Source organism: Chamaea fasciata, unplaced genomic scaffold (assembly GCF_029207755.1).
Source record: "Chamaea fasciata isolate MVZ Bird 193981 ecotype frontalis unplaced genomic scaffold, bChaFas1.0.hap1 SCAF_35, whole genome shotgun sequence".
Taxonomy (NCBI): Eukaryota; Metazoa; Chordata; class Aves; order Passeriformes; family Sylviidae; genus Chamaea; species Chamaea fasciata.
In genome coordinates this window covers 2,726,167-2,795,541 of record NW_027094120.1, presented here as the reverse complement: position 1 = coordinate 2,795,541, position 69,375 = coordinate 2,726,167, and the positions used below count along the sequence as shown (strand labels likewise).

General features: G+C 56.4%; 2 protein-coding genes across 2 annotated transcripts; both read left to right on the top strand.

Annotated features, from left to right (window-relative positions):
- Window positions 1-42,114: 42,114 nt before the first annotated feature.
- Window positions 42,115-43,256, top strand: LOC136303508 (olfactory receptor 14J1-like). Its single transcript, XM_066207165.1, has one exon. It carries the CDS (start codon window positions 42,115-42,117, stop codon window positions 43,069-43,071), a length of 957 nt encoding a protein of 318 aa, XP_066063262.1. The 3' UTR covers window positions 43,072-43,256.
- Window positions 43,257-64,952: 21,696 nt separating this feature from the next.
- LOC136303498 (olfactory receptor 14J1-like) lies at window positions 64,953-66,094 on the top strand. The gene has a single exon (XM_066207157.1). The coding sequence runs from the start codon at window positions 64,953-64,955 to the stop codon at window positions 65,907-65,909; it is 957 nt and encodes a 318-aa protein (XP_066063254.1). The 3' UTR covers window positions 65,910-66,094.
- The last annotated feature ends 3,281 nt before the right edge of the window (window positions 66,095-69,375 follow it).

Genomic DNA, 69,375 nt, shown 5'->3' with positions numbered 1-69,375 from the left:
GAGCATGAGTCATGGTGGGAGTGGGGGTGCTGTCAGTATTTGGGAGGCCTTGAGTCATTCTGGTGGCAGTGTCTGTGATGGTCGTGCCCTCGGTCATTTCCATGACGACAGCCTTCGCCCGGAGATCATTCACTGCAGTGACAAAATTTTCTGAGCGTGCAGTCAAATTTGTGCTGACATCAGGCTCTTCCTGGCAGCTGGTCAGCCTGGAGTTAAGCTTGGCTGTACCTGCAGTTGCAGTGCTGCTGGTGTTCCTACGCCGAATGCGCAGGAATTTCGGGAACATCTGCAGGGGAACAAAGCCAGGGATGTTCCGTGGAGCGCTCCAAGCGCGGTGCTCGGCCGAGCAGTGACAGCAGGCCCAGCCCAGGTGGGGAGGGCTGCAGGTACCTTCAGTGTCCTGCGGAAGCGGCCACTGGCAGGCCTGTGCTCTTGTGTGCCGTCCGTGGCTGCATCTGGCAAAGAGCGAGAGCAGGCAGAGCTGAGGGGCTGTGGGAGAGGCCGGAGAACACAGCCCAGCCCTGTCCTCCCCGGGCTGGGAGTGCCCCGGGATGCCCCAGGGGATGGAACATGGGTCCTGCCAGGTTCAGCCCCAGCCCCTCTTCCGTCCTGTCCTTGGGCATGTCCACAACAGGTGGGAGAGGACGGAGCCAAGCTGGCTGCAGCTATCAGCCCTGTGGCCCAGTTCTGCCACTCACCGTCCTGCACTGGCTGGAACTGCTCTGGCTCTTCAGGCCGTTGTGCTCCACGGGCTTGCTTTCTTTCCCCCCTGAAGACTTTGAAGAGGCCAAGAAATCTGCCCGCCATGCCAGAGTGTGGTGTTGAGGGCGCCTTCTAGAGAGATGGCTCAGAAGAGCTCTGAGTCAACAAGTCCTCGATGGTACGTGCAAAAGAGAAGCCTCGGGTAGGCCACAGGTCACCAAGTCCTGTGGTCTGGCCTCGAGGTCACCTCTAGGAATACCGCCTCGGAAAAGCTCCGGATCAGACGGGAATGAGTGTGCCTTGGGGGGGCTCCTCACGACACCGCTCTATCCCGTCCTGTCCCGTCGCCTGCTCCGAGCACTGTGGCCTGGCTGAGTCACCGCCAGCACCTATGTCACCACGGGTCACAAAGGGTCCTTTGACACCCTGTCCCGTTCCATGCCATGGTGACCCCGCTGCTGCACCGTGTCACAAAGGGCCAATGCACACACTGCCACCTGCCCTGGGGCCACCCCCAGCCCAGCCAAGGTGGCCCAGGTTGGAAGGAATCCCTCACCCCAAGTGTCGAAGACAGCCCTGAGACAGCATCTTTCGGAGCGGCTCAAACCGTGGGCAAACGCTGCCCGGCTCTGCGGGCCCAGGGCAGCAGAAGGAGCCCCCAGGGCTGCCGACGCGGCCGCAGCGGGAAGGCCACGGGGCCTTGCACAGTAAAGCTGGCACGGCCTCCCTGGGACACGTCCCCATCCGCTGGCCGTCCTAAACCCGCGGGTGTGACGCAGACGAGGAACGTGTGGGCCAGGGCACGGATGCTGCTCTGAGCCCTGGGGCCAGGGGAGCGCTGAAACCGGCAGGTGTGACGGAGCCCCCGCCCAAGCAGAGCTGCTGCCCCCCGAGCCCTGGCAGTGCTGGTGTCATCTCCTGCCCCAGAGACCTGTGCCCCGGGGCGCTTCTCTGCCACAGGGCAGCCAAAGCCAATGTGCGCTGGGGGCCGTGCTCCTTCCTACAGGGCATGTGGGCAGGAGCACCTGGAGCAAGTGCTGGCAACTGTTGCGCTCTGTCAGAAGCTGTTACTCCATGCTGAAATTGTTTTCTACTTGGAGCCATTTCCTGAAGCACAAAATCACCCTGGCAGCAAAGGCAGAGAAGGATCTGGCATTTAAGAATCTTCAATTCAGGAAAGCTTTTCTTCCCATTACTCAACTCAAGTAGTTCCAAAAAGTTGCAAACTTCCTAAATTCATAGCAATGGCCTGAGAACCTGATAGATTTGGAAGTTTCCTTCCCACCTCAAAGCAGCAACACATTTGCCTTAAGGTCATCCACTGAATGTCACTTTACAAAGCAGAAGACCACACAGAGGCAAAATAAAGGCCTTGCTTTGGTTTCAAACATTTTTCTAGGAAGGCATGTTAAGAGCCTAATTCTCTTAAGGAATAAAAGCTCTTCACGAATGAAAGTCCACTCAGTGTTACAAAAGCAGCCCAAACAAAGGAGTAGATTGCAAAAGGCCTAATCCTGCCCCTGCTACAGATATCTAAGTGGCCAAGAAAGCACAGCTCTCCCCTCCTCTTCTCTGCAGGAGAAGCAGGATGACTAAGAGAAAAAGTCCCAGCTATTCCTTCTGTCCTCCATAACCAAAGCTGTGCCATACCACAGGTGGTGCCTTCAAAGTGACTCCAGTTCCAGCCTAGACCTCTCCTCTTCCAGACGACTCCTTCCCCAACACGCCCAGCAACACTAACCCCAGCTCAACGCCCTGCCAAGACCCGCAGCTGTCCCCATCCCTCCGCAGAGCTTTCTCACCCCTTGGTTCCCTGCACGTGCCGTGGGATGGCACTCAGGAGGATGTGCTCCAAGGCCTTCCCCGGCAGCAAGCTCAGGCTGCCAGGCCTACGGTTCCTGGATCATCCTTCCCACCCACCCTTCCCGTGCTCGGCTGTTCCATTTGTGCTCAGCTCGGACTTGTCCGCTTAAGCAGGACTGCTGGTAAAGGATGGAGAGCAGCCTGGCAAGCTCCTTCTCCAGCTCCCTCTTTACTCTCAGGGGAGGTAGAGCATGCCACAGGAAAGCAAGCAGTGCCAAAAACTTGGGCCAGCATCAGGCACATTTAGGAATGAAACAAGGCCTTTGTTTGATGTAAGGAAGCACAGGCAATTGGCAGAAGGAAAGAGTACTTAGCACAGATATCCAGAAGTACTTAGCACCAGTTAACATAAGAAAAACCTGGAAGCCTAACTTGGCAAGAGAGTGACTTGACAAAAAGCTTTAGCCATAGCCTTGGGGAAGACCTAAGGGCGGCTACAGAATCAGCCCTGTGCAGGGAAGGGGTGAGGAAGATGAGCTGCTTTGGTGCGTTGAGACTCCTCCTGGCCAGCAGGTGGACATTAGCTTCAAGTCTAGGATTCTGGCGCAATGTGCTTCTTTCTAAGCCCCTGCCTATGGAATCGCCTCAGCAGTCTAAAGACGGAAGGTATTTTTGATAGAATTCCTACAGAAAGCCACTGAAATCTGGACGTGGCAAAGAAGCCTTGTGGTGGGGAGCAGAGCCCTAACCTCCTGCCAATCAAAGAGCTTTTGGTGGACAATGCATTTGTCTGCTGATTTCTTTGAATTCTAGAGACCTCTCAGGACTGCTCTATCCTGAGAGAACGCCCTTGGCCTTGACCTGTAGGCACCCGCGCAAGCTTCAAATCAGCTTCCAGAACCTCTCTTGGCCGGCATCCTGACGGGAATGCAGGACTGCTGCGATGCACTGCTGGCACCCAGCAGGACAGGACCGGCTGTCTCGTGTCCACGTAGCAGCACCCCCTGACACAGCCGGGGTCATCCCGACAGCAGACAAGGCTCACGTGTGTGCGGAGAGGGGCAAGGAGCGCTGGGCTCCTCTCAGGGTGTCTCAGCTGGGCCTGCTCCACAACACGCCCCCATTTGAAGGCCTGCTAATGCCCAGCTGCCAGCAATGCCTGCCTTGTTCTCTCCAAGATGCACAGGGAGAGCCAGTGAGCATGGCGCCTTGGGAGGCAAACCTTCCAAGCCTTTTCTGAGGCCACGGACACCCCAAGATCAGCCAAGACTCTCCGTGCCGCCTGGCCCACACAGCCCAGCTCGGTGCGGACCCTCTGGGCCGCAGCAGCTTCCAGCAAACAAGAGGCAAATGCATATTGCCAAGAGTTGAAACACAGCAGACAGGTAAGATGTGAGAGGTGTGTGCGTGAAGGCCTTTGAATTCACAGCTCTCAACGACAGCTTTGGGGCTGGCATCTGGACAGTGATGCTCCTGCTCACACCTGTGTCCAAAGGGGGGGAACACACCCTGCTGCAGGTGTTGGCCTTGGTCTCCGCAGGTCCAGGTGGATTCCAAACCCGCTCTTCACAGCCTTCTCCCTTCCCTTGTCCATCTGCCAAGTGCAACAGGCCTCAAGGACTGAAAGGACCACAGAGAGCCAAAGGGGGACAGTTGCTCCGACAGCACCGGGAGCTCCTAGGAAAGCACTTTCCTTCCGCAGCAAGCCCCCTTCCCCCAGAGGCGTTTCCCCAAATGTGTACCTTTCCTGGGGAACACCAACACACTCTTAAGAAACCCTGGCAAGGCTGAATTCCTTCTGGTCCTTTCTGGACAGGCGCTCCAGCTCTAGCTGGGATTTCCCCCAGTGTGATTCCAGGTGGAGGTTCGCACATGCAGCCCCAGACCCGCTACAAACACAAGCTGCCCGCCGCCTCTTCACCTGCCTCGACGCCTGCCTGCGCTCACAGCAGCAAAACCAGGCTCTTCCCGGCCAGAGACCAGAGCCCTGTTCCCGCAGGACGCTCCTGCCAGCACCTTCCAGGACTCTCCACTGTGCACACAGCACTTTTCATGCCCGCTCTCCACAGCCTTTGGAACACAGAGCACAGCCTGGCTGGCGCTGCCATCAGCACACCCCAAACACAGGCGGAGGAAGGAGAAGCAGGGGCTGCTTTGTGGCCATGCCCAGGAGAGACTGGAAGGCTGCCCTCCCTCTGCTCTCACTTGCTTGGCTTTCTGACAGGCTCTGAGGCAGGGGCTGCGATTCCTCAGCTCTGGGGACCAGAACCGCAGCCAGGATCCCGGCACTGCCTGATGGCGCTCGGGTCATTGGCTCGGTCACGCGTCCGAGTCTCGGCCACCATGCTGCTGCTGCTTCACTTGCCCTTAGGCACACCCAAAGCTCCCTGTTAAGGCCTGATGGTCTCTGCTTCTGCCCTCTCCCTGACCCTGTGCAAGCATGGAGCACTGCTGTGCTTTCAGGAAGCTATTCTTGAAAGCTTTCAGCATTCCAAGCTCCTTTGCCCTCTGTAGATGCTTGCCATGGAATCCCTCACAGCTGGGTTCAGAGCATACTCAGGTTGGCTCTTCCTAAATCCAGGAGCTTCAGGCTGCTCAGTTGGACCTTAAACTCCACAGTGTTGTGGAACTGGACCTTCAGCACAGACACCTTTCCAGCCTGATGTGGCCTCGCTCCTCTGTGTCTCTGCACAAAAGACGGCGCGGAAGAGGACGGCAGAAGGGGCCTGTGTGTGCCAGGGCTCAGGTTTTTACGCCGGTTCAGCTCCACAGAGATGCAGGTGAAGTGAAGAAGCCAAAGTGTTTATTAATGAAAGTCGAAGGAAAGGGATGAGCTGGGTGGGAATAAGGGGGGATGGGCAGGGTTTGAGGGCTGGGATGGAAAGAGCTGTCAAAAGGGTTGGAGAGTGGAGGAAAAAAAAGGGCATGGGCAGGGTCTGAGGGCTGGAGGGAGGGAGCTAACTACAAACAGGGAAAGGTCTGAAGCCATGGGAATTGTGCTCAGCCTCAGCTGTGCGTGGAGCTCCAGCAGCACTGAGAGATGGTGTCCTCTTCAGTGTCTCCCGGTGTGTTCTTGGGACACTGGTTCACTGGTTTCAGAAGACGTCCCCAGTTGTTGAGCTTTTTGGGGAAACCGGGCTTCATTTTGCAGGTTAGAGCATGACGGGCTGCTGTCATGCCTCTGGGTTTGAAGGGCTGGAAGAGAGAAGAACAGAGCCATGGTCAGAGCCGGGATCTGTGGGAACCCTAGGAGATCTTCCTGCCAGGGCCATCCCACCCAGAAGGAAGCAGGAGACATTGGGATCAGCCAGAAGGTGCTTGCCACGAATCCCCCACGTGCCCCTGAAATCTCTGTGTGTTGTGCCCTCTCCAGCCCTCGTCCACACAAGGAGCAAAGCCCTCCACAGCCGGGGACTGCAGCTCTCGGCCCAGGCAGCGCAGCTTCCCCCGCCAGACAGAGCCGCTGACAACCCGCTGCCCTCACTCACCCCTGGCGATGAGCTGGAGCTCTCCCTGCTACATCCTCATCAACCGCACGGCCATGCCTGTGAACACAGAGCGTGTCACGGCCCCAGCGGCACGGCTCCCTGCCAGCGCCGCTGCCAGCCCTGTGGCCACACGGCCTCCTGCCCCGGCAGGGCTCAGCCCGGGCCCTTGCCGCCTGCTGCCGCCCCAGGGCACGGCTGCCAGAGGGCGGCAGCAGCCCCGAGGGCAGGCGGGGCTCCACGGCGCCGGGCCCGGATGCCGCTGCAGCCGGGGCAGCAGCCGGGGCCGGGGCCGAGCTGCGGCGGGCCGGGGAGGGAGCCCGGGCTCGTGGCTTACCGATGAACCCCATGGCCGCCTCCAGCAGGGACTCCTGTGGGTTCTGCAGGTGCTCGGCTGCTCGGCTCCTGTCGTCTGCCAGCTGGAGAGAGCGGCAGGAGGGAAGGGTGGGCGCGGGCTCAGCCCCTGGGCCGGGCTCTGGCCGCGCCCAGCCCCGGCCTCCCCTGCCCGCACGGCCCTGAGGCCCGGCCAGCAGCCGCTGGTGCCGGGCTCTGGAGGGGGCAGAGGGCCGGCTGCTGCCCGGGGAGCGGCGCTGCCGCCCCGCCCCGCAGCCCCGCTGGGCCGGGACTCCACGGGCACCCGGCTCGGGGCCGCAGGAGCCTGGAGAAGAGCCCGCGGGGCCCAGGGAAGGGAGCGGCGTGTGGGGCGCAGGCCGGAGCCCCTGGGTGCAGCGCTGGGCAGGGGCCACGGCTGCCAGCCCCGCGGCCACGGATCTTCTCCAGGCTGAGGCTGGCACTTCTCCAAGCCATCCTTACCTTACACTCATCGATATTCAACAGATCTTCCTTGGTCGGTAGCTCCTCCAGATCCCTCCACTCCAGGAACTTGGCCGCACAATGCAGGGTTTCCCGAGAGGCCTGAAGAGCAGCAGAGATGCAGAGATGGCACCACAGCCCAGGGCACAAGGACCCGCATCCCTGTGCCAAGGCCTGGAGGAGGACGCAGCCTGCGTGGCACCAGGGCAGGAGGTGGCTGAGCCCCCTCCCAGGGATGCCCAAAACCTCACATTTGCCACACGCCGGTTCTCATCACGGCAGTAGATTAAAAGGAGGTGCAGGCTCTTGTTGACAATTGTCTTCAGGGGTTCTTTTCCCTCATCCACTACCACCTCCATCACCTTACGGAAGAGGTCAATGGAGAGCAGTTGCATGAAGCTATTTTCCTAGAGGAAAGGAAAAAACCTAAGCACCGATTACACCAATTACTCCAGGCCCACCTAGGCAAAGGCCTGAAAATGCAGACAGCGCAAAGTTTCTGGGCAGCACCCAATGCCTGTGGCTTGAGTTGCAGAACCTTACATTGTTAAAGAGCGCCAGGAGTGCCTCAGCCAGCTTCGGGGCGGTGGTGCTGGATATCAGGATGCCTTCGTTCTTCAGCATATCAGTAAGCACACGGAGGGTCAGGGCAACCACCACTCCATCTTCATCGCCCAGCAGATCCACAAAGCTTTGAGACAGACAGCACATTTTTCTGGCCTGTGTGGAACACAAGGCTGCGCTGTGAAGCCGTCAGCAGCTGCACCAGCGACAGCGCCCTGGCACTGCAAGCCCAGCCTGCTGCCGCAGGGCCCAGACACCAAAGGCCCATCCCAAAGCACTCGGGCAGCTGAGGCAGGAGAGCTGGGAGCAGCTGCCTCAGCTCCTGAAGCCCAGCCAGCCCATGGGGCTGCTCTCCCCAGTGCAGCTTCAGCTGCTGCCCCTTTCTCACCATCAGGGGATCCTTGCTGAGCACCAGGAGGCCTCTGAGCGCCAGGCGACACATCTGCCTGCGCTCGATCTGCAGGTAACTCGACACGACTATCAGGGCCCAGCCACCACATTTAGTAAAGTCCAGGCACTCCAGGACCTGAAAGGCAGAGGGCAGTGGCACAGGGCCCGGCTGGCAGGAGCCCAGAAGTGCACAGGGCCAGCCCCAGGCAGCAGCACAGGGCGCTGGTTCCATCCCAGGCCAGGGATGCAGCTGCGAGAGGGCAGAGAGCTGGGAGGCAGCTCAGCGAGGCCGCGCTGGCCTTCAGGCTCACCTCCACAAGGAATGCCAGGAGAGGCAGATCGCAGCCTGGCTTCTCAGTGCTGAGGAGCCGGAGCAAGTGGGTTGCGACGCAGGAAGACAAAGGGATTGAGACATGGCACATCTCCCTGTCAGGGGCAAAAAGGAACAAAGAGCCTGAGGTGGGGGGGCACACTTTTCTCAGGACTGACTCATAGAGGTGCAGTCTTTCCCCAGCATCCCTGCAGGGGACGTGGGTACTTTGGGAGGCGGCCACTCCTGTGCACCCTCCTCTCCCAGCCTTTTCCAGTCTGCTCGGCCATCCCTAAAGTGACGAGGCCCTCTGGCCCACGACCACAGGGACTGTGGGGCAGCCCGGGCACAGGGCAATGATTCCAGGGACAGCAGGGAGAAGGGGGTCTCACCTGGCCAGCAGAGCCATAGCATAGTGCTGGGTGTCAGCACAGGGCAGTGTGTCCCAGCCATGCTTGGACTCCACAGCGATCACCTCCTTGTCACACTCCAGCCGGCAGAGCAGGGACTTCATGGCCTGCACTGTAAACCTGTGTGCAGAGCAAAGCCCGGGTCACACTGGGAGCACTGGGACTGGCCACAAGGACATGGGAAGGACAGGAGGGCGGAGACCTGTTGGGGTCGCTGGGAAGGCGGTGTTCCTCTCGGCATGCTCTCCAGAAGCGATCGACTTCCTGTGGTGGCATCTGCTGCGTGGTGATGACAACATGGAAAAGCAGAGCCACAAAGAGGCGGGAGGAATAAAGGATCAGTGCCTCGTGGCACTCAGGCACCTGGACAATCACCCACACCACCAGAGTTGCCTGCAAAAGAAGTTGCCGAGGAGAGCGCTCAGTGCTGAGGTGTCCATGTGGCAGGGCCCCAGGGGAGACGCAGGGGGAGCAGCAGGCCTGGTGCCCCCTGAGCCTGCCCTTGGCCCAGGTTTCAGCCCAGGGCCTGAGGCAGGGAGAGGATGGAGAGCTGCTGGAGAGGCGACCTGGGGGTGAGCAAATGCCCAGGAACTCACAGCCAGAGCAAAGACGTCCTCGTTGTCCCCATCAGAGGTGAACATGCGAGACAGAGGCCAGTCCTCCATCACACTGAGGAGTGTTGGCAGCACCTTCTCCACCGTGGAACTCGATGAGCCTATGGTTCTCCACATCATGGCAGCAGCTCTGTGGGATCAGAGCTCTTTGTCAGAGGGACATCTCAGCCACACTACCATGCCCTGTGCGGGTCTGGGGGCCAGGGGACAGAGCCCCGGTGCCCTGAAGGGCAGGGAGGGAGCATGGCAGCAGGCTCAGGAAACAGAGGGGCCTGAGGGTCCTGGACCTGTCTGCCTGTCTGGCAGAGCCCATTGCACAGGCCGGGCAGGGCCACGGCCCTAAAGGCCGGTGAGCCCTGAGCTCTCAAGGCAGGTGAGCCCATACCTGTCACATGTTGGGGCACAGCGCAGGAGGGTCAGCACCACGTCCGCTGGGTGTTCGTCAGCCAGCCTCACAATGTCAGTTTGCATCCTGGCATCCACAGTGACATGGGATGCTAGTCTCTGGTGAACATTCCTAACAATGGCTGGTACCTGGAGGAGGCATGGGGAAGACTTGGAGCACTGTCTAAGGGAGCAACTTCTCCAGCTTCCCTTCCCACAGTACTCTAATGGCTTCAGAGGCTGAGAGGACCCAGTGGCTGGAGGGGACACACAATCCTGGGAGGCCTCCAGCCCTGGCCCCAGGCTGCTTACCCGCTGCTGAGGAGAAACAGAACGCTCCTCGAAAAAATCCACGGTGGGAGCATGAGTCATGGTGGGAGTGGGGGTGCTGTCAGTATTTGGGAGGCCTTGAGTCATTCTGGTGGCAGTGTCTGTGATGGTCGTGCCCTCGGTCATTTCCATGACGACAGCCTTCGCCCGGAGATCATTCACTGCAGTGACAAAATTTTCTGAGCGTGCAGTCAAATTTGTGCTGACATCAGGCTCTTCCTGGCAGCTGGTCAGCCTGGAGTTAAGCTTGGCTGTACCTGCAGTTGCAGTGCTGCTGGTGTTCCTACGCCGAATGCGCAGGAATTTCGGGAACATCTGCAGGGGAACAAAGCCAGGGATGTTCCGTGGAGCGCTCCAAGCGCGGTGCTCGGCCGAGCAGTGACAGCAGGCCCAGCCCAGGTGGGGAGGGCTGCAGGTACCTTCAGTGTCCTGCGGAAGCGGCCACTGGCAGGCCTGTGCTCTTGTGTGCCGTCCGTGGCTGCATCTGGCAAAGAGCGAGAGCAGGCAGTGCTGAGGGGCTGTGGGAGAGGCCGGAGAACACAGCCCAGCCCTGTCCTCCCCGGGCTGGGAGTGCCCCGGGATGCCCCAGGGGATGGAACATGGGTCCTGCCAGGTTCAGCCCCAGCCCCTCTTCCGTCCTGTCCTTGGGCATGTCCACAACAGGTGGGAGAGGACGGAGCCAAGCTGGCTGCAGCTATCAGCCCTGTGGCCCAGTTCTGCCACTCACCGTCCTGCACTGGCTGGAACTGCTCTGGCTCTTCAGGCCGTTGTGCTCCACGGGCTTGCTTTCTTTCCCCCCTGAAGACTTTGAAGAGGCCAAGAAATCTGCCCGCCATGCCAGAGTGTGGTGTTGAGGGCGCCTTCTAGAGAGATGGCTCAGAAGAGCTCTGAGTCAACAAGTCCTCGATGGTACGTGCAAAAGAGAAGCCTCGGGTAGGCCACAGGTCACCAAGTCCTGTGGTCTGGCCTCGAGGTCACCTCTAGGAATACCGCCTCGGAAAAGCTCCGGATCAGACGGGAATGAGTGTGCCTTGGGGGGGCTCCTCACGACACCGCTCTATCCCGTCCTGTCCCGTCGCCTGCTCCGAGCACTGTGGCCTGGCTGTGTCACCGCCAGCACCTATGTCACCACGGGTCACAAAGGGTCCTTTGACACCCTGTCCCGTTCCATGCCATGGTGACCCCGCTGCTGCACCGTGTCACAAAGGGCCAATGCACACACTGCCACCTGCCCTGGGGCCACCCCCAGCCCAGCCAAGGTGGCCCAGGTTGGAAGGAATCCCTCACCCCAAGTGTCGAAGACAGCCCTGAGACAGCATCTTTCGGAGCGGCTCAAACCGTGGGCAAACGCTGCCCGGCTCTGCGGGCCCAGGGCAGCAGAAGGAGCCCCCAGGGCTGCCGACGCGGCCGCAGCGGGAAGGCCACGGGGCCTTGCACAGTAAAGCTGGCACGGCCTCCCTGGGACACGTCCCCATCCGCTGGCCGTCCTAAACCCGCGGGTGTGACGCAGACGAGGAACGTGTGGGCCAGGGCACGGATGCTGCTCTGAGCCCTGGGGCCAGGGGAGCGCTGAAACCGGCAGGTGTGACGGAGCCCCCGCCCAAGCAGAGCTGCTGCCCCCCGAGCCCTGGCAGTGCTGGTGTCATCTCCTGCCCCAGAGACCTGTGCCCCGGGGCGCTTCTCTGCCACAGGGCAGCCAAAGCCAATGTGCGCTGGGGGCCGTGCTCCTTCCTACAGGGCATGTGGGCAGGAGCACCTGGAGCAAGTGCTGGCAACTGTTGCGCTCTGTCAGAAGCTGTTACTCCATGCTGAAATTGTTTTCTACTTGGAGCCATTTCCTGAAGCACAAAATCACCCTGGCAGCAAAGGCAGAGAAGGATCTGGCATTTAAGAATCTTCAATTCAGGAAAGCTTTTCTTCCCATTACTCAACTCAAGTAGTTCCAAAAAGTTGCAAACTTCCTAAATTCATAGCAATGGCCTGAGAACCTGATAGATTTGGAAGTTTCCTTCCCACCTCAAAGCAGCAACACATTTGCCTTAAGGTCATCCACTGAATGTCACTTTACAAAGCAGAAGACCACACAGAGGCAAAATAAAGGCCTTGCTTTGGTTTCAAACATTTTTCTAGGAAGGCATGTTAAGAGCCTAATTCTCTTAAGGAATAAAAGCTCTTCACGAATGAAAGTCCACTCAGTGTTACAAAAGCAGCCCAAACAAAGGAGTAGATTGCAAAAGGCCTAATCCTGCCCCTGCTACAGATATCTAAGTGGCCAAGAAAGCACAGCTCTCCCCTCCTCTTCTCTGCAGGAGAAGCAGGATGACTAAGAGAAAAAGTCCCAGCTATTCCTTCTGTCCTCCATAACCAAAGCTGTGCCATACCACAGGTGGTGCCTTCAAAGTGACTCCAGTTCCAGCCTAGACCTCTCCTCTTCCAGACGACTCCTTCCCCAACACGCCCAGCAACACTAACCCCAGCTCAACGCCCTGCCAAGACCCGCAGCTGTCCCCATCCCTCCGCAGAGCTTTCTCACCCCTTGGTTCCCTGCACGTGCCGTGGGATGGCACTCAGGAGGATGTGCTCCAAGGCCTTCCCCGGCAGCAAGCTCAGGCTGCCAGGCCTACGGTTCCTGGATCATCCTTCCCACCCACCCTTCCCGTGCTCGGCTGTTCCATTTGTGCTCAGCTCGGACTTGTCCGCTTAAGCAGGACTGCTGGTAAAGGATGGAGAGCAGCCTGGCAAGCTCCTTCTCCAGCTCCCTCTTTACTCTCAGGGGAGGTAGAGCATGCCACAGGAAAGCAAGCAGTGCCAAAAACTTGGGCCAGCATCAGGCACATTTAGGAATGAAACAAGGCCTTTGTTTGATGTAAGGAAGCACAGGCAATTGGCAGAAGGAAAGAGTACTTAGCACAGATATCCAGAAGTACTTAGCACCAGTTAACATAAGAAAAACCTGGAAGCCTAACTTGGCAAGAGAGTGACTTGACAAAAAGCTTTAGCCATAGCCTTGGGGAAGACCTAAGGGCGGCTACAGAATCAGCCCTGTGCAGGGAAGGGGTGAGGAAGATGAGCTGCTTTGGTGCGTTGAGACTCCTCCTGGCCAGCAGGTGGACATTAGCTTCAAGTCTAGGATTCTGGCGCAATGTGCTTCTTTCTAAGCCCCTGCCTATGGAATCGCCTCAGCAGTCTAAAGACGGAAGGTATTTTTGATAGAATTCCTACAGAAAGCCACTGAAATCTGGACGTGGCAAAGAAGCCTTGTGGTGGGGAGCAGAGCCCTAACCTCCTGCCAATCAAAGAGCTTTTGGTGGACAATGCATTTGTCTGCTGATTTCTTTGAATTCTAGAGACCTCTCAGGACTGCTCTATCCTGAGAGAACGCCCTTGGCCTTGACCTGTAGGCACCCGCGCAAGCTTCAAATCAGCTTCCAGAACCTCTCTTGGCCGGCATCCTGACGGGAATGCAGGACTGCTGCGATGCACTGCTGGCACCCAGCAGGACAGGACCGGCTGTCTCGTGTCCACGTAGCAGCACCCCCTGACACAGCCGGGGTCATCCCGACAGCAGACAAGGCTCACGTGTGTGCGGAGAGGGGCAAGGAGCGCTGGGCTCCTCTCAGGGTGTCTCAGCTGGGCCTGCTCCACAACACGCCCCCATTTGAAGGCCTGCTAATGCCCAGCTGCCAGAAATGCCTGCCTTGTTCTCTCCAAGATGCACAGGGAGAGCCAGTGAGCATGGCGCCTTGGGAGGAAAACCTTCCAAGCCTTTTCTGAGGCCACGGACACCCCAAGATCAGCCAAGACTCTCCGTGCCGCCTGGCCCACACAGCCCAGCTCGGTGCGGACCCTCTGGGCCGCAGCAGCTTCCAGCAAACAAGAGGCAAATGCATATTGCCAAGAGTTGAAACACAGCAGACAGGTAAGATGTGAGAGGTGTGTGCGTGAAGGCCTTTGAATTCACAGCTCTCAACGACAGCTTTGGGGCTGGCATCTGGACAGAGATGCTCCTGCTCACACCTGTGTCCAAAGGGGGGGAACACACCCTGCTGCAGGTGTTGGCCTTGGTCTCCGCAGGTCCAGGTGGATTCCAAACCCGCTCTTCACAGCCTTCTCCCTTCCCTTGTCCATCTGCCAAGTGCAACAGGCCTCAAGGACTGAAAGGACCACAGAGAGCCAAAGGGGGACAGTTGCTCCGACAGCACCGGGAGCTCCTAGGAAAGCACTTTCCTTCCGCAGCAAGCCCCCTTCCCCCAGAGGCGTTTCCCCAAATGTGTACCTTTCCTGGGGAACACCAACACACTCTTAAGAAACCCTGGCAAGGCTGAATTCCTTCTGGTCCTTTCTGGACAGGCGCTCCAGCTCTAGCTGGGATTTCCCCCAGTGTGATTCCAGGTGGAGGTTCGCACATGCAGCCCCAGACCCGCTACAAACACAAGCTGCCCGCCGCCTCTTCACCTGCCTCGACGCCTGCCTGCGCTCACAGCAGCAAAACCAGGCTCTTCCCGGCCAGAGACCAGAGCCCTGTTCCCGCAGGACGCTCCTGCCAGCACCTTCCAGGACTCTCCACTGTGCACACAGCACTTTTCATGCCCGCTCTCCACAGCCTTTGGAACACAGAGCACAGCCTGGCTGGCGCTGCCATCAGCACACCCCAAACACAGGCGGAGGAAGGAGAAGCAGGGGCTGCTTTGTGGCCATGCCCAGGAGAGACTGGAAGGCTGCCCTCCCTCTGCTCTCACTTGCTTGGCTTTCTGACAGGCTCTGAGGCAGGGGCTGCGATTCCTCAGCTCTGGGGACCAGAACCGCAGCCAGGATCCCGGCACTGCCTGATGGCGCTCGGGTCATTGGCTCGGTCACGCGTCCGAGTCTCGGCCACCATGCTGCTGCTGCTTCACTTGCCCTTAGGCACACCCAAAGCTCCCTGTTAAGGCCTGATGGTCTCTGCTTCTGCCCTCTCCCTGACCCTGTGCAAGCATGGAGCACTGCTGTGCTTTCAGGAAGCTATTCTTGAAAGCTTTCAGCATTCCAAGCTCCTTTGCCCTCTGTAGATGCTTGCCATGGAATCCCTCACAGCTGGGTTCAGCGCATACTCAGGTTGGCTCTTCCTAAATCCAGGAGCTTCAGGCTGCTCAGTTGGACCTTAAACTCCACAGTGTTGTGGAACTGGACCTTCAGCACAGGCACCTTTCCAGCCTGACGCGGCCTCGCTCCTCTGTGTCTCTGCACAAAAGACGGCGCGGAAGAGGACGGCAGAAGGGGCCTGTGTGTGCCAGGGCTCAGGTTTTTACGCCGGTTCAGCTCCACAGAGATGCAGGTGAAGTGAAGAAGCCGAAGTGTTTATTAATGAAAGTCGAAGGAAAGGGATGAGCTGGGTGGGAATAAGGGGGGATGGGCAGGGTTTGAGGGCTGGGATGGAAAGAGCTGTCAAAAGGGTTGGAGAGTGGAGGAAAAAAAAGGGCATGGGCAGGGTCTGAGGGCTGGAGGGAGGGAGCTAACTACAAACAGGGAAAGGTCTGAAGCCATGGGAATTGTGCTCAGCCTCAGCTGTGCGTGGAGCTCCAGCAGCACTGAGAGATGGTGTCCTCTTCAGTGTCTCCCGGTGTGTTCTTGGGACACTGGTTCACTGGTTTCAGAAGACGTCCCCAGTTGTTGAGCTTTTTGGGGAAACCGGGCTTCATTTTGCAGGTTAGAGCATGACGGGCTGCTGTCATGCCTCTGGGTTTGAAGGGCTGGAAGAGAGAAGAACAGAGCCATGGTCAGAGCCGGGATTTGTGGGAACCCTAGGAGATCTTCCTGCCAGGGCCATCCCACCCAGAAGGAAGCAGGAGACATTGGGATCAGCCAGAAGGTGCTTGCCACGAATCCCCCACGTGCCCCTGAAATCTCTGTGTGTTGTGCCCTCTCCAGCCCTCGTCCACACAAGGAGCAAAGCCCTCCACAGCCGGGGACTGCAGCTCTCGGCCCAGGCAGCGCAGCTTCCCCCGCCAGACAGAGCCGCTGACAACCCGCTGCCCTCACTCACCCCTGGCGATGAGCTGGAGCTCTCCCTGCTACATCCTCATCAACCGCACGGCCATGCCTGTGAACACAGAGCGTGTCACGGCCCCAGCGGCACGGCTCCCTGCCAGCGCCGCTGCCAGCCCTGTGGCCACACGGCCTCCTGCCCCGGCAGGGCTCAGCCCGGGCCCTTGCCGCCTGCTGCCGCCCCAGGGCACGGCTGCCAGAGGGCGGCAGCAGCCCCGAGGGCAGGCGGGGCTCCACGGCGCTGGGCCCGGATGCCGCTGCAGCCGGGGCAGCAGCCGGGGCCGGGGCCGAGCTGCGGCGGGCCGGGGAGGGAGCCCGGGCTCGTGGCTTACCGATGAACCCCATGGTCGCCTCCAGCAGGGACTCCTGTGGGTTCTGCAGGTGCTCGGCTGCTCGGCTCCTGTCGTCTGCCAGCTGGAGAGAGCGGCAGGAGGGAAGGGTTGGCGCGGGCTCAGCCCCTGGGCCGGGCTCTGGCCGCGCCCAGCCCCGGCCTCCCCTGCCCGCACGGCCCTGAGGTGCGGCCAGCAGCCGCTGGCGCCGGGCTCTGGAGGGGGCAGAGGGCCGGCTGCTGCCCGGGGAGCGGCGCTGCCGCCCCGCCCCGCAGCCCCGCTGGGCCGGGACTCCACGGGCACCCGGCTCGGGGCCGCAGGAGCCTGGAGAAGAGCCCGCGGGGCCCAGGGAAGGGAGCGGCGTGTGGGGCGCAGGCCGGAGCCCCTGGGTGCAGCGCTGGGCAGGGGCCACGGCTGCCAGCCCCGCGGCCACGGATCTTCTCCAGGCTGAGGCTGGCACTTCTCCAAGCCATCCTTACCTTACACTCATCGATATTCAACAGATCTTCCTTGGTCGGTAGCTCCTCCAGATCCCTCCACTCCAGGAACTTGGCCGCACAATGCAGGGTTTCCCGAGAGGCCTGAAGAGCAGCAGAGATGCAGAGATGGCACCACAGCCCAGGGCACAAGGACCCGCATCCCTGTGCCAAGGCCTGGAGGAGGACGCAGCCTGCGTGGCATCAGGGCAGGAGGTGGCTGAGCCCCCTCCCAGGGATGCCCAAAACCTCACATTTGCCACACGCCGGTTCTCATCACGGCAGTAGATTAAAAGGAGGTGCAGGCTCTTGTTGACAATTGTCTTCAGGGGTTCTTTTCCCTCATCCACTACCACCTCCATCACCTTACGGAAGAGGTCAATGGAGAGCAGTTGCATGAAGCTATTTTCCTAGAGGAAAGGAAAAAACCTAAGCACCGATTACACCAATTACTCCAGGCCCACCTAGGCAAAGGCCTGAAAATGCAGACAGCGCAAAGTTTCTGGGCAGCACCCAATGCCTGTGGCTTGAGTTGCAGAACCTTACATTGTTAAAGAGCGCCAGGAGTGCCTCAGCCAGCTTCGGGGCGGTGGTGCTGGATATCACGATGCCTTCGTTCTTCAGCATATCAGTAAGCACACGGAGGGTCAGGGCAACCACCACTCCATCTTCATCGCCCAGCAGATCCACAAAGCTTTGAGACAGACAGCACATTTTTCTGGCCTGTGTGGAACACAAGGCTGCGCTGTGAAGCCGTCAGCAGCTGCACCAGCGACAGCGCCCTGGCACTGCAAGCCCAGCCTGCTGCCGCAGGGCCCAGACACCAAAGGCCCATCCCAAAGCACTCGGGCAGCTGAGGCAGGAGAGCTGGGAGCAGCTGCCTCAGCTCCTGAAGCCCAGCCAGCCCATGGGGCTGCTCTCCCCAGTGCAGCTTCAGCTGCTGCCCCTTTCTCACCATCAGGGGATCCTTGCTGAGCACCAGGAGGCCTCTGAGCGCCAGGCGACACATCTGCCTGCGCTCGATCTGCAGGTAACTCGACACGACTATCAGGGCCCAGCCACCACATTTAGTAAAGTCCAGGCACTCCAGGACCTGAAAGGCAGAGGGCAGTGGCACAGGGCCCGGCTGGCAGGAGCCCAGAAGTGCACAGGGCCAGCCCCAGGCAGCAGCACAGGGCGCTGGTTCCATCCCAGGCCAGGGATGCAGCTGCGAGAGGGCAGAGAGCTGGGAGGCAGCTCAGCGAGGCCGCGCTGGCCTTCAGGCTCACCTCCACAAGGAATGCCAGGAGAGGCAGATCGCAGCCTGGCTTCTCAGTGCTGAGGAGCCGGAGCAAGTGGGTTGCGACGCAGGAAGACAAAGGGATTGAGACATGGCACATCTCCCTGTCAGGGGCAAAAAGGAACAAAGAGCCTGAGGTGGGGGGGCACACTTTTCTCAGGACTGACTCATAGAGGTGCAGTCTTTCCCCAGCATCCCTGCAGGGGACGTGGGTACTTTGGGAGGCGGCCACTCCTGTGCACCCTCCTCTCCCAGCCTTTTCCAGTCTGCTCGGCCATCCCTAAAGTGACGAGGCCCTCTGGCCCACGACCACAGGGACTGTGGGGCAGCCCGGGCACAGGGCAATAATTCCAGGGACAGCAGGGAGAAGGGGGTCTCACCTGGCCAGCAGAGCCATAGCATAGTGCTGGGTGTCAGCACAGGGCAGTGTGTCCCAGCCATGCTTGGACTCCACAGCGATCACCTCCTTGTCACACTCCAGCCGGCAGAGCAGGGACTTCATGGCCTGCACTGTAAACCTGTGTGCAGAGCAAAGCCCGGGTCACACTGGGAGCACTGGGACTGGCCACAAGGACATGGGAAGGACAGGAGGGCGGAGACCTGTTGGGGTCGCTGGGAAGGCGGTGTTCCTCTCGGCATGCTCTCCAGAAGCGATCGACTTCCTGTGGTGGCATCTGCTGCGTGGTGATGACAACATGGAAAAGCAGAGCCACAAAGAGGCGGGAGGAATAAAGGATCAGTGCCTCGTGGCACTCAGGCACCTGGACAATCACCCACACCACCAGAGTTGCCTGCAAAAGAAGTTGCCGAGGAGAGCGCTCAGTGCTGAGGTGTCCATGTGGCAGGGCCCCAGGGGAGACGCAGGGGGAGCAGCAGGCCTGGTGCCCCCTGAGCCTGCCCTTGGCCCAGGTTTCAGCCCAGGGCCTGAGGCAGGGAGAGGATGGAGAGCTGCTGGAGAGGCGACCTGGGGGTGAGCAAATGCCCAGGAACTCACAGCCAGAGCAAAGACGTCCTCGTTGTCCCCATCAGAGGTGAACATGCGAGACAGAGGCCAGTCCTCCATCACACTGAGGAGTGTTGGCAGCACCTTCTCCACCGTGGAACTCGATGAGCCTATGGTTCTCCACATCATGGCAGCAGCTCTGTGGGATCAGAGCTCTTTGTCAGAGGGACATCTCAGCCACACTACCATGCCCTGTGCGGGTCTGGGGGCCAGGGGACAGAGCCCCGGTGCCCTGAAGGGCAGGGAGGGAGCATGGCAGCAGGCTCGGGAAACAGAGGGGCCTGAGGGTCCTGGACCTGTCTGCCTGTCTGGCAGAGCCCATTGCACAGGCCGTGCAGGGCCACGGCCCTAAAGGCCGGTGAGCCCTGAGCTCTCAAGGCAGGTGAGCCCATACCTGTCACATGTTGGGGCACAGCGCAGGAGGGTCAGCACCACGTCCGCTGGGTGTTCGTCAGCCAGCCTCACAATGTCAGTTTGCATCCCGGCATCCACAGTGACATGGGATGCTAGTCTCTGGTGAACATTCCTAACAATGGCTGGTACCTGGAGGAGGCATGGGGAAGACTTGGAGCACTGTCTAAGGGAGCAACTTCTCCAGCTTCCCTTCCCACAGTACTCTAATGGCTTCAGAGGCTGAGAGGATCCAAGGGCTTGAGGGGACACACAATCCTGGGAGGCCTCCAGCCCTGGCCCCAGGCTGCTTACCCGCTGCTGAGGAGAAACAGAACGCTCCTCGAAAAAATGCACGGTGGGAGCATGAGTCATGGTGGGAGTGGGGGTGCTGTCAGTATTTGGGAGGCCTTGAATCATTCTGGTGGCAGTGTCTGTGATGCTCCTGCCCTCGGTCATTTCCATGACGACAGCCTTCGCCCGGAGATCATTCACTAAAGTGACAAAATTTTCTGAGCGTGCAGTCAAATTTGTGCTGACATCAGGCTCTTCCTGGCAGCTGGTCAGCCTGGAGTTTAGCTTGGCTGTACCTGCAGTTGCAGTGCTGCTGGTGTTCCTACGCCGAATGCGCAGGAATTTCGGGAACATCTGCAGGGGAACAAAGCCAGGGATGTTCCGTGGAGCGCTCCAAGCGCGGTGCTCGGCCGAGCAGTGACAGCAGGCCCAGCCCAGGTGGGGAGGGCTGCAGGTACCTTCAGTGTCCTGCGGAAGCGGCCGCTGGCAGGCCTGTGCTCTTGTGTGCCGTCCGTGGCTGCATCTGGCAAAGAGCGAGAGCAGGCAGAGCTGAGGGGCTGCGGGAGAGGCCGGAGAACACAGCCCAGCCCTGTCCTCCCCAGGCTGGGACTGCCCCGGGATGCCCCAGGGGATGGAGCATGGGTGCTGCCAGCTTCAGCCCCAGCCCCTCTTCCGTCCTGTTCCTGGGCATGTCCACAACAGGTGGGAGAGGACGGAGCCAAGCTGGCTGCAGCCATCAGCCCTGTGGCCCAGTTCTGCCACTCACCGTCCTGCACTGGCTGGAGCTGCTCTGGCTCTTCAGGCTGTTGTGCTCCACGGGCTTGCTTTCTTTCCCCCCTGAAGACTTTGAAGAGGCCAAGAAATCTGCCCGCCATGCCAGAGTGTGGTGTTGAGGGCGCCTTCTAGAGAGATGGCTCAGAAGAGCTCTGAGTCAACAAGTCCTCGATGGTACGTGCAAAAGAGAAGCCTCGGGTAGGCCACAGGTCACCAAGTCCTGTGGTCTGGCCTCGAGGTCACCTCTAGGAATACCGCCTCGGAAAAGCTCCGGATCAGACGGGAATGAGTGTGCCTTGGGGGGGCTCCTCACGACACCGCTCTATCCCGTCCTGTCCCGTCGCCTGCTCCGAGCACTGTGGCCTGGCTGAGTCACCGCCAGCACCTATGTCGCCACGGGTCACAAAGGGTCCTTTGACACCCTGTCCCGTTCCATGCCATGGTGACCCCGCTGCTGCACCGTGTCACAAAGGGCCAATGCACACACTGCCACCTGCCCTGGGGCCACCCCCAGCCCAGCCAAGGTGGCCCAGGTTGGAAGGAATCCCTCACCCCAAGTGTCGAAGACAGCCCTGAGACAGCATCTTTCGGAGCGGCTCAAACCGTGGGCAAACGCTGCCCGGCTCTGCGGGCCCAGGGCAGCAGAAGGAGCCCCCAGGGCTGCCGACGCGGCCGCAGCGGGAAGGGCACGGGGCCTTGCACAGAAGCTGGCACGGCCTCCCTGGGACACGACCCCATCCGCTGGCCGTCCTAAACCCGCGGGTGTGACGCAGACGAGGAACGTGTGGGCCAGGGCACGGATGCTGCTCTGAGCCCTGGGGCCAGGGGAGCGCTGAAACCGGCAGGTGTGACGGAGCCCCCGCCCAAGCAGAGCTGCTGCCCCCCGAGCCCTGGCAGTGCTGGTGTCATCTCCTGCCCCAGAGACCTGTGCCCCGGGGCGCTTCTCTGCCACAGGGCAGCCAAAGCCAATGTGCGCTGGAGGCCGTGCTCCTTCCTACAGGGCATGTGGGCAGGAGCACCTGGAGCAAGTACTGGCAACTGTTGCGTTCTGTCAGAAGCTGTTACTCCATGCTGAAATTGTTTTCTACTTGGAGCCATTTCCTGAAGCACAAAATCACCCTGGCAGCAAAGGCAGAGAAGGATCTGGCATTTAAGAATCTTCAATTCAGGAAAGCTTTTCTTCCCATTACTCAACTCAAGTAGTTCCAAAAAGTTGCAAACTTCCTAAATTAATAGCAATGGCCTGAGAACCTGATAGATTTGGAAGTTTCCTTCCCACCTCAAAGCAGCAACACATTTGCCTTAAGGTCATCCACTGAATGTCACTTTACAAAGCAGAAGACCACACAGAGGCAAAATAAAGGCCTTGCTTTGGTTTCAAACATTTTTCTAGGAAGGCATGTTAAGAGCCTAATTCTCTTAAGAAATAAAAGCTCTTCACGAATGAAAGTCCACTCAGTGTTACAAAAGCAGCCCAAACAAAGGAGTAGATTGCAAAAGGCCTAATCCTGCCCCTGCTACAGATATCTAAGTGGCCAAGAAGGCACAGCTCTCCCCTCCTCTTCTCTGCAGGAGAAGCAGGATGACTAAGAGAAAAAGTCCCAGCTATTCCTTCTGTCCTCCATAACCAAAGCTGTGCCATACCACAGGTGGTGCCTTCAAAGTGACTCCAGTTCCAGCCTAGACCTCTCCTCTTCCAGACGACTCCTTCCCCAACACGCCCAGCAACACTAACCCCAGCTCAACGCCCTGCCAAGACCCGCAGCTGTCCCCATCCCTCCGCAGAGCTTTCCCACCCCTTGGTTCCCTGCACGTGCCGTGGGATGGCACTCAGGAGGATGTGCTCCAAGGCCTTCCCCGGCAGCAAGCTCAGGTTGCCAGGCCTACGGTTCCTGGATCATCCTTCCCACCCACCCTTCCCGTGCTCGGCTGTTCCATTTGTGCTCAGCTCAGACTTGTCCGCTTAAGCAGGACTGCTGGTAAAGGATGGAGAGCAGCCTGGCAAGCTCCTTCTCCAGCTCCCTCTTTACTCTCAGGGGAGGTAGAGCATGCCACAGGAAAGCAAGCAGTGCCAAAAGACTTGGGCCAGCATCAGGCACATTTAGGAATGAAACAAGGCCTTTGTTTGATGTAAGGAAGCACAGGCAATTGACAGAAGGAAAGAGTACTTAGCACAGATATCCAGAAGTACTTAGCACCAGTTAACATAAGAAAAACCTGGAAGCCTAACTTGGCAAGAGAGTGACTTGACAAAAAGCTTTAGACATAGCCTTGGGGAAGACCTAAGGGCGGCTACAGAATCAGCCCTGTGCAGGGAAGGGGTGAGGAAGATGAGCTGCTTTGGTGCGCTGAGACTCCTCCTGGCCAGCAGGTGGACATTAGCTTCAAGTCTAGGATTCTGGCGCAATGTGTTTCTTTCTAAGCCCCTGCCTATGGAATCACCTCAGCAGTCTAAAGACGGAAGGTATTTTTGATAGAATTCCTACTGAAAGCCACTGAAATCTGGACGTGGCAAAGAAGCCTTGTGGTGGGGTGCAGAGCCCTAACCTCCTGCCAATCAAAGAGCTTTTGGTGGACAATGCATTTGTCTGCTGATTTCTTTGAATTCTAGAGACCTCTCAGGACTGCTCTATCCTGAGAGAACGCCCTTGGCCTTGACCTGTAGGCACCCGCGCAAGCTTCAAATCAGCTTCCAGAACCTCTCTTGGCCGGCATCCTGACGGGAATGCAGGACTGCTGCGATGCACTGCTGGCACCCAGCAGGACAGGACCGGCTGTCTCGTGTCCACGTAGCAGCACCCCCTGACACAGCCGGGGTCATCCCGACAGCAGACAAGGCTCACGTGTGTGCGGAGAGGGGCAAGGAGCGCTGGGCTCCTCTCAGGGTGTCTCAGCTGGGCCTGCTCCACAACACGCCCCCATTTGAAGGCCTGCTAATGCCCAGCTGCCAGAAATGCCTGCCTTGTTCTCTCCAAGATGCACAGGGAGAGCCAGTGAGCAGGGCGCCTTGGGAGGCAAACCTTCCAAGCCTTTTCTGAGGCCACGGACACCCCAAGATCAGCCAAGACTCTCCGTGCCGCCTGGCCCACACAGCCCAGCTCGGTGCGGACCCTCTGGGCCGCAGCAGCTTCCAGCAAGCAAGAGGCAAATGCATATTGCCAAGAGTTGAAACACAGCAGACAGGTAAGATGTGAGAGGTGTGTGCGTGAAGGCCTTTGAATTCACAGCTCTCAACGACAGCTTTGGGGCTGGCATCTGGACAGTGATGCTCCTGCTCACACCTGTGTCCAAAGGGGGGGAACACACCCTGCTGCAGGTGTTGGCCTTGGTCTCCGCAGGTCCAGGTGGATTCCAAACCTGCTCTTCACAGCCTTCTCCCTTCCCTTGTCCATCTGCCAAATGCAACAGGCCTCAAGGACTGAAAGGACCACAGAGAGCCAAAGGGGGACAGTTGCTCCGACAGCACCGGGAGCTCCTAGGAAAGCGCTTTCCTTCCGCAGCAAGCCCCTTTCCCCCAGAGGCGTTTCCCCAAATGTGTACCTTTCCTGGGGAACACCAACACACTCTTAAGAAACCCTGGCAAGGCTGAATTCCTTCTGGTCCTTTCTGGACAGGCGCTCCAGCTCTAGCTGGGATTTCCCCCAGTGTGATTCCAGGTGGAGGTTCGCACATGCAGCCCCAGACCCTCTACAAACACAAGCTGCCCGCTGCCTCTTCACCTGCCTCGATGCCTGCCTGCGCTCACAGCAGCAAAACCAGGCTCTTCCCGGCCAGAGACCAGAGCCCTGTTCCCGCAGGACGCTCCTGCCAGCACCTTCCAGGACTCTCCACTGTGCACACAGCACTTTTCATGCCCGCTCTCCACAGCCTTTGGAACACAGAGCACAGCCTGGCTGGCGCTGCCATCAGCACACCTCAAACGCAGGCGGAGGAAGGAGAAGCAGGGGCTGCTTTGTGGCCATGCCCAGGAGAGACTGGAAGGCTGCCCTCCCTCTGCTCTCACTTGCTTGGCTTTCTGACAGGCTCTGAGGCAGGGGCTGCGATTCCTCAGCTCTGGGGACCAGAACCGCAGCCGGGATCCCGGCACTGCCTGACGGCGCTCGGGCCATTGCCTCGGTCACGCGTCCGAGTCTCAGCCACCATGCTGCTGCTGCTTCACTTGCCCTTAGGCACACCCAAAGCTCCCTGTTAAGGCCTGATGGTCTCTGCTTCTGCCCTCTCCCTGACCCTGTGCAAGGATGGAGCACTGCTGTGCTTTCAGGAAGCTATTCTTGAAAGCTTTCAGCATTCCAAGCTCCTTTGCCCTCTGTAGATGCTTGCCATGGAATCCCTCACAGCTGGGTTCAGAGCATACTCAGGTTGGCTCTTCCTAAATCCAGGAGCTTCAGGCTGCTCAGTTGGACCTTAAACTCCACAGTGTTGTGGAACTGGACCTTCAGCACAGGCACCTTTCCAGCCTGACGCGGCCTCGCTCCTCTGTGTCTCTGCACAAAAGACAGCGCGCAAGAGGACGGCAGCAGGGGCCTGTGTGTGCCAGGGCTCAGGTATTTACGCCGCTTCAGCTCCACAGAGACGCAGGTAAAGTGAAGAAGCCAAAGTGTTTATTAATGAAAGTCGAAGGGATGAGCTGGGAGGGAATAAGGGGGGATGGGCAGGGTTTGAGGGCTGGGAGGGAAGGAGCTGTCAAAAGGGTTGGAGAGTGGAGGGAAAAAAAGGGCATGGGCAGGGTCTGAGGGCTGGAGGGAGGGAGCTAACTACAAACAGGGAAAGGTCTGAAGCCATGGGAATTGTGCTCAGCCTCAGCTGTGCGTGGAGCTCCAGCAGCACTGAGAGATGGTGTCCTCTTCAGTGTCTCCCGGTGTGTTCTTGGGACACTGGTTCACTGGTTTCAGAAGACGTCCCCAGTTGTTGAGCTTTTTGGGGAAACCGGGCTTCATTTTCCAGCTTAGTGCATGACGGGCTGCTGTCATGCCTCTGGGTTTGAAGGGCTGGAAGAGAGAAGAACAGAGCCATGGTCAGAGCCGGGATCTGTGGGAACCCTAGGAGATCTTCATGCCAGGGCCATCCCACCCAGAAGGAAGCAGGAGACATTGGGATCAGCCAGAAGGTGCTTGCCACGAATCCCCCACGTGCCCCTGAAATCTCTGTGTTGTGCCCTCTCCAGCCCTCGTCCACACAAGGAGCAAAGCCCTCCACAGCCGGGGACTGCAGCTCTCGGCCCAGGCAGTGCAGCTTCCCCCGCCAGACAGAGCCGCTGACAACCCGCTGCCCTCACTCACCCCTGGCGATGAGCTGGAGCTCTCCCTGCTACACCCTCATCAACCGCACGGCCATGCCTGTGAACACAGAGCGTGTCACGGCCCCAGCAGCACGGCTCCCTGCCAGCGCCGCTGCCAGCCCTGTGGCCACATGGCCTCCTGCCCCGGCAGGGCTCAGCCCGGGCCCTTGCCGCCTGCTGCCGCCCCAGGGCACGGCTGCCAGAGGGCGGCAGCAGCCCCGAGGGCAGGCGGGGCTCCACGGCGCCGGGCCCGGATGCCGCTGCAGCCGGGGCAGCAGCCGGGGCCGGGGCCGAGCTGCGGCGGGCCAGGGAGGGACCCCGGGCTCGTGGCTTACCGATGAACCCCATGGCCGCCTCTCGCAGGGACTCCTGTGGGTTCTGCAGGTGCTCGGCCGCTCGGCTCCTGTCGTCTGCCAGCTGGAGAGAGCGACAGGAGGGAAGGGTTGGCGCGGGCTCAGCCCCTGGGCCGGGCTCTGGCCGCGCCCAGCCCCGGCCTCCCCTGCCCGCACGGCCCTGAGGCCCGGCCAGCAGCCGCTGGTGCCGGGCTCTGGAGGGGGCAGAGGGCCGGCTGCTGCCCGGGGAGCGGCGCTGCCGCCCCGCCCCGCAGCCCCGCTGGGCCGGGACTCCACGGGCACCCGGCTCGGGGCCGCAGGAGCCTGGAGAAGAGCCCGCGGGGCCCAGGGAAGGGAGCGGCGTGTGGGGCGCAGGCCGGAGCCCCTGGGTGCAGCGCTGGGCAGGGGCCACGGCTGCCAGCCCCGCGGCCACGGATCTTCTCCAGGCTGAGGCTGGCACTTCTCCAAGCCATCCTTACCTTACACTCATCAATATTCAACAGATCTTCCTTGGTCGGTAGCTCCTCCAGATCCCTCCACTCCAGGAACTTGGCCGCACAATGCAGGGTTTCCCAAGAGGCCTGAAGAGCAGCAGAGATGCAGAGATGGCACCACAGCCCAGGGCACAAGGACCCGCATCCCTGTGCCAAGGCCTGGAGGAGGATGCAGTCGGTGTGGCACCAGGGCAGGAGGTGGCTGAGCCCCCTCCCAGGGATGCCCAAAACCTCACATTTGCCACACGCCGGTTCTCATCACGGCAGTAGATTAAAAGGAGGTGCAGGCTCTTGTTGACAATTGTCTTCAGGGGTTCTTTTCCCTCATCCACTACCACCTCCATCACCTTACGGAAGAGGTCAATGGAGAGCAGTTGCATGAAGCTATTTTCCTAGAGGAAAGGAAAAAACCTAAGCACCGATTACACCAATTACTCCAGGCCCACCTAGGCAAAGGCCTGAAAATGCAGACAGCGCAAAGTTTCTGGGCAGCACCCAATGCCTGTGGCTTGAGTTGCAGAACCTTACATTGTTAAAGAGCGCCAGGAGTGCCTCAGCCAGCTTCGGGGCGGTGGTGCTGGATATCAGGATGTCTTCATTCTTCAGCATATCAGTAAGCACACGCAGGGTCAGGGCAACCACCACTCCATCTTCATCGCCCAGCAGATCCACAAAGCTTTGAGACAGACAGCACATTTTTCTGGCCTGTGTGGAACACAAGGCTGCGCTGTGAAGCCGTCAGCAGCTGCACCAGTGACAGCGCCCTGGCACTGAAAGCCCAGCCTGCTGCCGCAGGGCCCAGAGACCAAAGGCCCGTCCCAAAGCACTCGGGCAGCTGAGGCAGGAGAGCTGGGAGCAGCTGCCTCAGCTCCTGAAGCCCAGCCAGCCCATGGGGCTGCTCTCCCCAGTGCAGCTTCAGCTGCTGTCCCCTTCTCACCATCAGGGGATCCTTGCTGAGCACCAGGAGGCCTCTGAGCGCCAGGCGACACATCTGCCTGCACTCGATCCGCAGGTAACTCGACACGACTATCAGGACCCAGCCACCACATTTAGTAAAGTCCAGGCACTCCAGGACCTGAAAGGCAGAGGGCAGTGGCACAGGGCCCAGCTGGTAGGAGCCCAGAAGTGCACAGGGCCAGCCCCAGGCAGCAGCACAGGGCCCTGGTGCCATCCCAGGCCAGGGATGCGGCTACGAGAGGGCAGAGAGCTGGGAGGCAGCTCAGCGAGGCCGCGCTGGCCTTCAGGCTCACCTCCACAAGGAATGCCAGGAGAGGCAGATCGCAGCCTGGCTTCTCAATGCAGAGCAGCCGGAGCAAGTGGGTTGCGACGCATGAAGACAAAGGGATTGAGACATGGCGCATCTCCCTGTCAGGGGCAAAAAGGAACAAAGAGCCTGAGGTGGGGGGGCACACTTTTCTCTGGACTGACTCATAGAGGGGCAGTCTTTCCCCAGCATCCCTGCAGGGGACGTGGGTGCTTTGGGAGGCGGCCACTCCTGTGCACCCTCCTCTCCCAGCCTTTTCCAGTCTGCTCGGCCATCCTTAAAGTGACGAGGCCCTCTGGCCCACGACCACAGGGACTGTGGGGCAGCCCGGGCACAGGGCAATAATTCCAGGGACAGCAGGGAGAAGGGGGTCTCACCTGGCCAGCAGAGCCATAGCATAGTGCTGGGTGTCAGCACAGGGCAGCGTGTCCCAGCCATGCTTGGACTCCACAGCGATCACCTCCTTGTCACACTCCAGCCGGCAGAGCAGGGACTTCATGGCCTGCACTGTAAACCTGTGTGCAGAGCAAAGCCCGGGTCACACTGGGAGCACTGGGACTGGCCACAAGGACATGGGAAGGACAGGAGGGCGGAGACCTGTTGGGGTCGCTGGGAAGGCGGTGTTCCTCTCGGCATGCTCTCCAGAAGCGATCGACTTCCTGTGGTGGCATCTGCTGCGTGGTGATGACAACATGGAAAAGCAGAGCCACAAAGAGGCGGGAGGAATAAAGGATCAGTGCCTCATGGCACTCAGGCACCTGGACAATCACCCACACCACCAGAGTTGCCTGCAAAAGAAGTTGCCGAGGAGAGCGCTCAGTGCTGAGGTGTCCATGTGGCAGGGCCCCAGGGGAGACGCAGGGGGAGCAGCAGGCCTGGTGCCCCCTGAGCCTGCCCTTGGCCCAGGTTTCAGCCCAGGGCCTGAGGCAGGGAGAGGATGGAGAGCTGCTGGAGAGGCGACCTGGGGGTGAGCAAATGCCCAGGAACTCACAGCCAGAGCAAAGACGTCCTCGTTGTCCCCATCAGAGGTGAACATGCGAGACAGAGGCCAGTCCTCCATCACACTGAGGAGTGTTGGCAGCACCTTCTCCACCGTGGAACTCGATGAGCCTATGGTTCTCCACATCATGGCAGCAGCTCTGTGGGATCAGAGCTCTTTGTCAGAGGGACATCTCAGCCACACTACCATGCCCTGTGCGGGTCTGGGGGCCAGGGGACAGAGCCCCGGTGCCCTGAAGGGCAGGGAGGGAGCATGGCAGCAGGCTTGGGAAACAGAGGGGCCCGAGGGTCCTGGACCTGTCTGCCTGTCTGGCAGAGCCCATTGCACAGGCCGTGCAGGGCCACGGCCCTAAAGGCCGGTGAGCCCTGAGCTCTCAAGGCAGGTGAGCCCATACCTGTCACATGTTGGGGCACAGCGCAGGAGGGTCAGCACCACGTCCGCTGGGTGTTCGTCAGCCAGCCTCACAATGTCAGTTTGCATCCCGGCATCCACAGTGACATGGGATGCTAGTCTCTGGTGAACATTCCTAACAATGGCTGGTACCTGGAGGAGGCATGGGGAAGACTTGGAGCACTGTCTAAGGGAGCAACTTCTCCAGCTTCCCTTCCCACAGTACTCTAATGGCTTCAGAGGCTGAGAGGACCCAGCGGCTTGAGGGGACACACAATCCTGGGAGGCCTCCAGCCCTGGCCCCAGGCTGCTTACCCGCTGCTGAGGAGAAACAGAACGCTCCTCGAAAAAATCCACGGTGGGAGCATGAGTCATGGTGGGAGTGGGAGTGCTGTCAGTATTTGGGAGGCCTTGAGTCATTCTGGTGGCAGTGTCTGTGATGCTCCTGCCCTTGGTCATTTCCATGACGACAGCCTTCGCCCGGAGATCATTCACTGCAGTGACAAAATTTTCTGAGTGTGCAGTCAAATTTGTGCTGACATCAGGCTCTTCCTGGCAGCTGGTCAGCCTGGAGTTTAGCTTGGCTGTACCTGCAGTTGCAGTGCTGCTGGTGTTCCTACGCCGAATGCGCAGGAATTTCGGGAACATCTGCAGGGGAACAAAGCCAGGGATGTTCCGTGGAGCGCTCCAAGCGCGGTGCTCGGCCGAGCAGTGACAGCAGGCCCAGCCCAGGTGGGGAGGGCTGCAGGTACCTTCAGTGTCCTGCGGAAGCGGCCACTGGCAGGCCTGTGCTCTTGTGTGCCGTCCGTGGCTGCATCTGGCAAAGAGCGAGAGCAGGCAGAGCTGAGGGGCTGCGGGAGAGGCCGGAGAACACAGCCCAGCCCTGTCCTCCCCAGGCTGGGACTGCCCCGGGATGCCCCAGGGGATGGAGCATGGGTGCTGCCAGCTTCAGCCCCAGCCCCTCTTCCGTCCTGTCCTTGGGCATGTCCACAACAGGTGGGAGAGGACGGAGCCAAGCTGGCTGCAGCCATCAGCCCTGTGGCCCAGTTCTGCCACTCACCGTCCTGCACTGGCTGGAGCTGCTCTGGCTCTTCAGGCCGTTGTGCTCCACGGGCTTGCTTTCTTTCCCCCCTGAAGACTTTGAAGAGGCCAAGAAATCTGCCCGCCATGCCAGAGTGTGGTGTTGAGGGCGCCTTCTAGAGAGATGGCTCAGAAGAGCTCTGAGTCAACAAGTCCTCGATGGTACGTGCAAAAGAGAAGCCTCGGGTAGGCCACAGGTCACCAAGTCCTGTGGTCTGGCCTCGAGGTCACCTCTAGGAATACCGCCTCGGAAAAGCTCCGGATCAGACGGGAATGAGTGTGCCTTGGGGGGGCTCCTCACGACACCGCTCTATCCCGTCCTGTCCCGTCGCCTGCTCCGAGCACTGTGGCCTGGCTGAGTCACCGCCAGCACCTATGTCGCCACGGGTCACAAAGGGTCCTTTGACACCCTGTCCCGTTCCATGCCATGGTGACCCCGCTGCTGCACCGTGTCACAAAGGGCCAATGCACACACTGCCACCTGCCCTGGGGCCACCCCCAGCCCAGCCAAGGTGGCCCAGGTTGGAAGGAATCCCTCACCCCAAGTGTCGAAGACAGCCCTGAGACAGCATCTTTCGGAGCGGCTCAAACCGTGGGCAAACGCTGCCCGGCTCTGCGGGCCCAGGGCAGCAGAAGGAGCCCCCAGGGCTGCCGACGCGGCCGCAGCGGGAAGGGCACGGGGCCTTGCACAGAAGCTGGCACGGCCTCCCTGGGACACGACCCCATCCGCTGGCCGTCCTAAACCCGCGGGTGTGACGCAGACGAGGAACGTGTGGGCCAGGGCACGGATGCTGCTCTGAGCCCTGGGGCCAGGGGAGTGCTGAAACCGGCAGGTGTGACGGAGCCCCCGCCCAAGCAGAGCTGCTGCCCCCCGAGCCCTGGCAGTGCTGGTGTCATCTCCTGCCCCAGAGACTTGTGCCCCGGGGCGCTTCTCTGCCACAGGGCAGCCAAAGCCAATGTGCGCTGGAGGCCGTGCTCCTTCCTACAGGGCATGTGGGCAGGAGCACCTGGAGCAAGTGCTGGCAACTGTTGCGCTCTGTCAGAAGCTGTTACTCCATGCTGAAATTGTTTTCTACTTGGAGCCATTTCCTGAAGCACAAAATCACCCTGGCAGCAAAGGCAGAGAAGGATCTGGCATTTAAGAATCTTCAATTCAGGAAAGCTTTTCTTCCCATTACTCAACTCAAGTAGTTCCAAAAAGTTGCAAACTTCCTAAATTCATAGCAATGGCCTGAGAACCTGATAGATTTGGAAGTTTCCTTCCCACCTCAAAGCAGCAACACATTTGCCTTAAGGTCATCCACTGAATGTCACTTTACAAAGCAGAAGACTACACAGAGGCAAAATAAAGGCCTTGCTTTGGTTTCAAACATTTTTCTAGGAAGGCATGTTAAGAGCCTAATTCTCTTAAGGAATAAAAGCTCTTCACGAATGAAAGTCCACTCAGTGTTACAAAAGCAGCCCAAACAAAGGAGTAGATTGCAAAAGGCCTAATCCTGCCCCTGCTACAGATATCTAAGTGGCCAAGAAAGCACAGCTCTCCCCTCCTCTTCTCTGCAGGAGAAGCAGGATGACTAAGAGAAAAAGTCCCAGCTATTCCTTCTGTCCTCCATAACCAAAGCTGTGCCATACCACAGGTGGTGCCTTCAAAGTGACTCCAGTTCCAGCCTAGACCTCTCCTCTTCCAGACGACTCCTTCCCCAACACGCCCAGCAACACCAACCCCAGCTCAACACCCTGCCAAGACCCGCAGCTGTCCCCATCCCTCCGCAGAGCTTTCCCACCCCTTGGTTCCCTGCACGTGCCGTGGGATGGCACTCAGGAGGATGTGCTCCAAGGCCTTCCCCGGCAGCAAGCTCAGGCTGCCAGGCCTACGGTTCCTGGATCATCCTTCCCACCCACCCTTCCCGTGCTCGGCTGTTCCATTTGTGCTCAGCTCGGACTTGTCCGCTTAAGCAGGACTGCTGGTAAAGGATGGAGAGCAGCCTGGCAAGCTCCTTCTCCAGCTCCCTCTTTACTCTCGGGGGAGATAGAGCATGCCACAGGAAAGCAAGCAGTGCCAAAAGACTTGGGCCAGCATCAGGCACATTTAGGAACCAAACAAGGCCTTTGTTTGATGTAAGGAAGCACAGGCAATTGACAGAAGGAAAGAGTACTTAGCACACATCTCCAGAAGTACTTAGTGCCAGTTAACATAAGAAAAACCTGGAAGCCTAACTTGGCAAGAGAGTGACTTGACAAAAAGCTTTAGACATAGCCTTGGGGAAGTCCTAAGGGTGGCTACAGAATCAGCCCTGTGCAGGGAAGGGGTGAGGAAGATGAGCTGCTTTGGTGCGCTGAGACTCCTCCTGGCCAGCAGGTGGACATTAGCTTCAAGTCTAGGATTCTGGCGCAATGTGTTTCTTTCTAAGCCCCTGCCTATGGAATCACCTCAGCAGTCTAAAGACGGAAGGTATTTTTGATAGAATTCCTACAGAAAGCCACTGCAATTTGGACGTGGCAAAGAAGCCTTGTGGTGGGGTGCAGACCCCTAACCTCCTGCAAATCAAAGAGCTTTTGGTGGACAATGCATTTGTCTGCTGATTTCTTTGAATTCTAGAGACCTCTCAGGACTGCTCTATCCTGAGGGAACGCCCTTGGCCTTGACCTGTAGGCACCCGCGCAAGCTTCAAATCAGCTCCCTCAGCTTCCAGGACCTCTCTTGGCCGGCATCCTGACTGGGATGCAGGACTGCTGCGAGGCACTGCTGGGACCCAGCAGGACAGGACTGGCTGTCTCGTGTCCACGTAGCAGCACCCCCTGACACAGCCGGGGTCATCCCGAAAGCAGACAACGCTCACGTGTGTGCGGAGAGGGGCAAGGAGCGCTGGGCTCCTCTCAGGGTGTCTCAGCTGGGCCTGCTCCACAAAAAAACTATTAAATGGTTTTCCAAGTTCCTTGATTTTCTATATTTTGCCAGTAGAGCTGTGTGTTGCTTTGACCTCTTAGCTCAGGATGTTAAAGTATGGTGCTAATATCACCGAGGTTTAGGGTTCCATCCCTCCATGGGCCATTAACTTCAGAATTGGACTTATGATCCTTGAGTGTTCCTTGCAAATAAGAATATTCTGTGCATCTGTTCATCCTGAGACTATCTGGTTGGCATTTCTCCTTGTGCACCAAACTCGAGTAAGAGAACCTTTGGGTACCCCCATTATTTCAGTGTTCTGGGGTGTTACAGCCCCGCAGGCTCATTACGGCCTCTTGTTTCCATGAGGCCCTGCTGTGTCACACTGGCCCGCAGTGCCATGAGGATCGGGAGTGTCACACAGCTTTGTGCCATTTGTCCTTGCTGCCCCTCCCATCCCACTGCCCCACAAGCAGCCCCGAGCCACCCGGGAGGGACAGGCCCTGCTGTGCCAGGCCTGGGCTCAGGGCTTGGCCTTTCTGCTGCCTCCAACCAGCCCAGGCCTTGCTCAGCATTGCAGTTCCCTGCTCACAGCCTGCGGCTCCCTGCAATCCTGGCCTCAAGGATCTGCTCTCAGCAGTCCCTGGGGAGCCTTTGGCACTCCCTGCCCTCAGTGGGGCCCAGGGATGCTCCAAGGGACTTGGAGTTTTGCTTCTGCCTCCTTGAGCAGCTTCTTCAACCCTCTCTCCATGCCTAAGCGTCCTGGACTCAGCCCCAAATCCAGTGTGGGGCTCATGAAAATACAGAATACCTTCACGAGCTCTTTCTCTCTCTTCAGTTGTCTTCAAGTCTCCAGGGCTTGTGCAGCTGCTTGGAGTCAGTTTGGAGTTCTGTTGAGGGAGATTTGAAAGTGCATCTCATGATTTTGGTTTTTTTTTTTTCTTTTTGTATTAAATTAAGGGCACATTTTTAATATTTCAGTTCATTGAAGCAGTGACAGAAGCATTCCCCAAGTGATCTTAATTTGAATGTCTCCTTAGGAGGTCTGGGCACGGTGAAGAATGAGCCCCTTGCAGGCTGACCTTGTTTGGACAACCTGCTCCTCACCCCAACCTCACCATATCTAACCTCACCCACCAAGGACTGACATCCAAAAACATAAAAAAATTATGTCTTTAAAAAAATAAAATGTAATTATTTTTAAAATATAATTATATTTTCCAGATTTATAATGTTATTACTGTTCTTTACATACCTAATTTTAGATTTATATTGAAAAAGGTATACATTTTTAGCAACTAAAAAAATATTGGTCATTTGTTCTAAGAAACACAATTCCCTTCATTAATTCATTGACCTCTATTGGCTATTGATTTGTCCCTTCTTATGCTAATTAGTCCTGTTTTTAGTCCTTTTGTAATCGCGTTCATCATTTTCTCAGACAGGGTAAAAGGGGCCACTTTGGGGTCCACGGAGACGTTTCTGGGGCACATTTGGGGATGTTTTGGAGCTGGGGAAGGAATTTCTAGAGAACTTAAGGGTCTGGAGGACACTTGGGGGAGCCGCGTGGGCCCTTGGCGGGGCACTAAAGGATTCTGTCGGATAATTCGGGGTCCGGGCGGGCACTTGGGGGCCCTGAGGGGACTCTCTGGGGCGCGGGGGATGATGGGAGTTGTAGGCGCGGGTAGAACACGGTGTAACGGGGCCGCGGAGCATCACGGGAGTTCGAGGCGCGGCTCCAATGGCTGTCGGTGGGGCGCGGGGCATGACGGGAGATGGAGTCACGGCTGGAATAGGGCTCCGTGTGCGCCGCGGAGCATGCTGGGAGCTGTAGTCCCGGAAGTGCATAAAGCCGAGCTGTGGCGGGGCCGGGAAGGCGCTTGGCGGACACTTCTGCGTCCGAGTCGCGACTTGAGGCCCTCGGGGGAAACGTGTGCGGTTCGGGAGGAATTGGGGGGAACTTGGGGAGCTCGAACCGGGCGCTTTAGGACACGGGGCACAGCAGGAATTTTCGGCGCGAGACTGTGATGGGCAGAGCTCTGAGAGCACGGGGGATGATCGGAGATGAATTCCCAGAAGTGGCTCTAACGGGCATCTCTGGGGTTGGGAGCATTCAGGGGAGTCGGGGACGATTTTGGGGGGTTCCAAATAAATACTGAGGGGGCACTTCGGGATCCTGGAGGGTCTGGGGGAAACGTAGGGTACACATGGGGGGGAGGGGGGATACGGGGGCGGGGTTCTGTGGAGCGCGGGGCATGACGGGCATTGTAGTCCGGGCTGCAATGGGGCTCAATTGGGCCGCGGTGCATGACGGGAGTTGAAGGCAAAACCGACACGTGGCACCGACACCAGGCACCGCCCCGAGGCCCCGGTTTCCTGGCACTGATTGGGTGCTGGCGGTGACGGGCGGGAGCCTCGGCAAATGGGAGTTTGCGGAGGCGGGAACAGCCGATTCAACCCCTCTAGTCCTTCCCAGTACAGCCCAGTTCATCCCCAGTACAGCCCAGTTCTACCCCTGTGGCCCTTCAGTGCCCCCCTTTACAGCCCATTTCATCACCAGTACAGCCCAGTCCCTCCCAATACACCTGAGTTCATTCCCATTCCCTTCCAGTTCCCCCCAGTATCTTCCATAGCACGCCCCAGTATTCCCCAGTCTTCCCCACAGTGTTGCCATTGTCCCCAGTTTGTCCCAGTGTGTCCGTGGCCACAGCCCCTTGCAGTGTCCCAGGGCAGGTTGGGATGCTGATCCACCCTCACAGCCGGCCCAGGGCAGGGCTGGAGTGGTTTTGGTGGCCCCTTGGGCTGGCACACACTTGAGGAGTGTGTCTGTTTTCAGTGGGGAAAATTAGGAGTTTTACATTGCTTCAAAAATAGAAAAGCCTTTTTTGCCTGAGTGCAGGCAGCTCTCTGAGCAAAGCAGGTCCCAGGTGAGTGAGGACAGGCAGGATGGGCTTGGGGAATGTGGAGCAAGGTTGTCCACACTGGGTCAGACCTCAAGGCACAGCTTCTCTGAGCAGGCCAGACCTAAGGAGGGACCGTGGATCGACATCAATCACAGAATGCTGCAATCACCTCTGCTCCAAAGAGAACAGTAATAAAACACACCCTTTATAACAGGAATGTGAATTTCTTAGAAGCTCTTTGAAATCTTTCTCCATAACTGCAGTAGAAAACCTTCCTAATGAACTGCACCAGAGCAGAGGGAAATCAAGGCAGAGCCGTGGTTTGTCAGGACTTGCTTGATCCCAAAGAGCCCCGTGGTGCATTTGGTGCTGAGCCCTCAGGGCCTGAGAGGAGATGGCACAAACCTTTCCAGGAGTCCAAGTCAGAGGAAAAACCCAACGTGTCTCAAAGCATTCCTGGGGCCCACTGAGGTCCATCCCCAACACAGGCTCCTCATGGACTCCTTGGAGGAGAGAACTGGAGGCCAAGAGTGCCCAAAAACCTCTCAGAGATGGAGTGTGGGAAGGAAAACCCAAAGTACCTTAAAAGACATTGAGTATCTCAGAGCATTAATGAGCCCCACTGAGTGTCAGTACAAAGCCTCTCTAGGGACTAATTACAGCAGATAATTGGAGGCCATGACTGCACAAACCTCTCAGAGTGATTCAGTGTCAAAAAGTAGTACTTTAATGACTCTTGAGTAACTTGAGGCATTAATGAGCCCCACTGAGTGTTGTTAGTGACAAAACATCTCAAGGGACTAATTACAGCAGACAATTGGAGGCCGTGATTGCACAAACCCCTCAGAGACTCCCAGGCAAAAGCAAAACCCAAAGTGCTCTGAAAAACCTGCAGTCCCTGGGAGCACTGAGGAGCCCCCCAGGGCCATTCCTGACCAAGGCTCCCCAGGGACTGGTCCCAGCAGATCCCTGGGGCCACTGGGATGTGGGGGGATGCTGAGGGCAGGACAAGGGGGTGACAGTGCCCAGCCTTGCTGGGGCTGTGCCAGGAGGCCCCAGGGCCTCAGGACAAGGTGTCCCCTCCCAGCCCTTGGTGGCCCAGACCCTGCTGTGCCCCAGGGCACCAAGACTTGGCTTCTCCTGGGCACTGCCAGCCCTGCCAGGCCCTTGGCCACGTCCAGCACAGCTTGTCCTGCGCTGTCCCACAGCTGCTGCTGTGTCCCTGCAGGCTGCACACTCCCATCTCGCTGCCCCCCTGGCTCGGCCCTGCATTTCCCTTTCTCTTCTCCCTGATATCCTGGGATGGAACGTGTGAGAATGGTTCAAAGCTGTACCAGGGAGGGTTTAGACTGCACAGGAGAAAGTCTTTCTTTACTGGGAGGGTGACTTTGGGGTTTCAAACTTTGGGGTTTCAAAGCAGGGCTGATGGCTGTCCCAGGAAAGGAGCTGGGACAAGGTGTCCATCGCTCAGGAGCTGTAATTTGGATTGTCACTTGCCACTGTTCCTCTGAGCTCTTCTCTGTTCCAGAGATGGGCTCTTAATGAGCTGGTGGCTCTCCTGAGATGGGCCCGGGAGCAGCCCGGGCAGAGAATGAACTGAGTTTGTCCTGCTGCCATTGTTGGTGCCCTGTCTGGGAGTGCAGATGAGTCTCTTCTCTCTTAACCTGACACAACCCAGCAGGAGCGTCAATCTCCTGAGGCAGCCGTGTTTGGAGGCTGCACACACAGGCACTGGTTTTGTGTAACAGATGATACCAGATCCTTGGGATGGCTTTCCAGAAATGCACCATGCTTAGAGGAAAGGCTTTGTTCTTGGCCTGGCAATGGATTTCTTCAGGGCCAGGATCACAGATTTGTTCCCAAGGCTGCAGATGAATGGATTTAGGAATGGGAACAGGACTGTGTTCAGCAGAGCTCCAGTTCTGTTGGTCCTCAAGGAAACAACTTCTGCAGGACACGTGCAGAGAGCAATGCAGCTCCCACGGGCAATGGATAAGGTGATGGGATGGGAAGAACACGTGGTCAAAGCTTTCTTCCTCCCAGAGGCTGCTGGAAGATGCAGAACACAGAAAAGGACACAGATGTCAAATGCCAGAGTCAAACATAAGGAGCCCAGCACGACACACGGTAAGAAGACAGAGTCTGTTTCCCAAAGCAGGCTGGTGTCAGAGCAGGACAGTTTGAACAAGGGGGAGTTGTCCCAGAGGAAATGGGGGATTTTGAAGCTAACCCCCAGGGCCCTTTCTGCCTGGGCACTGTCCCGCTACACCGTCCCCAGCCTATAATGCTGCAGGGGGTTATTGTGGCCAAAATGCAGGAATCGACACTTGGACTCATTAAACTTCATTTTGTTAGACTCTGCCCACCCATCCAACTGTTCCAGATTATTGGAAGAAGTGGATATTTCTGACCAGACTTCTCTGGATGTGAATTACAGAAAAATAGATTATTATAATGCTGTTTGGGAGAACGCAAGTTCTAGTCAAACAGTTGTATGTACTGATATGAATGAGATTTAATTTAGGATTTTGAATAGAAAATATACCCGGCTCCTGGGAAAAAATAAGGAAGTCTCAGCCTTTGAGACGAAGATGCTTCTAGAAAGGAAGTAATTTTGAAGTTCCGGCTCCTAGGCATAAAAGGAGGTCTCTATTTCTTTTGAGATAGTGATGATTTTAGAGAAAGAAGAAGAGAATCCTTGCTTTATATTAGAAAAGCATTCTTAAAATGGTACCCCAAACATGCAGAGGCCCATAAGCAGCTTGGGAACCTGTTATATGGGTGGGACTGCACAGAATCTGCAAAAATTCCCTGTGGTTGCACATTTGTGACCATGAGAACCACCAGACCTTTTCCTGTGGCATGTATCTCCATAAACTCTAGAGAGGCTCCTCTCCCAAGGTGATGCAGGATTGTGTTTAAATAGCTGCAACTGGCTAAAAATCATGGTTTTCTCTCTGTTGAGTGGGAAAGTGAACGGTTTGTGGTAAGTGAAAAGATGTTTGAATGTCTCATTTTTCCTTTTTCTCTTTTCTTAGTGTATGCTAATAAAATCTATCTGTTTTTACTTTTAGGTTGAGCCTCTTTCAGCTTTTTCTCCCAAAATCTTATCTCCCAGCTAGTAAACAAAATTCAGCAAACATAAAACCACCACAGGAAGGGACAGCATCTGCCTTGCCAGGGGCTGGAGCTCAGGCCTTGGCCTTTTGCATTCCTGAAACACATGCAGGTTTGCTCAGCATCAGAGACACCTTTGCCTTGTTTGTCCCCACCTGTCATCAGTGCCTGCGGTGTTCTGCTCTAACTGGAACCTGGGGACACTTTCTCAGGCGTGTCCCTCAATGGGACCCATTTAAAACTTCAAGAAACTTTGGCGTTTTTAATCTGACTTTGAGTCCTTGAGAAGTTTTTTGAACACTCTCTCAGGGACTGAGTCTGATGTAAACAACAGCAAATCCCCAAGAGGCTCATTAACATCCTTGTGCTGTGTCTGTGCTGCTGAGCTGGGCCGGGCTCCTGACACAGAGGCACCTCCTGGCAACCAAGATGAGCTTCAAAAAGGCATTTCTCCATCAAAGTGGCTCCTGTGCACAGCCCAGCAGGGCTGGGGCACTGCTTGCAGCCACCCTGGGCCCAGCACACAGGCACAGAGAGCTTCAATCACTCAGGGCTGGGAAGATGCTGAGGACTGACTGGGCGAGAATCATTTCCAGCCCTTGACACTGGAAGCCTCTGGCTGCAGGACAATGCAGCTGCAGCTCCTGCAATGATCTCCTAAAGCAGGAACATCCCATTATGGATTCTGTAAGTACAACTCAGACTATCTCTGCTGTAACCATGTGGACATGCTCAGGGCTTCTGCTCACTCCAGGAATATTTCCAGGACAATAATTTTTATAAAGATAAAATTTACTGAGTCATTGTTTTCAGTTTCTTACTCCTGGTGAACGGGGGGGATAAATAATAAACAACTTCATGTTTAAAAGTCCCTAAGGCATCTGAACTATACCTCCAGTGCTATTCATGGGCTCCCAAAAGTGCTTTCATCCACTCCTTTGCCCATGGACAGCACCAGCATCACCTTCACTGGAGCCATCAGGCTTAGTCTGACCTGTCCTTTCTCCAAGCTCCAAACAGAACCTGCCCCCAGCCAGTGCCCTGCAAACAGGCAGGTTTCTGTAGGGCCAAGGAGAGTGCACAGAGATTTGGGGTCTGTGAGTGCTGGCAGGGAGAGATCAGGAACAGGGAAATACCTCCAGGAGAAAAATCTCCAGGAAGCAGAGAGAAGATCAGGAAATGAGAGAAAACAAAACCCAGAAATGCTGTGGCAGGGAGAGATCTCCAGAGGATCCTTTCCAGTGCAGCCCCTCCCTCGGAACAAGCCCCCTCCCTCTTGTCCCCCAGCCAAGCCTCTGCCCTCAGGGCTGGGGGTCTGTTGGGGGTCAGGTTTGTTCCTTCTTTCTCTAAAGAATTTTTTCCCCAGAAGTTACCAAGGAGACCAAGTGTTGGATACTTGAGGGTACTTAACCAAAACAAAGAGGTGGACAAAGTTAGAAGGAAGAGATAATGCAGGTAAAAGACAAAGCTTGAGACAGCTGCGGGCTCTTCTTTTTTCGGCGTTCGGGGGGAGAGGGAACGGCTGTTGCTGGCTGGAAAAGTTTCAGCTTGGTGCTCTGAGGATCCTGCAGAGACACCGAAACCAAACTGCCCTATTTTTTGTGAAACAAAACCCTCAAGGATCTTGGTACTGTTTTCGTTTATTATTAATGCTGTAGTTGTTTGGTGAGGGTTTTTTTGTGTTTGTTTACTTTGTAATACATACTAATAAAAAACTGCTATTCCTATTTCCCAAATCTTTGCCTAAGAGCCTCTGATTGTAATTTATAATTAAAAAAGAAAAAAAAGAGAGTGAAGGGGGGGGGGGTTACACTCTCCATCCCAAAAGAAACTGCAGTTGTTGTTTTTATTATTACCTAGCAGATACCTGTCTTCCCAAACCAAGAGAGGGTCCAAGGCATGAAGCCCCTCCTGTGCAGGCAGAGCTGCAGCCGAGCCATGGGGCAGCTCTGCAGCCCCGGGCCCAGTTCCCTCTGCAGAGCACAGGGCTGGGAGCAGCTGCCTGGCACTGGGGGGCTCTGGGAGGGGGCACAGCTGGCTCAGGGTGACCCTGTCCCCAGTGCCCGGCTGTGGGCAATGCTGTCAGTGCAGCCAGGGAAGGAGCTCCATCTCATTTAATCCAGTGCCATCATTAGGACACTTGAAAGTCTCCCTGAGATTTCCTTCCAAGCTTCCGGCTTCCCTCCACAATGCAAACCTGCCCTGTAGCATCTTTGTGTTATCTGAAAGCCCCACGGGGAGACACACAAGTTCTGTGATGGAGAAAATGCTGTTGGGTTGGTGGAATGAGTCCCGTGTGTTCTTGGGTACAAATGTGGGGCTGAGCCCTTGAGAAGAGGATGGACATTGGGTGGACTTTGGTGGATCCATCAGCTCTCAGCAGTGTCAGGACGGTTTTTAAAGGAAACATGGGAGGGTGATCATCCTGTGTAGGGGACAGGTGAAAGCCCAGAGAATCCTGGAACAGGACAGGGTGACAGAGGTCCTCCCCTCATTCTCCATGCACCACCTTGCCTCAGAGAACTTGCTCTGTTCTCCCTAAGCGCAGCAGCAGAAATGCTGAGTTTCTGACATCAAAAATAGTCAAGTGGAGATGAAGAAAAGCTGTTGAAAAAACTCTAGAACATTTAAACAGACTTTACCATTCCTGGTCACTGGCAGTGGGAGTACAAGCTGACAGAGACTTCTGTATTAACAGGGTTTCAAAGTGGAACACGAGGACGGGTTCCCTGTCCCCCTCTCACGTCTGCACGGCAAGGCTGAATTATAAAAACCCTGCATGTAATTGCCCTGAACCTGAAGACCCACTCAGCCAGCACCAACCAGGGCTCCCCAGTTGGAGTTTAAGGAAAATCTGCTAGAAAATCAAAAGGCTGTCAGTGTGATACAGAAGAATGGTCTGTGGGAAAAGGCTTTGATTTTACTGAAAGAACTTTCTCCTAACCTGTCACTGATCTTTTCTCCTTGAACAGGCCCCCATGGCCAGACACAGCAAATGTCCAACAGCAGCTCCATCAGCCACTTCCTCCTGCTGCCATTGGCAGACACGCGGCAGCTGCAGCTCCTGCACTTCTGCCTCTTCCTGGGCATCTCCCTGGCTGCCCTCCTGGGCAACGGCCTCGTCATCAGCGCCGTAGCCTGCGGCCACCACCTGCACAGCCCCATGTTCTTCTTCCTGCTCAACCTGGCCCTCAGCGACCTGGGCTCCGTCCTCACCACTGTCCCCAAAGCCATGCACAATTCCCTCTGGGACACCAGGACCATCTCCTATGAAGGATGTGCTGCACAGGTGTTTCTGTTTGTCTTTTTCATTTCAGCAGAGGTTTCCCTCCTGACCATCATGTGCTATGACCGCTACGTGTCCATCTGCAAACCCCTGCACTACGGGACCCTCCTGGGCAGCAGAGCTTGTGCCCACATGGCAGCAGCTGCCTGGGCCAGTGCCTTTCTCAATGCTCTGCTGAACACAGCCAATACATTTTCCCTGCCCCTGTGCCATGGCAATGCCCTGGGCCAGTTCCTCTGTGAAATCCCACACATCCTCAAGCTCTCCTGCTCACACTCCAAACTCAGGGAACTTGGGCTTCTTTTGTTTTCCATCTGTTTATGTCTTGGTTGTTTTGTGTTCACGGTTTTCTCCTATGTGCAGATCTTCAGGGCTGTGCTGAGGATCCCCTCGGAGCAGGGACGGCACAAAGCCTTTTCCACCTGCCTCCCTCACCTGGCTGTGGTCTCCCTGTTCCTCAGCACTGGCACATTTGCCTACCTGAAGCCCCCCTCCATGTCCTCCCCATCCCTGGATCTGGCATTGTCAGTTCTGTACTCGGTGGTGCCTCCAGCCCTGAACCCCCTCATCTACAGCCTGAGGAACCAGGAGCTCAAGGATGCCCTGAGGAAAATGATGAGTAGATGCTTTTCAGGAGCAACAAACTGCCTGTTTTCTTGGCCATAATTTTCAGAATGGAACTCATGACAGGCTCAAAAGGCCTTCCCAGGTCTTTGGTAGTGTTCAATGGGTTTTTCTGTCAGAAAATTATCCCCAGTGAAATTTTTTTAATCACCCCCATCTAATTCACTGTCTGCCTCTTGAATTTTATCCAGAAGCTCTGTAAACCAGGATTTACTGTATTGCTACATTTCAAGAAAATAAACTACCTTGCAGTGCTTGTTTTTCCTGGGATCCCATCTTTGTAACCTGCATGAAGTTAGAGGCGAGAAGGGGAAAAGAGTCCCAGCACAGCTACACTGCCAGGGAGCAGCAGTGCTTGGTCCTTTCAGTGCTGCTCTTCCCAGCTCCAGCCTCTCCTTCCCAGCCCTTCTGTGGCTGTAAGGCCGCAGTGCTCTGGCACATTGGTCACTGTCCTGCTGCGTGTCCCTGCTGTGACCACAGGCAGGGACTGGCCATGGGCACTGCTGGGACACAGCTGGGCTCCAGCACAGCAGCTCCAGCAGCACAGGGAGGGCAGGGCAGGAAGGCTTTGCTCTCCCTGCAGAGTCACTCTCAGGAACAGGCCCAAGGAACAGACTCTGAAGAGGCTCCTTGTGCTCCTTTTTCTCCCAGGGCTCAGTGGGATGACATCAGGGTCCCAGCGTGGCCTTCAGGGGACTCAGGGCTGCCTCAGGTTCTGCTTGTTGGTGGCCAGGGCCCATCAGATGGTGAATGGCCTGTGCTGAACCTTCCTGGGGCTCTGCAGCTTGTGCCAGGGCTGATGGCAGGGGAATGTTTGTCTGGAGGGCCTTGGCAGCTGCCAGGAGAACACAGGGGAGCTGCAGGGACAGCGTGTGCCAGGGATCAGCAGGGAGTGGAGCTCCCTGGGCACAGGCCTGGCCAGGGTGGGGTCACGCTGAGATCAAGGACTGAATGTCTGCTGTGAGCCAGGAGAGCTCTGCAGCCCCAGGGGACACAGCAGGCACAGGGAGAGGAGTCTGGGCACTGACTGCTCTGGCCCTCAGGGAACTTCCCCAGGAGGATCCAGGGCAGCCCCAAGGCCATGTGGCAGCCCTGGAACAAGGCAGGCAGCTCTGAGCAGCCTCCACGGCCCCAGCAGAGCCTGTGTGGGAGGGGGTCAGTGCAGGGAGCACCATCAGCTGCCTCTGTCTCCCGGGCTGAGCAGCAGAGCCCAGCAGAGGCAGCCCAGGGCCCCGGGCAGCACAGCCCCCGTGCTCTGCAGAGCAGCAGCCCCAGCTCGGGGCTGTGGGCAGCAGGGCAGGGGCTGCAGCAATGGCTGCTCAGGCCAGCACAGACGTGTTCCCCTGGGAAAGGCTCTGTGGGCAGCTGCCGTGTGCCAGGAGCAGAGCAGGAGCCCGTGGGTGTGCAGAGGAGCCCTGGCAAGAGGCTGCCCTGTCCCTGGGGCAGCAGCAGCAGCCTGAGGAGCCCCGGGGCCAACTCTCTGCTGCTGTGCTGGGCAGCGGGGCTGGCCCTGGGGCTGCAGCAGCTGCCTGAGCTGAGCATCTCCTGAGCATTGCAGACACAGAGTGGCTGTCCATGACCTCCAGTGCCTCCAGTTCCTGCTGCTGGGCCAGACTGGACTGGGCTGCTCTGCAGGGCTGGGGCAGAGAGAGGAAAACAATGGGCCCTTGATTATAAGAGTCCCCGCAGTTTCACACCGGTCCATTGGTTCCATGGGGCCCCACGGTGTCACTCTGGTCCCCTTGGTCACACCAGGCCCCGCAGTGTCACAATGTACCCTTGGTTCTGTGGGGCTGCAGTGTCTGTTCTGCCACTGAGCAGGGTCGGCACCAAAAACACAGACACAAGGTTCAGGTATGGTGTGATTTATTATAACGCAAAACTGCAAAGAATGACAAAAGGGGAAGCTCAGCAATGCACCCAATCGTCACTACCAAAGATTGCCTGCAGTGATTATGAAAAAAGATGTACCTGTTACTCTCAGACTTTCCCATCAACCAGATCCACACATCAGCTGGGGGAAGCTGTCACAGCCAAGGACTGCAGAGCCACTCCCGGACACTGGGAATTCCTGCAGGTGCCTCCAGCCACAGGTGAGGCTCCAACCCGGCTGTGAGAGGGCCCAGCTCTGACAGCGCTGAATAAACAAACTGACAGCACTTCTGGTGCGGGAACATCTGGTTTCATTCTCCTCTTGGGTTTGTTCCAAAGCCTGGTCAGAGCTCAAATATAACCAATAACCAATACCATCCACCCCCAAACAAGGCCAGATGTCGGATTTCATGGCCTTGTCCAGTTTCTAAATACAGAAAGATCAATCCATGTTTCACTGATGAGGGGATACGTCTATCACAGCACTAATGACCATGCATATTTCATTAATGAGCACATACAAAGATAATCTTTGGTTGGAAGTTACATCCAGAGGACACCTTGGCTCAGGGCCTGTTGTCCAGCCTTGGTACTTCAGGGACCAGGTTTAGTGTTGGGCTTGACACTGCTGGGTGAACGGCTGGACTTGATGTGCTCAGAGGTCTTTCCCAACAGAAAGAATTCTATAATTCCAGGATTCCATCTGCTGGATTCAGTTAGGTCCATGTTAGCAGCATTACTTGACTCAAGAATTTCCTCTTGGTCAGTGCTTGTGGCCTAAGGCTTCAGCTCCTTCAGCTCCTGCTGCTAAGCTGCTCACACTGAACGAAACGACTCGGAGAGAAGAATACAGTTCATCCAATTCCTTCTGGGACACTGAGAGGGGAGGGTGTGAAAACAGGAGCACTGTTTGGTGTGGCCTCCTCCCTGCCCTTCATGCCTTTCAGCACTTTGAAGCAGCCAAGAGCTTTCTCCAAGAGTGCAATGAAGCAGCTGCTCCTGCTCCCAGGTCCGGCTCTTCCCAGTCTCTGACCTTGCCTGGTTTTGTCCCTCTTGCTGTGCCCTCTGTTCCCCCTGTGCTCGGTGGCTGCTGCCCAGGACTGTGGAACTGGCACAGATCCAGTGGTGGAGACCCTCCTTTCTCTGCCCTTGCAGCTGCCTGCTCACAGCAGCCTTTTCCATCTGGGAAGCTCTACGTGGAGAAGGAGTCCCCACCTCTCTTCCTTTCACAACCCCCAGGAGCCCAGGGCTGCCATCTCAAGTCCCTGCTGGCCCTGAGGGCTCCCGGGTGCCTCAGGCTGCTGTGACACCACTGCCCACGGGAGGGAACAGTGGCAGGGGCTGTGCTCAAAGTCAGCTCCATGTGCTGCTGCTGCTGCTGCTGCTGTGGGGGTCATTTGTCCAGCCCTGCCCCAGACTGAGGGGTCAGATGCAGGCCCTGCTGCTGCTCCCTGGGGATCAGGCACAATTTGGTTGTTGCTGTCAGTGCCAGCAGAAGCCGTGGCTGGAGCAGCGGGTGCTGACAGTGCCCCAGGGCCCGGGGCCGGAGGGGTCCCTGGGCTGGGGGCTGGCAGGAGCTGCCCCTTGTTCTCCCTCTGCCTCCCGCAGAGCTGGGCCGGGCACAAGTGGGGCAGCACAGCAAACAGGGAGCCTGCCAGTCTCTTCTGGCCCTGTCTGCTCAGAGTTTGGGCCTTGGAGCTTCAGGTGGACAAAGGCAGCTGCTTCTGCTCCCTCTGTGTGTCCCCGTGTTCAGCAGTGCTGCTCCATCAGTCTGTGCCCAGCAACGGGGAAAAGCCTCAGCCCTGCAGGGCCAGGAGCTGCTGGGCTCTGCCTGAGCAGCTCGGCCACCAGGAAGGGAGCAGCTCCACAGGGGAACCAGGAGCAAAGGAAATGCCTTTTATAGGATGTGTTTTATGTTTTGAAAAAAAAAAAAAGAAAAAAGAAAAAGAAAAGATTAGAAAATATATAAAAGATAAAAACTACCCCAAATGTTTAGTGAAAAGTCTTCTGTAACTTTGGATTAGGAAAGAGGTAACTGAGTTTTTGAACAGACAACTCAGTGACTTACTTTGTTAATGTGCTGGTGGAAAAAATCCGTCAGCTGAATTCCTTTGGCAGATTTTGGGCTTTTTAACCAATATTAAGTTAATTTAAATAGTGGATTGGAGCAATAGGAAATTGAAAGATGGAATGTGCATGACTGCATCGTGAGTGTAAAAATTTTGCAGTTTGAAACTTAGACATAAAGTATTGCAAAAAAATAAGATATATAAATCTCAGTAGATTGTGTGACAGCAGCTTTCCCTTGAGCATGTGCAGCATCACAAAGACTTCATCAGTGGGATTGGGGGTGCTTGGAACTTCGTCCTGTTCCATTCGTGAATGTCATGAAATGGGACTTCACCTGCCACCAGCCCTGGTCACCCTCTGCCACCGCAGCTACTTGGACCTTGTGTCCCCCAAAGCAGATACAAAGTTTTCCGGCTGCTCCCCCCTTTCCACAGATCCACAGAGAGCTGGGATTTTTCCAAGTCTAGTGGCTCCATCGTGCCATATTCCTAAAGAACCAGCAGCACATCCCAATGAATAGGGCGAGTTACACTGATGGTTGTCAGCTCCATTTCCTGCCTAGAAATCCTGAAACTGCTTCTGAATGCGGCTCCCCTCAGCTCTTGGAAACCTACTCACAAAGAGCTGGGAAAAAAATTCCCTGACCATCAGCAAACAAGTGAGTTGTGCCAAAGTTAGAGCTCTGTGGGAAATCTCTATCCATCCCTATCCTTTTAAAATATCTGTATGTGGGGGTGTGCATGGATGTGTCTTGTATGGAAAGGAAGGAGTGCACAAGCAGCATGACTGACACCTTCACTCTGTGTTCATTCCATACCCAAGGGAACAATGATGTTATGGAAACCTTTGTATAGATAGACCCTTCTGTCCATGGGTACAGAGACATCCCAGAGCCCCTGGCACACACAGACCCTTCTGTCCATGGGTACAGAGACATCCCAGAGCCCCTGGCACACACAGACCCTTCTGTCCATGGGTACAGAGACATCCCAGAGCCCCTGGCACACACAGACCCTTCAGCTTCAGCCTAACTGAGGTGGGTGGGTGGGCCGGGAAGAGTGGGGTGGCTCACGGGACTTCACAGAGCTCATCCTGCTGGAAGGATGAGGAAAAGGGAGTGGGAACTCAGCAGTGAGGAGAGCTGAGGGCAAGAGAGCAGCTCTGAATGACACTAAAATGCCACCAGACCTCTGAGGCATTGCTGCCCCTCAGCCAGTGACAGGATGAGTCCCTAAGCCTGGGGCTTGGTCTTCCTCATGGTGACGGGCACCAAGGATGGCAATAGTGTGATGGAGACTGCAATCAGCTGGGCACTCACTGGGGGAAAATAGGGAGCAGTTGTGAAGGAAAATGCAGGTGGGGGACAGAACTGTTCAGAGAAGGCCTGAGCTACAGCTTGAGCAAGCTGAAAAATGTCATTTGGCGTCACCCCAGATAGATTTCATTTCAGAAGGTATTGAACAATTTTATTTTGGGGAGGTGTCATGTTATCCCTTGGAGATGCATCCTCTGCAAACTTGAGCTGCATTGCCAAAATGCTCAAGGCAAGTCTGCTGCAGGTCACACCGTTTCTTCTTTGGCTGATCTCGGCCCGGTGCTGAGCTCCAGCAGAGCCCTGGCAGAGCCCAGAGCAGCCTCAGCATCCGCAGAGCCCGGCTGCAAGGACAGAAACCAGAAACCGCCCGTCAGCTGAAGGCTCCTGTGCCCTTGTCCCAGCCGCCCGCGGTGCCCAGGCCATGCTGGCCGTGCTCAGAGCGGGGCCCAAAGCTGCCCATCATTGCTGCCTTTGGCAGCAGAGCAGGAGGGCAGGACACGTGCCCAGCCTGCAGCCAGCCAGGCCAGATCCACCTCCCCAGCAGCTGCCCAGAGCAGGATGCTCCTGTGCTGGCTGCCATCTCCCAAAAGCTCTTACCCCACCCGTGCCAACAAGACGGGGACACACCTCACGCCATCCGCCGCGCAAAGAAAAGCTGCTCCCAAACCACGTCCTCAGCCTTCTCCTTCATCCACTCCACAGCTGGTCCCAAGCACTTCCCAGTCAAGACTGGACACCACCTAGAAGGCTTCCTTTAGAAAAACAAACATAAAATTCACAAAGGGATTACAGACAAAAAAGGAAAAAAAGGGAAAAGGTAAAAGATCCTATCTCTGTCAGAGGTTGAGGAAGCCCCCATGCCCTGCATGCTAGGGAAAAACCCACCCACCACTGAGGGAAGCCCATGCTTTCACTCTTCCCCCCCTACACTGCCCCCCAAACTAATGGTGATCTCAAAGAAAACAAAGGGAGTGGAGCAGCCCAAGTCCTTCCTTGCCGGCAAAGCAAAGCAGCCGAGCACAGGTTCTGGAGACCCACCTCTGCTCCCACCTTGGGGGTTGGTTTGTGTCGGGCCGGCCGCCCCAGCCCCAGCCCAGGGCATGGTGGGGGGTGGCGGCTGTTGGCAGGGCCAGGAGCCGACTCCCATTTCAGAACCACCCCAGCCCGTGCCCCCAGCCCTGCCAAAAAGCAGCTTGGCAGCCCACTGAACAATCAGTTGCATCAGCCCCAGGAAAGGGGGGAACCTTTGGTTCCTGGCCAGGCTGTGCAATGCCCAAATCTGGGAGCATCCCCCTGTGTGCGAACTCATCTGCAAATTGGCTGTGGAGCCTGACTTTGAAGAAGGTGCCAGAATTGAAGTTCATCACCTTCAATTGCTGGTGGCCAGGTTCAGGAAGAGGTTGTCATCCTTGTTGTCGTCCTCACTGTCTCCAGCAGCAGCAGCCCCACCTGGTCCAGCTTCTCCAGGGGCTCCTTCTCCTTCCCTGGGGGTGAGACCAGGCTGTCAGTGTTCTGCCCAGGGCCCCAGCTGTCAGTGAACCAGCACAAGCCAAAACAACTCGCATGGCAACTCAGCTCCAGCACAAGGGCTGCCTGTGCCCACCTGATGACCCCTGTGCAGTGACACAGGCAGCACAAAAAGTCTGGCTTTCTTTGCTTCTGATTGCCAAGGCATGTGTGCAGCTGGAACTTACCAGGGCCCTGCATCAAAATGAACCTCTGGCTCTCTCCCTTCTTCTACTCCAGATGAATCTCCTGCATCCAAGGATCACCAAAAAGGTCTTCTAATGAAGGCCTTTCCATGTCATCCACGGCTAAACAGCACCTGATGAGATCCTTGCACTCTGGGAAGAGAAACCAGAAACTGCCAGTCAGTTGGAGAAGGCCCCTGGCTGCTTTGCCCCATATTCCCATGCCCAGGCCATGCTGGATGTGCTCAGAGCTGGGCCTAAACTTTCCCATCAATTCCCTGTTTTGGAGGAGAGCAGGAGAGCAGGACATGTGCCACCTCCTCAGCAGCTGCCAGAGCAGGATGCTCACGAGCCAACTGCTGTCTCCCAGCACTGGTATTCCCCCCGTGCCCAGAGATGAGGATCCACCTTGAGAGAGCCGTTGTGGCAGCGGGAGCTGGCCCCAGCTGATGTTCCAGCCGCTCCTGAAAGGGTGCTGCCCGCAGACCATCTGGTGCAGGAGCATGCCCAGGGACCAGATGGTAGCTGGCTCGCCGTAGTACCAGCCAAAGTCGGTCCATTCTGGGGGTCTGTATGCTGGTGTTCCTGTGGAATACAGATGGAGTTCATCAGAGGGATGCTGCTGCTCCCAGAGCCTGGCCCCAGCATCCCTGGGCATGTGGGGACTGCCCCAGTGGCACATGGTGTGACCCGCTGCCCTCCCACCAGGACCTGGGCTTTGTGTGAAAAACGGGCATTGGAAAAGAAACCACTGGTGTAGGAAAAGGGCAGCAGAAGCCCTGGAAAGGCCTGACCAGAACAAGAAAAAACCCACTCAGAGCAGGAGGAAAACCATGCCTTCCTTCTCCCTGCCTGCATTGCCCCAAATAACATTATGAACACAAGACAAAGAAGGCCAGAGGAGCAGTCCAAGCCCTTTCTCACCTGCACACCAAACTGGCTGGTGCACAGGTTCTGACTCCACGCTCTCTGATAGCCCCACCCACGGGTGTTTCTGTCGGGCTGGCTGCCCCAGCCCCAGTCCTGGGCAGAGTGGCTGGCAAAGGCTGCCAGCAGGGCTGGAAGCTGGGCCCCAACCCACCCCTGCTCAAAAGCAACTCAGCTGAAGTGTCAGTGCCATGAGTGGCAGCAAAAGGGAGAATCCCCACTGCCACACCCAGGTTGGGCTGTGAGATGTTGGGCCATGAGATGTCAGGAGCTGGGAGCACATCCTTGCGTGGGCTCACCTGCAAACTGCGTGTATGCCGTGTCTTGAAGGTAGGTGCCACAGCCAAAATCGATCAATTTGGCCTGCCCGGTGGCCAGGTCAACCAGGATGTTCTCTGGTTTGATGTCTCCGTGCAGGACCCCGCAGCTGGTGCAGTGCCGCACGGCCTCCAGCACCTGGCGGAACAGCTCCCGCGCCACCTCCTCGGACAGGAACCTCCGTGCCCGAATGAAATGCTGGAGGTCCTGACACCGCTGCGGGCGCTCCAGCACCATCACGATTTCACTGGGGAGCTCAAGCCAGTCCAGCAGCTGGACGACACCAGGGAAGCCAGTGGAGACCCTGTCCAGCAGCACGATCTCCAGCGGTGCGCTGGTGCCGTTGGGCTGTGGGATGACCACGATGCCGTCAGTGGGGCTGAGGCCGTGCCAGGGGTGGGGAAGCCCTCACCCAGCCCGGGATGTTCTGCACCCTCCGCTGGCCCCACGCCCGCTCTCCCTCGAGGCGTCCTGGCGCCTTCCACCCTGCCGGGCCTCGGCTCGTCCCCGCCCGGCACGGCCCGGCTTCTCCCGCTGGCCCCCGCTCACTCACCAGCTCTCCCCAGTGCCGGACGCGGTTCCGTGGCACCCTTTTGATGGCCACCTGCAAGCCAAGGGGAGCAGCGGCCTGAGCTCGCTGCCCACGCTGCCCACGCTGCCCAGCCCCATGCTCTTCCTCCTCCGCCCTCCTCCTCCTCCTCCTGCGCCCGCCGCCAGCCCCGCCGCTCACCGGTGCGCCGTCCGAGAGCCGCGTCCCTGCGAAGACTCTTCCGAAGCCGCCGCGCCCCAGCAGCGAACCCAGCCGGTACTGCTCCTGGAGGCCCTGCTGCGCCTTCCCTGCCGGCGAGACGTGGCTGTCAGTGCTCGGCCCGGGGCCAGCAACAGCCCCCGAGCGCCCCTCAACCGCCCCGGGCCGGGAATCCCCAGGCGTTCGCTCCTGGCAACGCGACAGCGGCAGCTCGGGGCCGGCGGCCACGCTGCCGAGCGGCGGAGCTCGGGCCGGGGAAGCCGCGGCGGAGGCCGCGGGAGCGGCCGCGCCACCTGTGTCCTCCGCGGGGCCCGGGAGGGGCCGGGGCCGGGGCCGGGGCCGGGGATGGGACCGGGGCCGGGGCCGGGGCCGGGGCCGGGGCCGGGGCCGGGGCCGGGCTCGGCACAGGCGAAGGCAAAGGGCGGCGATGCCGCTGAAGCCCCAGGCACTGATCCTCGTCCGCCACCGCCATCGCCAGGACAGCCAGAGCCCGGCGGAGGCGAGACCGCGGCGGGAGGCCCGGGGCCGGGGGCGGAGACGGGGCAGCCCCACCCGGGGCCGGGGGCGGGCCGGGGGCATGGCCCGGCCCTGCAGGGGAGAGGGAGACTGCCAGAGGACGGGGACACCGGGACAGGGAGATCGGGAGAGGGTGCGGGACTAAGGGAGAGGGTGCGGGCCTGCGCGAGAGGGAGAGGAAAGGCAGGAGGAAGTCGACAAAAGTCGCTTTTTCTGCTGCTGCTGCTGCCGCTGCTGCCGCTGCTGCCGCTGCTGCTGCCGCTGCTGCCGCTGCTGCTGTAGCAACTGAAGCCCCGGGGCCGTTTTTCCCCAGGTCCGTTTGTCCGTTGCCCGCTCAGCCCCACGCCGAGCCCCGCGCTCCCCGGGGGCAGCCCCGAGCCTGTCCAAACACGGGAACTTTGCCCACAGGAGCCAAGACCCGGAGTCTTGACTCCTGCACTGTGGCAGAGCAATCCCCTTGGTTGCTGCTGTGCATTGTCCCTGCTGAGGGTCAGACACTGTCAGAGCACGTTCCCTGAATGCAGAATTTGTACCTGGCCCAAGCACTGCACTTGTGTCTCCAGCATTGCTTTCCAAGAAAAACAGGGGAAGGCAAATTGTGTGTAGCTCATGGTATTTTACAGCATCTCAAACTTGCCAAATCATGGATCTTAGAGGTGAGATCCATTTGTAGTTCATGGGATGGAGAAGTAGTGCAAGATGGAAAAGGGGAGCATCAAAATCATTTGACAAGGACATCTTAGTATTGGTTCTATACATTTTCATTTCATTTCTTAAATGCTCTTTCAGTTTTCCCAGAATCTTCTCCACAGTCCCGTCTGCTCTTTCCAAGAACACTTCCTGGAGAACGAGGTGCAGATTCTGTCACAAGACGTGCCACCAACTGCAGCTTCCCTTGGCTTTCCACACTGTGTGTGCAGTAGGAGTCTTGCAGCAAAGCAGGACAAATATTTGAAGAACTTGACAGCTTGTCTGTTCTTTTCCTTGTGGACTTGGGAGTTGTGCCCTTGGTAAGGTTTTCATTCTTACCGTTGTACCCTAAGAAAACAGGACGGGATACCAGGGGAACCTGCTGGGAGTCTGTTATCATCCACCCAGCCAGGAAGAAGAGGTGGACAACTTAATCTAAAAGCAGCTGGAGAATGTTTCAGGATCACCAGCCCTTGTTCTTGTAGGTGACTTTAAGCTGCCAGATATCTGCTGGGAACTTAATATAGCAGGAAAGAGGCAGTCCAGGAAGGTTTTGGAGTGTATGGAGGACAACTTTTTGTTGCAGCTGGTGAGTGAGCCCCACCAGGGGAGGGCCTATGTTCGACCTGTTGTTTGCAAATAGAGAAGGGCTGGTGGGAGATGTGGTGGTTGGAGGCTCCTTGGGACACGGTGATGATGAAATTATAGAGTTCTCGATATTTGGTGAAATCAGGAAGAACATCAAGAAGACTTTTACACTGGACTTCCAATCAGCAGACTTTGGCCTATTTACAAGACTTATTCAGGGAGTTGCTAGGGAAGCAGCCCTTAAAAACAAAGGAGTCCAGGGAAGGTGGGCGTGCTTCAAAGCAGAGATCTTGAGGGCAGAGGAACAGGCTTTCCCTGTGTGCCAAAAGATGAGCTGACGAGGCAAACGTCCAGCCTGGATGGGCAAGGAGGTTTTGAAGGAACTTAGGAATAAAAAGAGGATGTATCATCTTTGGAAGGAGGGTCAGGTCAAGGAGTATTTAAGGGGATTGCTAGAGCATGTAGGAAAAGTGTTTGGGAGTCCAAAGCTCAATTCAAACTTAATTTGGCAATTTTGTACAGGATATTAAAAAAAGTTTTTCAAATATATTAACTGCAATAGGAAGGCCAACCTTTGTTCTGTACTGGATGTGGGAGGGAACTTAGTGTCCAGGAGGAGGCAGTCAGAGAACTGCTGAGCTGCTTGGATGTTCATAGATCTATGGGCCCAGGTGGGATCCACCCCAGGGTGATGAGGGAGCTGGCAGATGAGCTTGTGAAGCCGCTCTCCATCATTTACCAACAGTCCTGGCCCACTGGTGAGATTCCAGATGACTGGAAGCTGGGCAATGTGACACCCATTCACAAGAAGGGTGGGAAGGAGGATCCTGGTAATTATAGGCCAGTTAGCCTGACCTCAGTACATGGTAAAGGTCACGGAGCAGTTTATATTGTTTCATGGACAGGGTATCAGAGCCAGCCAGCATGGGTTTAGGAGGGGTAGGTCATGTTTGACCAGTTTTTATGTCTCCTTTTATGGCCAGGTGACTTGTGTGGTGGATGTGGGAAAGGCTGTGGATGTTGTCTGTTGGGACTTCAGCAAGGCCTTAGGCACTGTCTCCCACAGCACGCTCCTGGAAAAGCTGGCAGCCCACGGCTTGGACAGGAGCACTCTTTGCTGGGTTAACAACTGGCTGCATGGCCGGGCCCAGAGAGTGGTGGGGAAGGGTGCTGCATCCAGCTGGCAGCCAGTCACCAGGGGTGTTCCTCAGGGGTCTGTGCTGGGGCCAGCTCTGTTCAACATTTGTATTCACGACATGGATGGGGCTATTGAATCTCTTATTAGTCAATTTTTAGATGACACTAAGCTGGGAACATTTGTCGATCTGTTGGCAGGTAGGAGGGCTCTGAAGAGAGACCTGGAACAGTTGGATGGGTGGGCAGAGTGCAACAAGGTGAAGTTTATTAAGTCCAAGTGCTGAGTCCTGCATTTTGGCCACAATAACCCCTGCAGTGCTCTAGGCTGGGGATGGTGTGGCTGGACAGTGCCCAGGCAGAAAGGGCCCTGGGGGTTCTGGTCGACAGCCAACTGAACATGAGGCAGCAGTGTGCCCAGGTGGCCAAGAAGGCCAATGGCACCTGGCCTGGATCAGGAATGGTGTGACCAGCAGGAGCAGGGAGGTCATTCTTCTCCTGTACTCGGCACTGCTGAGGCCACACCTTGAGTGCTGTGTCCAGTTCTGGGCCCTCAGTTAAGAATAACCTTGAGATGCTTAAATGTGTCCAGAGGAGGCAACAAGGCTGGTGAGGGGCTTGGAACACAACTCCTGTGAGGAACGACTGAGGGAGGTGGGGTTGTTTAGCCTGGAGAAAAGGAGACTCAGAGGTGACCTTATCACTCTCTACAACTCCCTGAAAGGTGTTTGTAGTCAGGTGGGGCTTGGTCTCTTTCTCCAGGCAGCCACTGACAGAATGAGAGGACAGAGTCTTAAGGCTGCACAAAGGGAAATATAGGTTGGAAATTAGGAAAAAGATTTTTACGGAAAGGGTGATAAAGTTCTGGAATGATCTGACTGGAGAGGTGGTGGCATCACCATCTCTGGATGTGTTTTAAAAAAGACTGGATGTGGCACTAGGTGCCATGGCTTAGGTGAGGTGTTGGGACATGAGTTGAACTCAATGATCTTGGAGGTCTCTTCCAATCTAGTCATTTTGTCATTCTGTAATTCTGTAAAGGTTTCCAGGTCAAATGGGCTAAGTCAATGAAGCTACTGCTATGATAAGAGTTTTATTTTGAGTTGGATGTTTTATTAAATGGTTTTCCAAGTTCCTTGATTTTCTCTATTTTGCCAGTAGAGCTGTGTGTTGCTTTGACCTCTTAGCTCAGTTGGTTAAAGTATGGTGCTAATATCACTAAGGTTGTGGGTTCAGTCCCGCTGTGTGCCATTCACATAGGAGTTGGACTTGATGATCCTTGGTGGTCCCTTGAAACTAAGAATATTCTGTGCATCTGTTCATCCTGAGACTATCTGGTTGGCATTTCTCCTTGTGCACCAAACTCGAGTAAGAGAACCTTTGGGTACCCCCACTATTTCAGTGTTCTGGGGTGTTACAGCCCCGCAGGCTCATTACGGCCTCTTGTTTCCATGAGGCCCTGCTGTGTCACACTGGCCCGCAGTGCCATGAGGATCGGGAGTGTCACACAGCTTTGTGCCATTTGTCCTTGCTGCCCCTCCCATCCCACTGCCCCACAAGCAGCCCCGAGCCACCCGGGAGGGACAGGCCCTGCTGTGCCAGGCCTGGGCTCAGGGCTTGGCCTTTCTGCTGCCTCCAACCAGCCCAGGCCTTGCTCAGCATTGCAGTTCCCTGCTCACAGCCTGCGGCTCCCTGCAATCCTGGCCTCAAGGATCTGCTCTCAGCAGTCCCTGGGGAGCCTTTGGCACTCCCTGCCCTCAGTGGGGCCCAGGGATGCTCCAAGGGACTTGGAGTTTTGCTTCTGCCTCCTTGAGCAGCTTCTTCAACCTTCTCTCAGTGCCTGGAGCTTCTGGACTCAGCCCCAAATCCAGCATGGGGCTGATTCAAATCCAGAAAGCAGTCACGACCTCCTTTTCTTCCTTCACTTGTCTTCATCTCCAGGGCTTGTGCAGCTGCTTGGAGCCAGTTTGGAGTTCTCTTATGGAGGAAGATTTCAAAGTGCATCTCCTGATTTGTTTTTCTAATCAAGGCTGCATTTTTTTTTTTTTTCAGTCCATTGAAGAGGTGAAAGAAACATTCCCCAAGTGATCTTAATGCTGAGTGTCTCCTTAGGAGGTCTGGGCATGGAGAATGAGCCCCTTGCAGGCTGACCCTGTTTGGACAACCTGCTCCTCACCCCAACCTCACCGTGTCTGAAATCATCCACCAAGGACTGACATGTGAAATAATTTTTGTAAATTATGAATTTTTCTTTAAAAATAAAATTTATAAGGAAATTTTAATAATATTTTTAAATATATAAATATTATTATATATGTTTTTACCTAAGTTTGACATGTTTTAAAAAAACCAAATTGCGACATTTTTAGACCTCAAAAAATTACTGGTCATTGGTTCTAAGTTACACAATTCCCTTCATTAATTCAATGACAACATCTGGCTATTGATTCCTCCCAATTTATGCTAATTAGGCCTATTTTTACTCCTTTTGTCATCTTCTTTATCGTTTTCTCAGGCAGGGTAAAAGGGGCCACTTTGGGGTCCACGGAGACATTTCTGGGGCACATTTGGGGCAGTTCTAAACCTGGGGATGGATTCTGAAGAAAATTTGGGGTCTGAAGGACATCTGGGGGAGCCGGGTGGGCACTTGGAGGTCAGGGAGGGGAATCTGGGGCCCTTCGGGGTCCGGGCGGGCACTTGGGGGCCCTGAGGGGACTCTCTGGGGCGCGGGGGATGATGGGAGTTGTAGGCGCGGGTAGAACACGGTGTAACGGGGCCGCGGAGCATCACGGGAGTTCGAGGCGCAGCTCCAATGGCTGTCGGTGGGGCGCGGGGCATGACGGGAGATGGAGTCACGGCTGGAATAGGGCTCCGTGTGCGCCGCGGAGCATGCTGGGAGCTGTAGTCCCGGAAGTGCATAAAGCCGAGCTGTGGCGGGTCCGGGAAGGCGCTTGGCGGACACTTCTGCGTCCGAGTCGCGACTTGAGGCCCTCGGGGGAAACGTGTGCGGTTCGGGAGGAATTGGGGGGAACTTGGGGAGCTCGAACCGGGCGCTTTAGGACACGGGGCACAGCAGGAATTTTCGGCGCGAGACTGTGTTGGGCAGAGCTCTGAGAGCACGGGGGATGATCGGAGATGAATTCCCAGAAGTGGCTCTAACGGGCATCTCTGGGGTTGGGAACATTCAGGGGAGTCGGGGACGATTTTGGGGGGTTCCAAATAAATACTGAGGGGGCACTTCGGGATCCTGGAGGGTCTGGGGGAAACGTAGGGTACACATGGGGGGGAGGGGGGATACGGGGGCGGGGTTCTGTGGAGCGCGGGGCATGACGGGCATTGTAGTCCGGGCTGCAATGGGGCTCAATTGGGCCGCGGTGCATGACGGGAGTTGAAGGCAAAACCGAAACGTGGCACCGACACCAGGCACCGCCCCGAGGCCCCGGTTTCCTGGCACTGATTGGGTGCTGGCGGTGACGGGCGGGAGCCTCGGCAAATGGGAGTTTGCGGAGGCGGGAACAGCCGATTCAACCCCTCTAGTCCTTCCCAGTATAGCCCAGTTCATCCCCAGTACAGCCCAGTTCATCCCCAGTACAGCCCAGTCCCTCCCAATACACCTGAGTTCATTCCCATTCCCTTCCAGTTCCCCCCAGTATCTTCCATAGCACGCCCCAGTATTCCCCAGTCTTCCCCACAGTGTTGCCATTGTCCCCAGTTTGTCCCAGTGTGTCCGTGGCCACAGCCCCTTGCAGTGTCCCAGGGCAGGTTGGGATGCTGATCCACCCTCACAGCCGGCCCAGGGCAGGGCTGGAGTGGTTTTGGTGGCCCCTTGGGCTGGCACACACTTGAGGAGTGTGTCTGCTTTCAGTAGGGAAAATTAGGAGTTTTACGTTGCTTCAAAAATAGAAAAGCCCTTTTTGCCTGAGTGCAGGCAGCTCTCTGAGCAAAGCAGGTCCCAGGTGAGTGAGGACAGGCAGGATGGGCTTGGGGAATGTGGAACAAGGTTGTCCACACTGGGTCAGACCTCAAGGCACAGCTTCTCTGGCCAGGCCAGGCCTTTGGAGGAGAGGCCCTGGATCAATATCAATCACAGAATGCTGCAATCACCTCTGCTCCAAAGAGAACAGTGATAAAACACACCCTTTATAACAGGAATGTGAATTTCTTAGAAGCTCTTTGAAATCTTTCTCCATAACTGCAGTACAAAACCTTCCTAATGAACTGCACCAGAGCAGAGGGAAATCAAGGCAGAGCCGTGGTTTGTCAGGACTTGCTTGATCCCAAAGAGCCCCGTGGTGCATTTGGTGCTGAGCCCTCAGGGCCTGAGAGGAGATGGCACAAACCTTTCCAGGAGTCCAAGTCAGAGGAAAAACCCAACGTGTCTCAAAGCATTCCTGGGTCCCACCGAGGTCCATCCCCAACACAGGCTCCTCATGGACTCCTTGGAGGAGAGAACTGGAGGCCAAGAGTGCCCAGAAACCTCTCAGAGACGGAGTGTGGGAAGGAAAACCCAAAGTACCTTAAAAGACATTGAGTATCTCAGAGCATTAATGAGCCCCACGGAGTGTCAGTACGAAGCCTCTCTAGGGACTAATTACAGCAGATAATTGGAGGCCATGACTGCACAAACCTCTCAGAGTGATTCAGTGTCAAAAAGTAGTACTTTAATGACTCTTGAGTAACTTGAGGCATTAATGAGCCCCACTGAGTGTTGTTAGTGACAAAACATCTCAAGGGACTAATTACAGCAGACAATTGGAGGCCGTGATTGCACAAACCCCTCAGAGACTCCCAGGCAAAAGCAAAACCCAAAGTGCTCTGAAAAACCTGCAGTCCCTGGGAGCACTGAGGAGCCCCCCAGGGCCATTCCTGACCAAGGCTCCCCAGGGACTGGTCCCAGCAGATCCCTGGGGCCACTGGGATGGATGTGGGGGGATGCTGAGGGCAGGACAAGGGGGTGACAGTGCCCAGCCTTGCTGGGGCTGTGCCAGGAGGCCCCAGGGCCTCAGGACAAGGTGTCCCCTCCCAGCCCTTGGTGGCACAGACCCTGCTGTGCCCCAGGGCACCAAGACTTGGCTTCTCCTGGGCACTGCCAGCCCTGCCGGGCCCTTGGCCACGTCCAGCACAGCTTGTCCTGCGCTGTCCCACAGCTGCTGCTGTGTCCCTGCAGGCTGCACACTCCCATCTCGCTGCCCCCCTGGCTCTGCCCTGCATTTCCCTTTCTCTTCTCCCTGATATCCTGGGATGGAACGTGTGAGAATGGTTCAAAGCTGTACCAGGGAGGGTTTAGACTGCACAGGAGAAAGTCTTTCTTTACTGGGAGGGTGACTTTGGGGTTTCAAACTTTGGGGTTTCAAAGCAGGGCTGATGGCTGTCCCAGGAAAGGAGCTGGGACAAGGTGTCCATCGCTCAGGAGCTGTAATTTGGATTGTCACTTGCCACTGTTCCTCTGAGCTCTTCTCTGTTCCAGAGATGGGCTCTTAATGAGCTGGTGGCTCTCCTGAGATGGGCCCGGGAGCAGCCCGGGCAGAGAATGAACTGAGTTTGTCCTGCTGCCATTGTTGGTGCCCTGTCTGGGAGTGCAGATGAGTCTCTTCTCTCTTAACCTGACACAACCCAGCAGGAGCGTCAATCTCCTGAGGCAGCCGTGTTTGGAGGCTGCACACACAGGCACTGGTTTTGTGTAACAGATGATACCAGATCCTTGGGATGGCTTTCCAGAAATGCACCATGCTTAGAGGAAAGGCTTTGTTCTTGGCCTGGCAATGGATTTCTTCAGGGCCAGGATCACAGATTTGTTCCCAAGGCTGCAGATGAATGGATTTAGGAATGGGAACAGGACTGTGTTCAGCAGAGCTCCAGTTCTGTTGGTCCTCAAGGAAACAACTTCTGCAGGACACATGCAGAGAGCAATGCAGCTCCCACGGGCAATGGATAAGGTGATGGGATGGGAAGAACACGTGGTCAAAGCTTTCTTCCTCCCAGAGGCTGCTGGAAGATGCAGAACACAGAAAAGGACACAGATGTCAAATGCCAGAGTCAAACATAAGGAGCCCAGCACGACACACGGTAAGAAGACAGAGTCTGTTTCCCAAAGCAGGCTGGTGTCAGAGCAGGACAGTTTGAACAAGGGGGAGTTGTCCCAGAGGAAATGGGGGATTTTGAAGCTAACCCCCAGGGCCCTTTCTGCCTGGGCACTGTCCCGCTACACCGTCCCCAGCCTATAATGCTGCAGGGGGTTATTGTGGCCAAAATGCAGGAATCGACACTTGGACTCATTAAACTTCATTTTGTTAGACTCTGCCCACCCATCCAACTGTTCCAGATTATTGGAAGAAGTGGATATTTCTGACCAGACTTCTCTGGATGTGAATTACAGAAAAATAGATTATTATAATGCTGTTTGGGAGAACGCAAGTTCTAGTCAAACAGTTGTATGTACTGATATGAATGAGATTTAATTTAGGATTTTGAATAGAAAATATACCCGGCTCCTGGGAAAAAATAAGGAAGTCTCAGCCTTTGAGACGAAGATGCTTCTAGAAAGGAAGTAATTTTGAAGTTCCGGCTCCTAGGCATAAAAGGAGGTCTCTATTTCTTTTGAGATAGTGATGATTTTAGAGAAAGAAGAAGAGAATCCTTGCTTTATATTAGAAAAGCATTCTTAAAATGGTACCCCAAACATGCAGAGGCCCATAAGCAGCTTGGGAACCTGTTATATGGGTGGGACTGCACAGAATCTGCAAAAATTCCGTGTGGTTGCAGATTTGTGACCATGAGAACCACCAGACCTTTTCCTGTGGCATGTATCTCCATAAACTCTAGAGAGGCTCCTCTCCCAAGGTGATGCAGGATTGTGTTTAAATAGCTGCAACTGGCTAAAAATCATGGTTTTCTCTCTGTTGAGTGGGAAAGTGAACGGTTTGTGGTAAGTGAAAAGATGTTTGAATGTCTCATTTTTCCTTTTTCTCTTTTCTTAGTGTATGCTAATAAAATCTATCTGTTTTTACTTTTAGGTTGAGCCTCTTTCAGCTTTTTCTCCCAAAATCTTATCTCCCAGCTAGTAAACAAAATTCAGCAAACATAAAACCACCACAGGAAGGGACAGCATCTGCCTTGCCAGGGGCTGGAGCTCAGGCCTTGGCCTTTTGCATTCCTGAAACACATGCAGGTTTGCTCAGCATCAGAGACACCTTTGCCTTGTTTGTCCCCACCTGTCATCAGTGCCTGCGGTGTTCTGCTCTAACTGGAACCTGGGGACACTTTCTCACGCGTGTCCCTCAATGGGACCCATTTAAAACTTCAAGAAACTTTGGCGTTTTTAATCTGACTTTGAGTCCTTGAGAAGTTTTTTGAACACTCTCTCAGGGACTGAGTCTGATGTAAACAACAGCAAATCCCTGAGAGGCTCATTAACATCCTTGTGCTGTGTCTGTGCTGCTGAGCTGGGCCGGGCTCCTGACACAGAGGCACCTCCTGGCAACCAAGATGAGCTTCAAAAAGGCATTTCTCCATCAAAGTGGCTCCTGTGCACAGCCCAGCAGGGCTGGGGCACTGCTTGCAGCCACCCTGGGCACAGCACACAGGCACAGAGAGCTTCAATCACTCAGGGCTGGGAAGATGCTGAGGACTGACTGGGCTAGAATCATTTCCAGCCCTTGACACTGGAAGCCTCTGGCTGCAGGACAATGCAGCTGCAGCTCCTGCAATGATCTCCTAAAGCAGGAACATCCCATTATGGATTCTGTAAGTACAACTCAGACTATCTCTGCTGTAAGCATGTGGACATGCTCAGGGCTTCTGCTCACTCCAGGAATATTTCCAGGACAATAATTTTTATAAAGATAAAATTTACTGAGTCATTGTTTTCAGTTTCTTACTCCTGGTGAACGGGGGGGATAAATAATAAACAACTTCATGTTTAAAAGTCCCTAAGGCATCTGAACTATACCTCCAGTGCTATTCATGGGCTCCCAAAAGTGCTTTCATCCACTCCTTTGCCCATGGACAGCACCAGCATCACCTTCACTGGAGCCATCAGGCTTAGTCTGACCTGTCCTTTCTCCAAGCTCCAAACAGAACCTGCCCCCAGCCAGTGCCCTGCAAACAGGCAGGTTTCTGTAGGGCCAGGGAGGGTGCACAGAGATTTGGGGTCTGTGAGTGCTGGCAGGGAGAGATCAGGAACAGGGAAATACCTCCAGGAGAAAAATCTCCAGGAAGCAGAGAGAAGATCAGGAAATGAGAGAAAACAAAACCCAGAAATGCTGTGGCAGGGAGAGATCTCCAGAGGATCCTTTCCAGTGCAGCCCCTCCCTCGGAACAAGCCCCCTCCCTCTTGTCCCCCAGCCAAGCCTCTGCCCTCAGGGCTGGGGGTCTGTTGGGGGTCAGGTTTGTTCCTTCTTTCTCTAAAGAATTTTTTCCCCAGAAGTTACCAAGGAGACCAAGTGTTGGATACTTGAGGGTACTTAACCAAAACAAAGAGGTGGACAAAGTTAGAAGGAAGAGATAATGCAGGTAAAAGACAAAGCTTGAGACAGCTGCGGGCTCTTCTTTTTTCGGCGTTCGGGGGGAGAGGGAACGGCTGTTGCTGGCTGGAAAAGTTTCAGCTTGGTGCTCTGAGGATCCTGCAGAGACACCGAAACCAAACTGCCCTATTTTTTGTGAAACAAAACCCTCAAGGATCTTGGTACTGTTTTCGTTTATTATTAATGCTGTAGTTGTTTGGTGAGGGTTTTTTTGTGTTTGTTTACTTTGTAATACATACTAATAAAAAACTGCTATTCCTATTTCCCAAATCTTTGCCTAAGAGCCTCTGATTGTAATTTATAATTAAAAAAGAAAAAAAAGAGAGTGAAGGGGGGGGGGGGTTACACTCTCCATCCCAAAAGAAACTGCAGTTGTTGTTTTTATTATTACCTAGCAGATACCTGTCTTCCCAAACCAAGAGAGGGTCCAAGGCATGAAGCCCCTCCTGTGCAGGCAGAGCTGCAGCAGAGCCATGGGGCAGCTCTGCAGCCCCGGGCCCAGTTCCCTCTGCAGAGCACAGGGCTGGGAGCTGCTGCCTGGCACTGGGGGGCTCTGGGAGGGGGCACAGCTGGCTCAGGGTGACCCTGTCCCCAGTGCCCGGCTGTGGGCAATGCTGTCAGTGCAGCCAGGGAAGGAGCTCCATCTCATTTAATCCAGGGCCATCATTAGGACACTTGAAAGTCTCCCTGAGATTTCCTTCCAAGCTTCCAGCTTCCCTCCACAATGCAAACCTGCCCTGTAGCATCTTTGTGTTATCTGAAAGCCCCACGGGGAGACACACAAGTTCTGTGATGGAGAAAATGCTGTTGGGTTGGTGGAATGAGTCCCGTGTGTTCTTGGGTACAAATGTGGGGCTGAACCCTTGAGAAGAGGATGGACATTGGGTGGACTGTGGTGGATCCATCAGCTCTCAGCAGTGTCAGGACGGTTTTTAAAGGAAACATGGGAGGGTGATCATCCTGTGTAGGGGACAGGTGAAAGCCCAGAGAATCCTGGAACAGGACAGGGTGACAGACCTCCTCCCCTCATTCTCCATGCACCACCTTGCCTCAGAGAACTTGCTCTGTTCTCCCTGAGTGCAGCAGCAGAAATGCTGAGAGTTTCTGACATCAAAAATAGTCAAGTGGAGATGAAGAAAAGCTGTTGAAAAAACTCTAGAACATTTAAACAGACTTTACCATTCCTGGTCACTGGCAGTGGGAGTACAAGCTGACAGAGACTTCTGTATCAACAGGGTTTCAAAGTGGAACACGAGGACGAGTTCCCTGTCCCCCTCTCACGTCTGCACGGCAAGGCTGAATTGTAAAAACCCTGCATGTAATTGCCCTGAACCTGAAGACCCACTCAGCCAGCACCAACCAGGGCTCCCCAGTTGGAGTTTAAGGAAAATCTGCTAGAAAATCAAAAGGCTGTCAGTGTGATACAGAAGAATGGTCTGTGGGAAAAGGCTTTGATTTTACTGAAAGAACTTTCTCCTAACCTGTCACTGATCTTTTCTCCTTGAACAGGCCCCCATGGCCAGACACAGCAAATGTCCAACAGCAGCTCCATCAGCCACTTCCTCCTGCTGACATTGGCAGACACGCGGCAGCTGCAGCTCCTGCACTTCTGCCTCTTCCTGGGCATCTCCCTGGCTGCCCTCCTGGGCAACGGCCTCGTCATCAGCGCCGTAGCCTGCGGCCACCACCTGCACAGCCCCATGTTCTTCTTCCTGCTCAACCTGGCCCTCAGCGACCTGGGCTCCATCCTCACCACTGTCCCCAAAGCCATGCACAATTCCCTCTGGGACACCAGGACCATCTCCTATGAAGGATGTGCTGCACAGGTGTTTCTGTTTGTCTTTTTCATTTCAGCAGAGGTTTCCCTCCTGACCATCATGTGCTATGACCACTACGTGTCCATCTGCAAACCCCTGCACTACGGGACCCTCCTGGGCAGCAGAGCTTGTGCCCACATGGCAGCAGCTGCCTGGGCCAGTGCCTTTCTCAATGCTCTGCTGAACACAGCCAATACATTTTCCCTGCCCCTGTGCCATGGCAATGCCCTGGGCCAGTTCTTCTGTGAAATCCCACACATCCTCAAGCTCTCCTGCTCACACTCCAAACTCAGGGAACTTGGGCTTCTTTTGTTTTCCATCTGTTTATGTCTTGGTTGTTTTGTGTTCACGGTTTTCTCCTATGTGCAGATCTTCAGGGCTGTGCTGAGGATCCCCTCGGAGCAGGGACGGCACAAAGCCTTTTCCACCTGCCTCCCTCACCTGGCTGTGGTCTCCCTGTTCCTCAGCACTGGCACATTTGCCTACCTGAAGCCCCCCTCCATCTCCTCCCCATCCCTGGATCTGGCCCTGTCAGTTCTGTACTCGGTGGTGCCTCCAGCCCTGAACCCCCTCATCTACAGCCTGAGGAACCAGGAGCTCAAGGATGCCCTGAGGAAAATGATGAGTAGATGCTTTTCAGGAGCAACAAACTGCCTGTTTTCTTGGCCATAATTTTCAGAATGGAACTCATGACAGGCTCAAAAGGCCTTCCCAGGTCTTTGGTAGTGTTCAATGGGTTTTTCTGTCAGAAAATTATCCCCAGTGAAATTTTTTTAATCACCCCCATCTAATTCACTGTCTGCCTCTTGAATTTTATCCAGAAGCTCTGTAAACCAGGATTTACTGTATTGCTACATTTCAAGAAAATAAACTACCTTGCAGTGCTTGTTTTTCCTGGGATCCCATCTTTGTAACCTGCATGAAGTTAGAGGGGAGAAGGGGAAAAGAGTCCCAGCACAGCTACACTGCCAGGGAGCAGCAGTGCTTGGTCCTTTCAGTGCTGCTCTTCCCAGCTCCAGCCTCTCCTTCCCAGCCCTTCTGTGGCTGTAAGGCCGCAGTGCTCTGGCACATTGGTCACTGTCCTGCTGCGTGTCCCTGCTGTGACCACAGGCAGGGACTGGCCATGGGCACTGCTGGGACACAGCTGGGCTCCAGCACAGCAGCTCCAGCAGCACAGGGAGGGCAGGGCAGGAAGGCTTTGCTCTCCCTGCAGAGTCACTCTCAGGAACAGGCCCAAGGAACAGACTCTGAAGAGGCTCCTTGTGCTCCTTTTTCTCCCAGGGCTCAGTGGGATGACATCAGGGTCCCAGCGTGGCCTTCAGGGGACTCAGGGCTGCCTCAGGTTCTGCTTGTTGGTGGCCAGGGCCCATCAGATGGTGAATGGCCTGTGCTGAACCTTCCTGGGGCTCTGCAGCTTGTGCCAGGGCTGATGGCAGGGGAATGTTTGTCTGGAGGGCCTTGGCAGCTGCCAGGAGAACACAGGGGAGCTGCAGGGACAGCGTGTGCCAGGGATCAGCAGGGAGTGGAGCTCCCTGGGCACAGGCCTGGCCAGGGTGGGGTCACCCCGAGATCAAGGACTGAATGTCTGCTGTGAGCCAGGAGAGCTCTGCAGCCCCAGGGGACACAGCAGGCACAGGGAGAGGAGTCTGGGCACTGACTGCTCTGGCCCTCAGGGAACTTCCCCAGGAGGATCCAGGGCAGCCCCAAGGCCATGTGGCAGCCCTGGAACAAGGCAGGCAGCTCTGAGCAGCCTCCACGGCCCCAGCAGAGCCTGTGTGGGAGGGGGTCAGTGCAGGGAGCACCATCAGCTGCCTCTGTCTCCCGGGCTGAGCAGCAGAGCCCAGCAGAGGCAGCCCAGGGCCCCGGGCAGCACAGCCCCCGTGCTCTGCAGAGCAGCAGCCCCAGCTCGGGGCTGTGGGCAGCAGGGCAGGGGCTGCAGCAATGGCTGCTCAGGCCAGCACAGACGTGTTCCCCTGGGAAAGGCTCTGTGGGCAGCTGCCGTGTGCCAGGAGCAGAGCAGGAGCCCGTGGGTGTGCAGAGGAGCCCTGGCAAGAGGCTGCCCTGTCCCTGGGGCAGCAGCAGCAGCCTGAGGAGCCCCGGGGCCAACTCTCTGCTGCTGTGCTGGGCAGCGGGGCTGGCCCTGGGGCTGCAGCAGCTGCCTGAGCTGAGCATCTCCTGAGCATTGCAGACACAGAGTGGCTGTCCATGACCTCCAGTGCCTCCAGTTCCTGCTGCTGGGCCAGACTGGACTGGGCTGCTCTGCAGGGCTGGGGCAGGGAGAGGAAAACAATGGGCCCTTGATTATAAGAGTCCCCGCAGTTTCACACCGGTCCCTTGGTTCCATGGGGCCCCACGGTGTCACTCTGGTCCCCTTGGTCACACCAGGCCCCGCAGTGTCACAATGTACCCTTGGTTCTGTGGGGCTGCAGTGTCTGTTCTGCCACTGAGCAGGGTCGGCACCAAAAACACAGACACAAGGTTCAGGTATGGTGTGATTTATTATAACGCAAAACTGCAAAGAATGACAAAAGGGGAAGCTCAGCAATGCACCCAATCGTCACTACCAAAGATTGCCTGCAGTGATTATGAAAAAAGATGTGCCAGTTACTCTCAGACTTTCCCATCAACCAGATCCACACATCAGCTGGGGGAAGCTGTCACAGCCAAGGACTGCAGAGCCACTCCCGGACACTGGGAATTCCTGCAGGTGCCTCCAGCCACAGGTGAGGCTCCAACCCGGCTGTGAGAGGGCCCAGCTCTGACAGCGCTGAATAAACAAACTGACAGCACTTCTGGTGCGGGAACATCTGGTTTCATTCTCCTCTTGGGTTTGTTCCAAAGCCTGGTCAGAGCTCAAATATAACCAATAACCAATACCATCCACCCCCAAACAAGGCCAGATGTCGGATTTCATGGCCTTGTCCAGTTTCTAAATACAGAAAGATCAATCCATGTTTCACTGATGAGGGGATACGTCTATCACAGCACTAATGACCATGCATATTTCATTAATGAGCACATACAAAGATAATCTTTGGTTGGAAGTTACATCCAGAGGACACCTTGGCTCAGGGCCTGTTGTCCAGCCTTGGTACTTCAGGGACCAGGTTTAGTGTTGGGCTTGACACTGCTGGGTGAACGGCTGGACTTGATGTGCTCAGAGGTCTTTCCCAACAGAAAGAATTCTATAATTCCAGGATTCCATCTGCTGGATTCAGTTAGGTCCATGTTAGCAGCATTACTTGACTCAAGAATTTCCTCTTGGTCAGTGCTTGTGGCCTAAGGCTTCAGCTCCTTCAGCTCCTGCTGCTAAGCTGCTCACACTGAACGAAACGACTCGGAGAGAAGAATACAGTTCATCCAATTCCTTCTGGGACACTGAGAGGGGAGGGTGTGAAAACAGGAGCACTGTTTGGTGTGGCCTCCTCCCTGCCCTTCATGCCTTTCAGCACTTTGAAGCAGCCAAGAGCTTTCTCCAAGAGTGCAATGAAGCAGCTGCTCCTGCTCCCAGGTCCGGCTCTTCCCAGTCTCTGACCTTGCCTGGTTTTGTCCCTCTTGCTGTGCCCTCTGTTCCCCCTGTGCTCGGTGGCTGCTGCCCAGGACTGTGGAACTGGCACAGATCCAGTGGTGGAGACCCTCCTTTCTCTGCCCTTGCAGCTGCCTGCTCACAGCAGCCTTTTCCATCTGGGAAGCTCTACGTGGAGAAGGAGTCCCCACCTCTCTTCCTTTCACAACCCCCAGGAGCCCAGGGCTGCCATCTCAAGTCCCTGCTGGCCCTGAGGGCTCCCGGGTGCCTCAGGCTGCTGTGACACCACTGCCCACGGGAGGGAACAGTGGCAGGGGCTGTGCTCAAAGTCAGCTCCATGTGCTGCTGCTGCTGCTGCTGCTGTGGGGGTCGTTTGTCCAGCCCTGCCCCAGACTGAGGGATCAGATGCAGGCCCTGCTGCTGCTCCCTGGGGATCAGGCACAATTTGGTTGTTGCTGTCAGGGCCAGCAGAAGCCGTGGCTGGAGCAGCGGGTGCTGACAGTGCCCCAGGGCCCGGGGCCGGAGGGGTCCCTGGGATGGGGGCTGCCAGGAGCTGCCCCTTGTTCTCCCTCTGCCTCCCGCAGAGCTGGGCCGGGCACAAGTGGGGCAGCA

What these genes read in the sequence shown, in the direction of transcription:
- LOC136303508 (XM_066207165.1), top strand. Translation starts at nt 42,115, where the DNA reads ATGTCCAACAGCAGCTCCATCAGCCACTTCCTCCTGCTGCCATTGGCA.
- LOC136303498 (XM_066207157.1), top strand. Translation starts at nt 64,953, where the DNA reads ATGTCCAACAGCAGCTCCATCAGCCACTTCCTCCTGCTGACATTGGCA.